At 36.4% G+C, this 72,089-nt stretch overlaps 2 protein-coding genes across 2 annotated transcripts; one reads left to right on the top strand and one right to left on the bottom strand.

Annotated features, from left to right (window-relative positions):
* Positions 1-30,159: 30,159 nt before the first annotated feature.
* LOC120281115 (protein FAM50A-like) lies at positions 30,160-31,075 on the top strand. Its single transcript, XM_039288037.1, has 3 exons — positions 30,160-30,317; positions 30,432-30,805; positions 30,897-31,075. Exons 1-3 carry the CDS (start codon positions 30,160-30,162, stop codon positions 31,073-31,075), a joined length of 711 nt encoding a protein of 236 aa, XP_039143971.1.
* A 20,166-nt stretch (positions 31,076-51,241) lies between these two features.
* On the bottom strand, positions 51,242-52,042 carry LOC120280766. Its single transcript, XM_039287710.1, has one exon. It carries the CDS (start codon positions 52,027-52,029, stop codon positions 51,346-51,348), a length of 684 nt encoding a protein of 227 aa, XP_039143644.1. The 5' UTR covers positions 52,030-52,042; the 3' UTR covers positions 51,242-51,345.
* Between the last annotated feature and the right edge of the window lie 20,047 nt (positions 52,043-72,089).

Genomic DNA, 72,089 nt, shown 5'->3' with positions numbered 1-72,089 from the left:
ATAATCCTAGGAGGAACGATATTCGAGTACCCCAATTTTATTGATTGCCTTTCCTCTCATTCTATTGTGCCTCTCTTTCTTATTGTCTTTAGTCTTGTTCGCATTGATTTGATCCACACTATCGTTGTTTCATCTCAACTTAGTTAAGTAGCAATCTTGGTGTTTCAATTCCTTATTCCATGTGGATACGATACTCCACTCACATAGGATTTATTACTTTGACAAACTCGTGCACTTGCGGGTCACACACAAAGGGGTGTGTCAGCAACAACTGGAAAGTTAAACAAACCAAAATGCCAGTACAGTAGGGAGAATCCCTTGCTGACTGAAGTACAAACCAAACTATGAAAAGAGAAAATAAACAGCAAAAACAAAAAGAAATAAAAGGCTCACCAAATCAGAATGCGTCGCTCTCTGCATCAGTAGAATCGCCAGAATCACTGTCGGAGGGAGTAGCCGAGGTATCAATACCGACACCCAAGTCGGCTGTGTCAACACGGACATACCGACTGGGCCGCGCAAGGAAAATCAGCTCTGGTGATAGTCAAACACCCAAATGCTCAATAATGCGCACCACATGTTGCTGTAGCCACTGGAACTCAGCAGATAAATAGAAAATCAAGCCAGAAGCGGCAGGTGGTGGCTGTGAATGCGACAGAGAAGCTGTGGTAGGAGGTGGCTCGGGGGAAGATGTAGAAGTAGGGGCCACAGCGTCTGTAGCAGGTTGATCCTCGGACAATGTGATACGGTACTCAATCCCTCGAACAGTTGTTACCCTATGAACTAATCTCATCGAACGAAGTGTTTCTAGGGTCATAGGTGCTACACCCCCAAACACATGCATCCTATCGGTCCCCTGTACAATGCCCATGTGGCGAACTAGACTAGTGATATAAGGATCGATGAAGAAAGCACTCACATGCGGGGATGTCCCCTGATGGGAGATGGACACAGCAACCTCATATCCTAAATGTAGATGAAAACCGTCAACCATGCTCAGCAAAAAGTCAAAATCTCACAAACTGAATACCCTATTGTTGTTACCATGACCTGTCAAAGTATGACTGAGCTGGAGATAAATGTACCACAGTGCGGGAGAATGAAGTGTGGTGGCCTTGGTGCGACGGGGATAATAGATGGGAGCGGAGCTCAACCATCGCCATGCATTGTAAAGGGACTCCCCTGCCAGTATAGAAGTAAGCAAGTCATTGTAAGCAGGGGTGTGTGTGAACTCAGCATTGTACAAGACCAGGTGGATAGAAAACTCGGTAAGGCTCATGTGCTGCAATACACCGAAAACCTGGAACTGAATATAATCTGCATGGTGAAACGCGATCATGCCCTCAAAAGCATAAAAAGGGACAATACCTCGAGCGCCAACTGCTCATAGGTGTTGTCAGTGATCTAAAACAACTGCGTCCATACCGCAACACGCAATAAGTGCCACACCTCAGCCTCAATCCCGATCTCTCGCAGGACGTCCTAATCTATTTCTTGCGACTCACCAAAACGTCGACGAGAGAGATGAGCATATCTCTTAATATGGGGCTGAGCATGAAGCGTGGGCCGATATTCCCCGCTAGATGATGACGCGTCAAACCTAGGCCGCTTAGAAGGCCCACCAGCAATATTCTTCTTCGGTATGATCTGCAAATATAATATAAAATAACTCAGGTCAAAGTATCGAATCTAGGATTGGACATGATCGTGCTAAAGGGCACCGCGACCGTATCCAAGCAAGAGGCAAATCAAAATTCATCCAGGGCACAATCGTGTTGCACTGGACACGATCATTCAAGGGTTGGTTATTATCCTGAAAGCGGGACTCTAACAACTTCCTGAAAGAGCTGATGAACAAAGCTACAAGGTATACAATCCACACTAACACGAGTATGATGAATCATAAAAACATATAATCGGATAGCCAAAACACAAAGAATTTGCCGTAAAACAAAGAAAACTTACCGAAATCGGGGAAACACTAGAAAAACAAAAGAAGGTTATCGACAAAAGGGAGCCGTCGATGGATGTTGCAACCGAGCGTACCCCACTAAATAGGCCAAAAGGAGGAGGAAGAGTTAGGCGATTCCAGGGGAACGGGTGTAGTGAAGGGGTTCAACCACTGGTGATACGGTTATGAAGGGAAGTGCTAGAGACAAAAGGTTGCACCCCACGCACGCCTGCGACGCGTGTGTATTGGATTGTGGGTTTGGGGCACAAAAATCAAGGGGTGACATGACACTGTCACCAAGGTTTCTAATCCCCCCGAAAATCACTAAAGAATGACAAAATTAACAATTCAGTACTGACATGATTAAGCAAGGAGCACAGAATATGTATTTCATGTTTATATGATCGTGTCAGGCCAGGGTCTGTCCTGAAATTTTACCACAATGTCTGGCTAGAGAAAATCAGGGGAATACACATGAGCGTGTCATGCCCGTGTCCTACCCATGTCTGTCCTAGGAATTTTCAGAGTAAAGAATCTTCCTCCCAAAATAAACGATAAAGCACACAACCAAACATGAAATGCAAAACGACATGAAAATCAAACGAAAGAGATCACGACAACTATAAGACCATGAGAGAGCAAATGTCATGAGGGTAGGAGACAACAAACCTAAAACAAAAATGAAAAACGGATATAACAAACACAAAACAAATAACTTAGGTTGCCTCACAAGAAGCGCTTGTTTAATATAACTAACTTAACGTTCCTATTACATTCTAACAGAGGTTCATGAAATAGAGACCTCTCTGGGACACCTGAGATACAATTGCATACATATGAAGGCAACATGTTAATTAAATGGATCTCACAAAATGCCCGGGTGCCAACATGGTTAGGGATGCGAGGTTTGGATGATGAAGTGGGTGTCTTCTTCTTTTTGCATGTTGCCCTCTTCCACCACTTCTTCACCTGGGAGATTTGCCTCTCAAGTGGCTTGGAGTCCATACATACTAACACTTTAAGACCGTAGACTTCCACTTTTGCGAAACCCAATTTGTCTTCATCAAATGGGATGTCCACCAAAAGGTCATTAAGTTCATCCTTCAAGAATGTCTCCTGCATAAAGTCAAAAACAACCTCATCAACCACATCAACAAAATAACAAATATCATCAAAATCCATCATATGTCGCATGGAGTCACGAAGCCTAAACATAGTTTTTTCATCACCGATTCGAAGAGTCATTCGGCCATCTTTCACATCAATGAGAGCTTTGGATATCGCTAAGAATGGGTGTCCCAGGATTAACGGCACTTCCACTTTATCATCAATATCCAAGATGACGAAGTCTACCGAAAATATAAATTTGTCCACCTTGACCAAAACATCCTCAATTATGCCCCATGGTCTTCGAGTGGATCGGTTTGCCAATTGGAGAGTCATGTTTGTAGGTTTAGGCTCCACAAGACCCAAGCTTTGGAAAATCCTATATGCCATCAAATTAATACTTGCCCTAAGATCAACAAGTGCCTTCTCATGGACCAAAACCCCAATCGTGCATGGAACAATAAAGCCTCCAGGATCCTTCTCCTTCTTGGGGAGATTGTTGCAAGGCAAAGCAAAGCACTCCTTTCTCAGTGTTACTAAAGATACATCCTCCAATTTCCTCTTGTTGGTGAGCAATTCTTTCAGAAACTTAGCATACCTAGGCATCAGAGCTAGGGCTTCTACAAATGGAACATTAATGTGCAAAGTCTTGAACATGTCTAGGAACTTTTTGTATTACTCAACCTGTTGGTCTTTCTTTACCTTAGAAGGAAAAGGAAGTTGCTGCTGATATACTGGGACAAGAGTTTTGTTCTATGGGGCATTGTCTGTGTTAGAGATCACCATTGGTTCAGCAACTGTCGGTTCATGTTCCTTCTCAATAGGATCTTGTAGTTGCTTCCCACTTCTTAAGGACACACCCTTCAATGACTCTTTCGGGTTAGCCACCGTGTTGCTAGGAAGGGTCCTCGGTAATCTTTCTTCCAGTAACTTGGACATTTGAGCCACTAGATGTTCTATGCTCCTCACAGTTGCATTTATATTTCTAATCATCTCTTCATAACTAGCAAAACGGGTGTCAACACTCATGATGAATTGAGCCATTAAATTAATGAGATCATTAGCAGAATCAAAAGAGGATGAAGCCTATGACTGTGATACAATCTAAGGTGGGGGCTTGTACTACTGTTGTGTTGCTGGACCTTGTCTCGGCTGACTCCGTGAAAAATTTGGATGATTTCTCCATCCGACATTGTAAGTGTTGCTATATTGCTTATTTTGGTAATGACAATTTTGACCAAGGAAATGAACTTGCTCAATTTGTTCTGCACATACATCACCAGTATGCGGGAAACTTGACTCAAATAAATAACCAAAATTGTCCTGAATGGGCCCCGAGCTTAAAGATGGGGATTGCATGTTGTCTAACCTTTTTGATATTGCTTTGACAAAAAGCCTTTTGCGTATATACCGCAAGTGTGCGGGTTTGTCGAAGTAATAATACCCTGGTGAGTGGGTAGTCGTATCCATAGGGAATAATGATTAGAAACACAAAGATTGCTATTTAACTAAAATGAATATGGATCGATAGTAGTGTGAACAATATCAATATGAAAAAAAAATAAAAAGAATAAGAAAGAGAGATGCTATAAAAAATGAGAGGAAAGACAATGGATAGAAAGTGGGGCACCTGGATATTTCTCCTCCTAGGATTATTGCTTCAAGTACAAAATCAACTATTATGTCTATTAACTAATGCTTAATAAGTCGTGGAAATTCAAAAATACACGGTCCCAAACCTAAGGTCAACCGTGACTGACCCTACACTATGCCCCTGTAGAAAAATCACTCAGTCTCAACACCTCACACTGTGCAAAGTTGCTTAAAGCTCTAGGGACTATAAGTGATAAACCATATTCCCTAACATAAATCTAACCCTTTGGTCCATGCGAAAGACCCCTAGTCATAATTAAGCCCCAGATACTAAGGATTACTTCAACGCTTCACTCTATTGCTTGCGCAACTAAGCCCCTCGGAGTTTGTCTCTTAGTACTTCACTCTATTATGACTGCAAAGAACTCTTCGGATGTGGAGGTAGGATAAATCACACTAGAGGGGAAAGGGGACGTTCCGCTACCTCTCGACTCACCCTCTCGACCCTCTCTAATCTTGCTTTATCTAACCCTCATGGTGTGTCACTCACTCACAAGGATTACCAATGTAGGTTCTCAACCCTAGTGTCACTCTAAAGGAAAATCTATTCAACAAGCATTCAAGATTAGAACTCAAATAAAGACATCAATTAAAGAAACATAATAGAAAGATCAAAGAAACAACATCATCATAGGATTTACAAGTCCAAGTACCCACTAGGGGTTTAGCTCTCCATGAAGCAAGATACAATCAATAATAAAATCGAAAGTAAGAACATGTAATCCATAAGTAAAACCCCCTTTGTATTTGTGTTGATGGTCTTATGGAATGGTCGTGTCATCTCCAAAGGTTTCCTCATCAAGCCTAGGACACACTTCATTGAATTGATGCCAATGAAAGCTCCCCCAATAACTATTTTCCATAGAAATATGTTGTTGAAGGCCATAGAACCACTCCAAAAACCTTGCCAAAGCCTCTCCAAACCCTAGCCATGAGCGCCTCCAAAGATGGAGAAGAGATGAGAAAAAAATTGGGAAAAGGATTCTAAAACGGGCTGAAGTCGCGGCTTTAAATAGGCTGGAATCGGGTATCCACACGGGGGTGTGGAATTTCCACAGGCCGTGTGAATCTGTAGGATTTGATTTTTTAGTGGCCTGTGAACAGTAATTGCTATAATAATTTACTACAACGATTTGCTACAGTACTTGCTGCAGTATCCTCCCAAAAAAAATACTACCGAATCCCCACTTTCATCAAGGCCACATGAATGGCACACATCCATGAGGTAGATTGCGTTACACATCCATGAATCACACTACCATTGCACAAGTTGGAACACATAAGTGTGACTTTCTTTATGCCCCTCCAATTTACATGTTCACACGCGCACAACGGAGGTTGGCACACACTCATATGTCTTTGAGCACAACTTGTATCTTCACATTTGTTCACTCCAAGATTTCTTCAACAAAGTGCATTCACAATCTACTTTAGCTTCTTTCTTCCACACTTGTCTCCACAACCCTACATGGACAAAAGTAACATAATTACAAGTATGAGTAATAAAACCTGAGAAAAGTAATGCTCATTGCAGGAAAAGAATACTTTGTATTACTAATACACAAGCACTTATCATGCTTCAACCTGTGCTGTAAGAGTTGTGATGACATCCACTCGATAGATACCGGCGGATTTCACTGGTTTGTTTCTTTCAAAACTCCATTGATACCCATTGATTGCCATCTCTTCAATCTTCTTTTTTACATCACTAGGTTGCTTGTTACATAATAAACCCCCTGCGGCCGCATTAAGCATCTGTTTGGTAGAAGTGTTTAGCCCATTACAGAAAATTTGAATTTGTATCCACTCAACAATTCTGTATTATGGGCATTTCAGTAACATCTCTTTGTATCTTTCCAATGTCCCATGCAATGATTCGGACTCCAAATGACGGAACAAAGAGATATCACTTCTGAGCTTAGTGATCTTTGTAGGAGGAAAGTATCTAGCAACAAATGCTTTAGAGACTTGTTTCCATGTGGTAAGAGACCCAGGTAACAAGGAATTTAGCCACTTCTTGGCCCTTTTCTCGCAATGTGAATGGGAAGAGTCTCATGCGAACTACCTCCTCAGAGATGTTGCTCACCTTATATGTATCACAAATCTACAAGAAATTTCTGGGATGCTCAAATGGGTCTTCATCCTGAAACCCATCAAACTCACACATTTGTTGTACCAACTGGATGAAATTCGGGTTCAACTCAAAGTTATTTGCAGTAATAGGAGGACAAACAATGCTGGAACTGACCCCCTCTAGATTTCCGAGATACTCTGTGGGTGATTGCCAGCCATTTCTATATCTTGATCCATTTTAGCATACCCTGTATCGCTTAAACTAATCTGACATAATCTTCCTCTTAAGGTTCTCTCTACTTTTGGATTAGGGTTAACTAGTGGGATCAATGTGCTCCCACGGGTCATATACTTGTACCTGCGCTTAATAGATGAACCCAATGTAAGCTCCCAGAAAAATTTAAAGTAAAGCAAGAAAGTAATGACAAAATAACGAACGCTTCGAAAAAATAGAAGATATACACAAATATGCACAATATAAACAAACTAGAACACCACCTTATAAGCTTTCTTAATAGTTGACAGTCCCCACTAATGGCACAAAAAACTTCATGTGTTCTCCGCAAGTATATGGGTCGCACACAAGTAATATAGTAGTACCCCGTGAGGGGTAGGGTTGTCGAAGCTTAGGGACTGGACTAAAAATACTAACTTCACACTAATCTCTAGTGATAATTAAATAGATGATGATGTTAAGCAAAATAAAAGAACAATTAAAGGATAGATAAGAAAGATAAATGATGGAGATAAAGGCGATTGGATCAAGTATCAACAGAAGAGAACAATACCCCGGGATGGTCCCCTTGCACTCAGGAATGCTCACTCACTCTCAAGTTCTACCAGGTATATTCTAGGGTTCTAGTGTGTGCTCAGTAACAATGTGGAAGCTGTGGTTCTCATATACACTAAGTTTTGATATGGTAACTATGCCTCTTACACATTAAATTTTGTAATCATGTAAGGTAATCATAACTACGGCAATCCACACATCAAGTCATACTTAAGCAATTGTGCAAATGAAACACATCAAGTTATACCAACACAAGATTAACACAAGAACTAAAAGAACTCCGTAGATCAAAAGAGTGTAAGTGTTTTTAGCATCCAAATTATAAAGTTCCCACCCCGGGGTAACATGGCCAGTTAGCCCCTCATGGGTGGGTACAACATGGAGGAGAAAAGATTAGATCTAGAGATAGAAGACATGAATCCCTTCACTCTAAGATTTACCTCCGATGTCAAGCTCCTTGTGCTAATACCACTTCTCTTGTGCCTCCAACTTGTTCCTTTACACCCTAGAAGGTGTGTATAAGCTCGATCTTCATCCTCATCAATGCCCTCCCTGTGGAGAAGAAGATCCCATAACAACGAAGAAGAGGAAACCCTAAAAATTAGAGTTAAAAAGGCACTTTTTGGGCTCAACACAGTCTGTGGACGATCATGTCTCAGACCATGTCATGCTGGGAGTGACATAAGTGACAAGGAGTGTCTCGGCCTGAAAAGTTCGGTGGCAAGGACATGATCATGTTGTGACCGTGTAATGCTATGACACGATCATGTCATGGGCACCCAGCTCATGTCAACAATTTTCCAATGAATTCGCCGATGATCTGGGTTTTTCGGGGGCATTGACATGATCATGTCATGACCGTGTTGATCTTGCAAATATCCTTCATCACCATAATCTCACTGAGTCAACAATTGGATGACAACTTTGGGGGGTATGACACGAGCGTGTCCTGCCTGTGTCAGGCTTGAACACTTGAACTCCTATGGGGTATTATTCATCCCAAATTTGCTCCAAATCATACTGAGCCCCTGATTTCTGCACATATGTTAAAAATACCCATAATAGCACTGCTCATGTATAAAAATAGACTTGAGAACAAGTAAAATAATGAAAAAGGGTTTGAAAACATGTATGAAAAGTGCACTCATCAATACCACAAGTGTACGGGTTATCAAATAATACCTCGTGTTTGAGCACGAAGGTCATATTTCCCTAGGAACTGCTAGAGGCTCATATTGCTTCCTTTTAACTTAATCAATAGCCTAATCATTTACATTCTTTCTTTAATTTACTTCTACAATATATTACACAATACAATTGGAGAATCCTTAAGCATAATTGAAAGGAGTTGAGAGTTTGTATGGTAGTTATCTTGATTATTACTTATGGTAGGCGTTGAGTGTGATGTAAAAACTTTTTTGGGGTTTATTCAAACTCACTCTATACTTATCATAACTCCTTATACATGAACACACTTTTTTTTTTTCACTGTTAGTAGCTTTCACACTTTCCAGGAGGCATCTCTTTCTCCTACTAGGGCATACTCTTTGTATCTGACTTGTTGGGAGCGATTATGCACAACAAAGGAGGTAGCTCTTTCTGATGTTAATATATTTTACTAAGATGATAAAATAAGTAAAACTAATCCTACCGCTACTACAAAACATCACTCATTGGACAAACATAAGGTGCAAGGTGTACTCAAGAGCTACACAAGATAGAGCAAAAACTCGCAGAGCAGCGAAACTCTTAAGAGGCCAATAAAAACCACTAATCTAACATAAATCATGTTCTAGACCAAAGAAACTCTAACAAGTAAGTGCAATGCCTTCAAAATATATAAATTACAATTTAGCATGTATATAAATTACAAGCATTATTTTCGGGAAAAGTTTTCACGATATAGCATAATATAACACAAAATTCATAAATTACAAGGAAAACCCTGAATTTAGCATATATATAAATTACAAGCATGATTTTTGTTAAAAATTTTCATGATATAGGATAATATAACACAAAATTCATAAATACAATTTAGAACAAAGAAAAGCAATCATACACTCCCTCCCCACACTTAAAGATTCACATTGTCCTCAATGTACACATGCATGCACAAGTGTAGTGAAATATAATAGTAAAAGAGAATAAAAATGTGTATGGTCACTAGTACTCCCCTGATTTTTTAGTTGTGCTAATGAGTGCGATGAAGTTACCCTTGTCCAGGCTCTGAATTGTATGAGCCAATACATCACCCTATCGCCTCAAACCTTGATGGAGACACAAATAAAGTAATTAAATACAAGCATAAAGTAAAATATTGTGAAATAACATCCACTATAATCAAAATAAGTATAGAAGCAGCAGGGTAAATGTCCCTTGCTAAGATAAAATTACAATGTACAACTGATAATGAAAATACAAAAGTGGTGAAGAAAATCAAAATGGTGGAAATCAGCAAGGAAATTCTGGATCGGTGTATGATCAGTGGAGGATGGGTGGAGTTGATTAAGTAGGTGGAGACTCCGGTGCCATTGGAGCTGCAACTGTTGGTGAAGTAGGCGCCGAAGTGGATGAGGGTTCCTGGCGCTGCAGATGCATTAGGATTTGTTGGAGTAGGTCCTCAATCCTAACCTGATCCTCCTTTAGACAGGTCAGGCACTCCTCGAGTGTCGATAGTGCTGAGGGAGTTGGTGTAGTAGTCTGGGGAGGAGGAGTAACAATAGCAGCAACAACATGAGCTTTAGCCAGGATTAGAGGAACTACGATGGTAGTGGTCTCTGGGAGAGACTCCCCGTCGTTCGAAGACTCATAACAAGACTTGTGGACCATCTAGAACTATATCCCATGAGGTGTGTCCTACCACTCAATCATGCACGTTGCCTGGAGCGTGGTGACCCCGAGCGGCTGATGTTGCATCTGACAAGCTAGCGTATTACCGATATGAATCGGCTCCCTAGCCACCGTGCTCCACAAGAAGAACAAATAATGGAGGCTCACCACCCTTGTGCTATCTCTTTTCCCGGTTAGTGTCCGTGACAATATGGCATGAAGGTAGTGGAATACAGGGCGTCCTAGGGCAGACGCCTTTGAGGTCCCGCCGACGTACGTCTCACGGCCTCCAAGGATTTGGATTCATACCTGATCTGGGCTCAGGTGGGTTGGTAGGTTGACGTGGAGTTGTGTGTATGACTCTATGCGAGTGTACTCCACATCTGCCAGCCCCATCCATATGGAAAAATCCATGTAGGACATCAGATACTCCTCCTCAAATATATTGAAACTGATAGTCTCTCGATGTTTGAGGTTGATGATGGTATGGTCAAGCTCGAATATCTCATGACCTCTATCATGAGCTTTGAATAAATCAGCTTATCGATGCTAAAAAATTTATCCTAGCCTTGAACAGAAATAAGGTCCCATACCTCATCCGCAAGACCTATGTGTTTAAGTGTTAGCAAGTCAATCCCGCTTTCCTCGATGAACCTTTGATCCACAAGCCTCCCATATCAGACCTTGTGCTCAAGATCTCCAAATCTGGGCACCGCTATCCTAGAAAAAGACTCTCCACTCATCTTCTTCTTCTCTATCTCTACTTGTGGATCACCGATAGTTATCTAACCTATAATTCAGAAAGAATACGGAAAAACAATCAATAGAATATGGATAATATAATACAGGAATTGACAACAGGTATACCACGGCCGTTATTTGACCATAACGGTCTTAAGTAATGCTCAATATAAGAAAAGAATATTTTGTATTACTAATAAACAATAACTTATCAATAGGGATGGCATGTATCTTATGATCATGTCCCAACTAGAGACAATCAAGGGCGAGGGAGAATCATCACAGGGGTCTTAGCCTTTTCCCGAGCTGGAGCAGGAGCATATGGAGACCGACGCATCTCCCACAGTACAGGAGCCACCTCTAGTACATGTTTTCTCTCCATCTCGAGCCCATTACCATTTTGAGAGGCTCAAGAGTGTGATGGGGTACTACAGTTGAATTTAGCTGTGGTTCACGCTACTCAGGACGGGAACCATGCTGAGATGATGGCACGTCTCAATACTTTACAACAGTTACTCGAGAGAGACGCGATCTCTCTTTGTCATGAGACCTCAAGCCCTGCCGACTCTTCCAGCATCACTAGCAGCACCATCACCACTAGTAGCACCAGCAGCAGTAGCAGAGACAGCAACACTTGACATAGACGCTTAAGGAGTCTATATTTGTCTTTATATTTTTCATATTTTATGTCTGCATTTATTTTTGGACTTGTATCACTCAGAAAGGATCCTCCTTCCGAGTTTATCTTTTATTTTTAGTCGTTTTGAGTTGTACTTCATATCTATATCTTTATAGACTCAAGTTTAGTTTGTTTTTGTTGAGCTTCAGTGAACCCCCCCCCCCTTGTGTATATGTGCAGATGGTCATGTGAGTCTGGGATTTGTGGAATAGTCATGGACATGGTAATGTAGCTCTACACATGGCCGTGTGTACTCCACAACCCGCTGGAACTCAACTCTCAATGAAATTAGCTCCATCAAATGTACATTTGGAGTTAGTGGAGTATTAATTCAATTACTCATCTCCGCACATGTTTTTAATTGTGATACTTCTTTATCGTGCTTGCATGCGTACATTGAGGGTAATGTACATCTTAAGTGTGAGGGGAGTTCACATTACACATGTTCTATACTTATGCTTTAAATGTTCATGCTCATGTTGCCAATGGCGGTTCACCTTAGTTGCAATGGTTGTATTCTTAAGTTTAGGTGAATTTTTAACATTGAATACTATCATGCTCTAGTTTTTACTTCACTTTTTAGGAATTTTTGCCCGATTAACACTTGTTGCACTACTCATTCATTAAACCTTGTGCAAACTCACGTTTGATGTTTAAAGGACTGTTTTAGTTTGTTCATGTTTTAATTTCTTTGAAAAAAAATGTCAATGAAGGAAAAAGAAAAGAAAAAGTTGTGTTTGTTTTGGCTGTGCTTTGGGGTGGAAAGAGCTACCACCTATGAAGTATGAAGGTACTCTCATAAGTCGTATACTAGTTATGCCCTAATGAGAGAAAGAGCTATCTCATGGATTGAGTGAAAGATACTACCCCGATAGAAAGAGCTACCACCTCGAAAGTGTGAAAGTCACCTTGGCGGCCGCCTAGAAAAGGGCTACCTTAGAGGATGTGTGAAGCTACTACCTTTTCTTTTTGTATATAAATAAGTCCTTCTCATTTAGAGCTTTAAGGAGTACATGTTGGGTTGACTTGAGTGAGTTCACACACTACACAATATCGGGTTTGTTGTCCTTTTTTATTCAAGTTTTTAGCTAGAGCATTGATTTTTCTTATTCGGTGTTGAAATTTTTCTTTACTTGTAGAATGCTTCTTTTGCATGGTTTTGGTGAACCTAAGGCCAAGCACTTTCAATTTTCCTTCTTATATGCTTTAATATTTTATTTTTACTTGAGGACAAGCAAAAGCTTAAGTGTGGGGGAGTTTGATAAGTGCTTGTGTATAAGTAATATGAAGTATTCTTTTCTTACATTGAGCATCACTTTTATCAGATTTTATCACTTATTCGTGTGTATTTGTGTTTTATTGTGCATTTAGGGTTGTGGAGATAATTTCGGAAGAAAGGAAGCAAACGTAGATCATGGATGTAATTTTTGATGAAGTTCTTGGATTGAACAAATATGAAAACACAAGTTGTGCTCAAAGATATGTGGGTGTGCCAACCTCTATTGTGCTCAGGTGAATACACAAGGTGGAGGGGCACAAAGGTAGTCACACTCATATATTCCGACTTGTGCAATATTAGCAAAAGCTTGGTCAATGTGGTTTCATTGAAGACGTGACACGATCTACCGTATGGATGTGTGCCCATTCATGTGGCCTCGACGAAAAGAGTGGAATCAGGAGCATTTTGGTGAAGTACAGTAGTAAATCACTGTAGCAAATTGCTGTAGTAGTTACTGTTCACAGCTCGCAGAAAACTGAGTTTTGGAAATCTACACGGCATTGTGGAAATTCCACATGCCCATGTGGATGCCCAATTCCAACCCTATAAATACCGCATTTTGAGGATTCTTTAGGGATCTTTTTCCCATCTTTTGCCCAATTTTGGAGGTGCTAGCGTCTAAGGTTTGGAGAGGCTTTGGCAAGGTTTTTGGAGCGGTCCTATGGTTTTTGACATCAAGTTCCTTTGGAAGAGAGTTATTGGGGGAGCTTTCATCGGCGTCGATTCGGCGAGATGTACCCTTAGGCTTGACAAAGGAACCTTTCAAGAAGACAAGGTGGCTTCACAAGACCAACCATAAGGATTACAAGGGGGTTTTATCTATGGATTGCATGCTTTTACTTTCAATTTCATTGTTGATTGTATATTCCATGGAGAGCTAAACCCTTAGTTGGTGCTTGGACTTGTAAACCCTAGGATTATTTTGTTTCATTGACTCTTATTATGTATCTTTAATTGATGTTTTAATTGAGTTCCAACCTTGAATGTTTGTTGAATTAATTTTCCCTCAGAGTAACAATAAAGTTGAGAATCTACATTGGTAATCCTTGTGAATGGTGACACTTAATTAGGATTAGACAAAGCAAGGTTGGAGAGGATCGAGATGGTGAATTTAGAGATAGCAGAATGTCCCCTTTTTCCTTTCGGTATGGTTTATCCTACCTCCTCGTTCTAAGAGTTCTTTGCGGTCATGATAGAGTGAAATGCTAAGAGACAAACTCTACTGGGGCTTAGTTGCACAACAGAGTGAAGTATTGAAGTAATCCTTAGTGCTGGGGCTTAATCATAACTAGGGGTCTTTCGGTTGGTCCAAAGGGTTAGATCTATATTAGGGAATAGGGTTTAACACTTGGAGTCTCTAAAGCTTTAAGAAACCTTACACAGTGTGAGGCGTCGAGAGCATGTCTTTCCGCTAGGCATAGTGTAGGATTAGTCATGGTTGACCTTAGGTTTGGGACCGTGTGTATTTGGATTTCCACGACTCATTAAACATCAGTTAGGAGGTATAATAATTAGTCTTGCACTTGAAACAATAGTCCTAGGGTGAGCAATGTCCGGGTACCCCATCTTTTTATTGATACCTCTCCTTATCCCTATTATGCTTTCTTTTTTTCTCTTTATTTTTATTTACATTGATATTGTTCACTCACTCATGACTTGGCTTTCACTCTATCTTAATAGCATTACTATTTGCTTCTGAGCATTATTCCCTATGGATACGACTACCCACTCACCGGGGTACTTTATTATTTTGACAACTCGTGTACTTGTGGTACACACACTCAAGGGGTGTGTCAAGTTTTTGACGTTGTTGCCGGGGAGTAGATGTTTTGGAAGCATTTGCACTTTGCTATTTTAGTTATTCATCATTTGTTGTTTTTCACACTTTCTTATTCTTCCATCGTTCTGATTTGTTTTTCTTTCTTTGATTTCAGCTTTAGGTTATGATCCGAGGCAACCCTTCGACATTAGTTGAAGGTGATCCAGATATTGGAAGAAGAATTCATAGACTGGGAAAGGAACCTGTGCAAGAACAGACAAATCAAGCTGAGATAGAAGTTGAAGGGTCTGACAATATGGCAAAACAACATGAGCAGTAGAGGACACTCTCAGATTATGCAAAACCGGCAGTTCTTGGCATGCAATCCAGTATTGTGCGACCACCTATTACAGCTTAGAGTTTTCAGCTCAAGCCAGGCTTCATCCAAATGTTACAGCAGTCGGCACAGATTAATGGTTTGGCCGATGAGGATCCGAACAACCACATTAAGAACTTCTTGGAAGTGTGCGACATGCTCAATATTAACGGAGTAACAGATGATGCTATTAAGCTGAGGGCCTTCCCATTTTCCTTTGATGAACCTGAAGCTAAGATTCAAAGTATCGAAAAGAAAACACTAATAACCAATCATCTTTGAAAAAAATTCAGTAAACCTAACTTTGAAGATTAAAAAAGATAAAGTAGAAAATAATAATCTCTTATCCATTGCATAGACTAAGCAAAAGAATTTAAGAAAAGAAAAATAAGCAAATCTTATGACCTTCAATAACATGTACCTTTTCATCAAAAGCTACTTGAGTCACTTTAATTCTCCGAATCAAATGACGCCGAACCGTTCCCATCGATTTCCATAGGCACATAATTACTCCAGGCTTCACTTTTTTTATATGTTAAGTTCATTGAGAATATATATCTTCTTAAATTTTAATTTTTTTAAAACAATTATATTATCTAGATTTTGTTTTGTATGATTTATTAAATCCCTATTTAATTTTAATTTTTAAAATTTTTTCTCTAATACTATAAATCTTAGGTATAATCTAAATTAAAAGCTTAGTTTCTATCCCTTAAAATATCAATTACGAGGATTGGGTAAAGAATAACAACTTGCAAAACAATGAATTTGGAGAATATTTTTTACAAATATTTTTAAAATTTGAATAGTTTTTTCTAAATGTTTATATATATATAGACACATACATATCGAATTTGATTCTAAAATATGTTAAACATACTTTAGGGTTTTTGTGACAACAATTAGTAGACATTAATAGTTGAATTGTTTGTGACAAAAAATGTGATCACAAAAAAATAAAATGACCAGTGCAGAAGAACACTTTCGTTACAACAAAGGAAAATATTATTTATGCCACTATAGGTATATTAATAGTGACAACATAATTGTAAGAGGTCATTAATTGTCACAATTATAATAGTTTTAGCGACAAAAAAATCATCACAATTAATATAAACAATAGTGCTAATTAATTTTTTTGTAAAAAAAACTTCATATTTGTGACAAAATGATTGATAGTTACAAAAAAAATTCGCAATGTCGTAATTCTAGTAGTACAAGCATAATTTATTTGGTATATTAAAACTAGATTGGAGAAAGCCAAGCCTATATTTTTATAGTTTTTTATTTTTATTTTTTTGGTTACTTTTGGTATTTAATTTTATGTTAAAAAAAGTTGTTTATTTGGTAAATGATTGATGAATATATATATATATATATATATATATATATAATATTCTTCTTCGCATTGTAGATACGGGGCTACACCAATGAGATGATGATGATTTCGTATTTGGGCAGAGTTACTTTTAAATGTTTCAATAGGTTAATATTTTGGCTTAATAGAACAAAATTATTTAGTATCTAATAGATTATTTTGAAGTATTTATAAATAATAGTTTTGTTTGATAAAATCATATTAAATTTTAATTTTATAAACCTTTTAAAAATAGACTTTTTAATATTCTATTAACAATATAATTTTACAACTATATATACTACGTATTTGACTTTTTTTGTATGTAAAATTAACGACACAAAATGTAAGATGCATAATTGTGATGGATACTAAATTGTGACAATTGAAATCGTAATAGTAACAAAATAATTAAATGTCACAACTAATCCAAACTATTGTGGCAATTAACTTTTTTTTCATAAAAAATCCAATATCATGGTTACAAAATTTAATTTTTGTGGCAATATTTTGTGGGCACTAAATGGTTGAATTTTTTGAGGTAAAATTATTGTAACATAAAATATATGTTGAATGATAGAGAACACTATTTTTACAATAAATAAAAAAGTATAGTGACGACAATATTTCTTGTCACAATTACTGACAAGGTCCCCTTGCGTATATCCCGCAAGTGCATGGGTTTGTCGAAGTAATAATCCCGGGTGAGCGGGTATCGAATCCACAAGGAGTAGGGAATAAAAATACTTAATTCGATTCTTAGCTATGTGAAAGATCAATGATAAGGAGTGTGATAATGATTCAATTCTCAACAATAAAAGAAACAAGAAAGAGAGCAAAAGTAAAGAAGGGGGTAAGGCAATCGATAAAGATGGGGTACCCGGATAATGCTCCACCTAGGATAATTGTTTCAAGTGCAAGAACCCTCTATTATGCTTCCTAATCAATGCAATGGTGAGTCGTGGACATCCTTAATTACATAGTCCCAAATCTAAGGTCAACTATGCCTAACTCTATACATGTCCCGGAGGAGAAATCGAACAATCTCAACACCTCGCACTCGCATAGAGTTGCAATGAGCTCCAGGGATTCCAAGTGATAAATCTCTTCCTTAATATAGACCTAACCCTTTGGTCCAGGTGGAAGGTCCCTAACCACAATTGAGCCCTAGATACTAAGATCACCTCAACGCTTCACTCTGTTGCACGCGCAACTAAGCCCCAGCGGAAGTTCACCCCTTAGACCATTCACTCTATTATGGCCGCAAAGAACTCGAGGAACGGAGGTAGAATCTATCACACCGGAGGGGAAAGGGGATACTCCTGTACCTCTCGACTCACCCTCTCAACCCTCTCCAACCTAGCTTTGTCTAACACTCGTGGTGTGTCACTCACTCACAAGGTTACCAACAAGAACTCTCAACCCTAGTGTCACTCTAGGGGAAATGTTCATACAATCAAGCATTCAAGGTTGGAACTCACAATAAACATCAATTTATTGAAAGCATAGTAAAGAGGTTCAAAGAAACAAATACATCCTAGGGTTCACAATACCCGAGTACCCACTAGGGGTTTAGCTCTCCATGGAGCTAAGTACAATCAAAGGAATAGAATGTAAAAGCAATGAATCCATAAAAAAACCCCCTCGATGGTCGTGTCGATGGTCTTGTAGAGAGTCCTCTACTCGTCGCAAGGGATCCTTTGTCCGACCTAGGATACACCTGGCAGGATCGGTGCCGACGAAAGCTCTCCCAATAACCTTCTTCCAAATGACGCGCGATGTCGGAGCCATAGAACCTCTCCAAAAACCTAGCCAATACCCCTCAAAACCCTAGCCGAAGCCCCAAGTTAGGGAAAAGATGGAGAAATGAATACCAAAATCGGGGCTGAATCGGCTTTAAATAGGGCTGAAATCGGGCGACTCCATGGGCGTGGACGGTACACGCACCCGTGCGGAATTTCCACACGGGCGTGGATAATTTCCACACGCCCGTGTGGATTCTCTGTTTCTCTGATTTCTCGACCGGCTGTGAACAGTGCTGCTACAGTACATGCTGCGGTGCTCTACTACAGTCTTCGACCTGAATAACTTCCCAATTCCATATTTTCATCGGGGTAACGCAAACGGGCACACGTTTACATCGTGAATCACTTGCTTCTTCAATGATATACATGTTGGTGGAGCTCTCGTTCTTATGTGCATAAATCAGAATGCTCGAGTGTGACTGCCTTTGTGCCCCTCCAAATGGATGTGCTCACTCGAATGCGAGGAGGTTGGCACACAATCTAGCATCTCACACCTGACCTATGTCTTCGCGTTTGAAGCTTAGCAAGATTTCCTCCAAAATAGGTGCATTATGATCCACATTGGCCTATTTCCTTCATACTCGGCCTCACATCCCTACCTGCATAAAAGTAACATAAAAACACACATATTAGTGTAAAAACCTGAGAAAAGTAATGCTCAACATAAGGAATGAACACTTCGCATTCATATCGCACAAGCACTTATCAATTACACATCATTCTCATCAAGAAATTTTTGACATAAAATCTTGTATTTTTTACTTGATGTTTTTAGGTTTTAGTTTGAAGATCTATGATTATTTGGGTTCTTTTTTAATATATAAATTGATGTATTAGAATGTTGTTTTTGGAATTTTAGATTTTAATTTATGTTAGTTGTTATTAGATTGTTTGATTTTGGTGTAAATTTACTAGATTGAAAGATTAGGGCATTGAATTGAACATCAAATATAAAGGAATATCACAAAAAATAAATTTAATGTCGATTAAGTTCCTTGAGAGGATGTACGATTGATTTGTTTTTGTTCAGGTTCTAAAAATTTGCAAGTGGATTTTTGCTTTACCTTAGGTAGAACTTTAGCTTTTGTATGGGTCTATCTTGAAGAATATGGAAAGATAGAATATGGCAATAAATTAAAACCATATATATGAGAAATGCAACTACCTATCACTACACTAGAAAAGAGCTTTAGAGGCAGTTTTCAAGACCTATAGAGGAGGTTTTAACCGCCTCTATAGCTTCAGCGGTGAAATTTTCACTCGCCTCTAAACCGGCTCGTATTAAGCCGGCTCTAGAGTTTGGAGCCGGTTTAATACAACCGTTGGGGTAAATTAATAGCTAAGGAAGCGGTGTTTAGAGGCGGTTATAACCACCTCAAAAGATATTTTACTTATAAAGGCGGTTATAACCGCCTCTACAATTAAAATTTTAAAACTCTCAACAACAATCATACTTTTAGAGGCGGTTATAACCGCCTCTACAATTACAAACTTTAAAATTGTAATTATTGTTTTAAAGGTGGTTATAACCACCTCAAAAACATGCCTAATAATTAATTTATAATTAAATATATATTATTTAATCAATTAAAAACCTTCTTTTAATCAATTAAAAAAATCACATTTTATTTTTAGTTTACAAAATAAAATAGTGAAATACAAAAATTTGGGTTTTTCTTATAAAATAAATTAGCAATTCAACTCACCGGCTTTCATTGTTAAAAATTAAAATAAAATACAAACACTGAATTCTCTAATAAATAAGCTCTATTAAACCATAGCCCAAGTGTTTGGGATCTCTTGATTAGAAACCTAAAACAAGTTATAGATTCTGGTTTACATAAAAAGAATTACTTAGTTCAGTACAACAATTGATCTTTAAGAGAGAATTGCTAAGAAGACAGCCAATTGATTCATCAATTCTTAGGCTCCATGGCTCCAGTCTATTTCTTCAACTGTAATGAGAAGTCATGATTCACATCATCATCATCCCAATCATCCTCCCATTGCTATAAAGTTTCTTTACCTTCTTTGTCATCCCACTTTGCAAAATTTATGCAAAATGATGCTTACTTATTCCAAGTAACAATTTCAGAGTAGCTACTTGCATATGATCATTACTTCATCATGAAAGCCAGTAACAAGAAGTCAAATGGTTGCCAATAAATAATATTCAGTTAACAGGCTTTGGAAGCTAAGAACATTAGGAATTCAAAGTCACCTTCTTAACAAGCATGGGTAAAGTAATTGTGTGCAAACATCAATAAGAACAATATACAACCATAAATCAATCAGTTCAAAGATTACATTTTGACTTCAATAACAATACCAAATCAGAAAACCAAATTGACAAGATAAAGAAAAAGTTAAAAACAAGAACATATATCAACAAGTTCAAAGATATTATTTCCACTGGAATAGTAACTTGACACTAAAGAATTAACAATTTATCAAAGCACAAAAGATAACATTTTCATTACCATTAACAATACCAAATCAGAAAACCATGTTGGCAAACAAAGAGAGTTAAAATCAAGCATATCAACAAGTTCAAAGATAATATTTTGACTACAATAGATACTTGACAATGGAGAACAACAACAAATAAGAGCACAAAGTTCACATTTTGACCGCAATATGAATACCAAATACAATAATCAACCAACAAACAAACACATGTGGGCAGTTAGCTGCCAAAATCAAGTTATTAGTAACTGTTGTTAGTCCACTTGAGAAGAGTAACCAGATAGCTACTAGAAATGCATGTGCAACTAAGTTAGACAATAAAAATGTAACAGGATATAGCTAAATCATAGTAATGAAAATCCTAGAATGATTTTCCATCTTCACAAGTGCTTAGCAACACATGTGGGCATAGTTACACTGAGGACAAAGTTTATCTTTGTAAACAAATATGCGTAAAATGATGTGCCTTGTTACATGTAGGACTTGGATATCTTTTTTGTTATTTTCATCATTTGGATGTAGTTTGTGGAAATCATATTTTTGGTCAACCTGTGCTTTAAAACTGACAACACATTTATATGGTTATAAATTAATATATTTTTTTGAATAAAATGCACAGTTGTGTAGGCTCTGGGCCAGTTACTCTCCCAATGAAAAGATCAAATAATAGTAAAGAGAAATATCTGCCTGGAATTTGGATATTATAATTATCTAATAATAATGAGGACTTAAACAAGTAGCTGACTCGACAAGTCTCACATGTTATGTTTAAAATCTCTAAACAAGTGAGGACCACTCATAAACATAAACCTCAATGAAAAAAAGAACATTTTAACATTAAGAAATTGATTAGAGGCCAAGCCTGTTTCTCTAACTTGTTTGACACCTCCATGATTTCTATTTTAATATAGATGTATGTAGATGTATTTTTTAATAGCCTTAAAAGAAAGAACGAAACTACAATCAGTGTCCATTGATATAGTTTGAAAATAAACATTCCCTGCAAACTGAAGTTCTTCTCTAATATATTGTTTTTCGTAGTCATTTTTATATACAAGTTTATATAAGTAAATGTAGCCTTTTGTTTGGTTGTACTCTAAACCCATGCAATTGCACATCCCCAAAAGTTTGTAATCATGTAGATGCCATTGTGAATATTTGTTGTGCCTCTACTATCAACTAATAATAATTGAAAAGAATAAACTGACTACAACCCAATTGTGGCTAACCCCATGAAAAGAAGGAAACACTCCATTACTACCAGAGCTCCAGAAACACCATATGATCAATATACAGAAGTACATATAACTGATTATTAAGTTGTTTAATCTATATTATTAGTACATCATGAACTTAATTTATTGCTATCTTAATTTGATATATATATATATATATATATATATATATATATATGTTTGATTAGCAGGGACTTTAAAGGCTGCAACAGCACACATAATAACTGCAGTGATTAGTTCTGGTGTTTTATCATTTGCATGGAGTACAACACAGCTTGCATGGATAGCCGGTCCTCTGGCAAAGGTGTTCTTTGCAGCAGTCACCATGATTTAGTTCTTACTTCTCACTGATTGTTATTGGTCATCGACTCCGAACTTGGCCATATTTGGAATAGAACATACAGGGATGTTGTCAGGGTCATCTTAGGCACTTCAAAATTTCTACTTAATATAAATCGATGTTATATAGTATATATTGATCCACTAGTTTAATTATTATACTATTATTATTCATATATATAACTCTTAGTACCTTCTCTATGTATATGTATGTTTTTTTAAAGATAGCAGTTATGTCATCATATAAAGAGTTATGTTTTTTTATTTTTAAATATTTGACACTGTTTAATACTATTTGGCAATGTGCCTAGTATGACAATACCCATTAGATGTAAATTTAACAATATTATAGGATGTGGTTAAATGATATGCATCAGGTAAATATGAGTGTGGCATTGCTCCTATGAAGCCAGATGCATAACTCAAGCAATATACTAACAACAACCAAAATAAATAAATAAATAAATAAGGAAGCTTGATGCATAACTCAAGTATTATACTAGTTAAATTTTGCACAAGCTCCACATGGAATCTAGCCTGCTAGAAAAACCTAATATGGATTTACTCTTTGAGGTTAGTGATATCTCACATGCAAACTCAAATTTGCAGGAAGACAACATGGAAGAAATAGGGATATAAAGCGAGCAGAAAAATTGTTGTATGTTTATTTAAGCACAAGACAAAATGATGGCTAGAATGATTAAGCAAATATGTTCAATAAGGATGACTGAGATAACCATACCCAAGGTGCATAAGCTCCATTTTCCTGGAAAGCTGTGGGATTTTGTAAACAGGTCACAATATCATTGATTTCAGTGAAACTTATGATTAGTTCTAAATAGAGAAAACCATGATACGATGATCAAATATTAAGCTACTGTCACTATCATACCTTCATCTGATCAAAAGCTGGCCTGATCGGATCAATGCCCTCCTTTTTCCTACTAATTCTTCTGCTAAATTGAAACTGACGATAAGTTTTCTACAGATAGACATAATAAAGGCAGAAAATTAGCTCGAACTCCACGAAGAAATTGAAGATTTAATACACATAAATGGCTACCTGATTATAATAAAACATGGGAAATCAAGTAGTAGACCCAATTAATGTTCGATTTCATAATGCAAGTGAAAACAAAAAAAAATTAAAAGATGAATTCAACTACCTAGGGTATTAAACAATGAAACAATGCTGGACAGAATACAATAACCACAGTAGTAGGTCAGTAAATACCAATTTCCAATCAATCTTGATATTTAACTTAATGGAGTTTTTTTTTTTAATAATTTCACTTGTAAGTGAAATGAACTTTTTACACCCATTATTACCTATAGCATAGCTCATCTAAGGTATGAGAGAACAACAATGAACGTAAAAGGAAGAAGAATGTTTACAAATCTTCTTAATTTCCATAAATTTGGATCCTTGCGCCAAGGTCTATAACCAAGAAGCATTGTTACTTTCTGGTCAGGTAGCGTAGCACATTAAATAAAACAAAACCATAAATCATATTTCTTATAAAAAAAACAATGCTACCATCACATGGTATCTCTTTTTCTAGCTTTGTAATTCATTTAAGCTTCTAACTACCATTTCCAGAACCATGTTGAACCAACAGCTTGATCTACTTCTTTAGGCCATACCATTCCTAAGCTCAACCATACCTAGAACATAGACAAATAAAAAGTTGATGGATAAGTCCATCGTTTTCAAAAATAAGACCCTGAATATGCAAAAGAAGAGCTTATCTTATATAAAAGAACAAAAGAAATATAATTTTGCATGTTTGTCTTTTCTTTACCGGCTTTGCAATAAAAAGCTCTATAAGAGGAAAACGAATGGTCACCATACTAAATATATTTTATTATAGAGACCATCAAAGCCTCCAAAATCTTCAAAGAGTAGATCGAGTTCCTGCATCAATTCTCACATGTATGAGAAAAGGAAAAAGATAAGAAGCAAATTATCAGAATCAAACACAAGATAACTTCATGAAACATATGAACAGAAACTAGCTTGCTTTAAATATAGATAAGCAAAGTCATTGATATCAACAAGATATTCCTTATCATCGGCCTTAAGTGCAATATACATGACAACCCTGTCATGCCTAATGCGAGCACTTTTAATTAGCTTCTTTCAAATAACAAAAGGAACTGCCACTAGATCAATTTCCCATCTATTTCTTTCGTCATTGACCATGTCTGAGTCATGACACTCTCTCAATCTGAAAGGATACATTCCTACAATAAAAATCATACAAGGAAAGTTGAATGGCCTAGAAACCTAGTTTCACCAAAGAAGAGAGACTAAGCAGCATGATCATATGTTATGGCAATTCTAAAATGACTTGGGGTGAAATTTTCAGAGCCAAGCCAAACAACTCTTAATAAAGGGCATAGTGAACTATAATGGAAAAAGAGTAAAATAAGCCTCTTGAAAAACAAATGGATGAACCCAAACAACAATGCAAATAATCTCTCACATAATTTCAAATCCATCACTACTAACTGTGTAACAAATAATATTGCAAAATAGAAACTAGCCTAGAATTAAGCACTTCCAAAAGAGTAGGAAGATTGGTTCCATTACACCACAACTCTTAAATTCAGTAAAATTTCTACAACAATACAAAGTTCAAGCAAATTAGTAAATGTAATTAATTTGAGAATGAGGTACCTTGACAATTGGTCTGTGGAATCATCCGGCGGCCAAGCCAATCCACAAATAGCTCCAATTGACAGCTTATACACCTTCAAATCCAAATCAAACTCCCATTCACTTAATTTTATTATCATAATAAAAACCCCAATTCTAATTTCTCTTACCTCTTTCTCATTGAACATGGGGATCTGGAAAAGCACCATAGGATAGACGGAAATCCCAATCAAATTAACACCCTCCCAAACCTTACATACGATGATACATTAAGGAAAACAACAAAGTTACCTACATTGACACCATCGGAGAGCCAGATCGCCGGATCATAAATGAAAACATCCATACTGAGATTGAACCCCATGCCTTTGGATCCCAAAACATTGGAGAAAATCAAGATCAGAAGCAGCACCATGGATTCCAATGCTCACATCTTCATCTCCTCCTAAATTATTCGAATCATAGAAAGGAGAAACTCAGGATCATCAATACCATCGAAGAATTAAGGTTTTGGATAGAGGGAAAAGGAGGATTAGGAGAGATCGATGGTACAAACCAGAGCGGATGCGTTGCGTTGGATCATGGTGATGCCTTCACCCAGCCATGAAGAGGGGGAAAGGGTCTGGAGAGGCGGGCACAAAGAGAGGACGGTGGAATTAGGGTGTGAGGGAGGGCGGTGGAATCACAGAGAGAGAGAGAGAGAGAGAGAGAGATTGTGGTTTTTTTTATTATTTTTTAAAATAAAATTAATATAAAGGGGTTTAACTAAACCAGCTCTAAAAACATTAAAAAAATATTATATTTTATTATAGAGGTGGTTTTTTAAACCCCCTTCTATTTAACTACCTCGAAAACCCAAAAATGGTGTAGTGTATCATACTGGATTCTTGATGAAGGATGTGTATTTGATTTTCATTAGTTTATATCTGCTGCACTATGGTTGATTATGAGCCTTAATTATTATGAATACAATCTTGTCTAAGGCCAATAGATTCTAAGTTGTGATCTAAGACCATTATCGAATAGTTTTGATTTGTGACCAGGAGTGACAATTTAGATTGGGGTTATATATTTGGCGCTTAACTAAGTGATTGTTTCATGATAGTGTAGCGTATTGAGATGTTGAACTTTAATTATTTTTACAATTTGTTTTCCCAACATATTTTCGACACCTTTGCAAAATTAGTTTTCATCTTATAGTCAGTGTTTTTGCAAACTTTTCCAATTATAGCTTGGTTTATATGGCATCTTGAGTTTGTTACGTCTGGATATCTAGATGAAGAAGTTATATATGTTTGTTTATGGCCATTGCCTGTGCACTAAACAAAACCACTTGATTTGCATTAAGAGAATCAATGCATATCTGACACTATCCCTGAATACCCTACGATGACCATCTAATGATTGGAAGTATACATATGTCTGTAAAACTAATTATAAAAAGCTCATTTACAAATTTACAAAAATATTGATAGTAATCAAGAAAGTAAACATAAAAATCTAAGCAAGTTTGTTCTTAAACTGAGAAATTAACAAAAGTAGAATAATAGGATTGGGATAATTCAATTGAACATGATTACTGAAACTATGTGCTCCAAGAACAACAGTAATAAAATGTTTATATAAATATTAATGCTAGCAATGCCATAATGAAATTAGAAAAAAAAAAAAAGATATTGTTAGTGGAGATGTCTGTTTCGGATGCAAAACTTGCAGATTGATAATCATGCTAGAAGTTTAGTTTTGTGTATGTGTGCATGCGAAGACAAGGATCATTGTATCATGCAAGACAAATTAACAAATAGATTAATGTTACTTGTTAGTGCTAGAATTAAATTTTTATTTATGGTCGTGGGCATGAACTTTTAAGAACATGTTAGATCATGCTTTTATGTGTATAACCTCAATCCTTTTCTTCTTAATGATATCTAAAAGCTCTAAGCTTTTTCAGTATGAGGGTTTGGCCTGTTTTCTCTTTGTTCAAGATCATGCACAATACGCTGGGCTGGGAAAACTAAAAAATAAGGACCTTTAAAAAAAATTCTTACACTTGTTACAACTTAGCATGTAGATAAATCAAATTTCATTAAAAATTTCATTAAAAATTCTTACACTCTTAGTGTTGGAGCTCAATGATGAACCAAATTTAATTCAAATATATATCTAGAAGAACACACTTAATGTAAACTTGAGTTTATTTATATGGCAAATATTGGCTCATCAGTTCTTCAAAACAAATGAAACTGACAACATTATAGATTCACTCATTAAGTTTAACAAAAGTATTTTTCATCTAACATGACATCGAAGTTTGCACATATAATTTACAAACATATATATCTCTGCAAAAATATTATGTCTTTCAGGTTATTGTTAATGTTAGAGTGATTAAATACAAGTGTAAATTAAGGTAAAATTTCTATTGTATATGACTCTACAAAAACACCCTTATAAAAGCTGTAATGGAAACTATAATTACATACTTTAAACTTTTGATAAATAAACAATATTATTCTTATTTTTGAACTTTATTTAGGGGAACTACAAAGACAAAGAAATTGCAAACAAATAGGTAGACATGCATTTTTTTTTTCTTTTTCCCAAGCTATATTTATACTTTTAGAATTTTTTCAAGAATATATCTTCAATTTTTCTGTCAAATTGCGTAGTTTATTATGATTTTATTATTTTTGGCACTGTAGTTAGAATCGTACGATTCTCGATACGAATCGTACAATTCATATCAATTTCCATCCGTAACGGTTCAAATCTTATAGAAGAATCGAAATTAATCCAGAATCGTGAATGAATCGTTTAAATCGGTTTTGAATCGGTCAAATCGACATGAATCGAGAAGATCAACGATTGAGTTATTGATTTCCTGAATTTTGAATTTAAAAAAGAAATAGACAAATCAGTCCTTTTAAAAAAAGAAAAAGACAAATTAGCCCTTTTAGAAAACGAAGAGCATGATGATCTAGATGCCAAAATTTTAAAAAAAATCAAAGGGAAGACTAAACAGAGAAAAAAGCATAGACGAAGGAAAAAAATCAAAGCAAAAGGAAGACTAAAAAGAGAAAGAAGCATAGAAGGAGAAAGGACTAAGAAGAAATTGTGGTTTTATTCCAACATCCTCAACAGAAGGTATTTTTCATCATCTCTTCATCTTTCTTGCCATTCTTCTTTTTTATAATTCTTTATTATAATATATACAATCCACTATTTTAGTTATTTAAAAATTCTTTAAATCAGTTTTTATTTAATTAATATTTAAATTTGTTATCGAAAACAAATTTAAAGATTAATTAAAAGATAATGCTTTTTTTTAAAATTTTAAATCTTGTTATAGAAGAAATCTTTTATAATTAAAAAACTAATCTTTAACATAATTTAATATTATTTTATTATTTTTTAAATCTGAACTATTTTTGAAATAACTAATGTGTTTTTTTAAAAATATATATATAGCTTTGCCTAATAGTTGAAAATGTGTTCCACGCTTAAAACAGGATCTCAAACTAAGAAAATTGATCCGACTTGGGAACATTGCTCTCAAATTGGAGATAATAGAATGCATTTGAAATGCAATTATTGTGGACTTGAAAATTGGGGAGGGATAATTCGAATGAAACATCATTTAGCCGGCACTCATGATAACGTTGCTCCATAATGTTGCTCCTTGCAAACAATGTCCAGATAATGTGAGAGGAAATTTTACCAAGCTTTTAATGGAAATGGAAAGCTAGAAAATTTTAGATGGGAATGAATGCTTTCAAGAACAAGTGGGGGAAGATGTTCAATGCGTAGGAGGAAAAGGAAAAGGAAAAGCTATGGATGCCTTTATCATCAAAGAGAAGGGAGTCAAGCAACAAACTATAAATACAATGGTTAAAAAAAGAGAACTAGTTGTCCGGAGCATTTGCAGATTTTTGTATGGCATGCTTTACCCTTTACTTTTGTAAAAAGTCCACTATTTTCTTCAATGATGAAGATGGTTGGTGGATATGGGAGAGGGTTAAAACTTCCTTCCTATCATGAAGCTAGAGTTTCATTTTTGAAAGAAGAAGTTGATAATGTGAACTCAGTGATGGAGAAGTATAAAAAGGAGTGGAAAAAGACAGGATGTATTTTAATGTCTGATGGATGGAGTGATCGGAAAAATAGATCTCTCACTAATTTTTTGTTTAATAGCCCGAGTGGAATTGTTTTCCTTAAATATGTCGATACCTCAGATGTAGTAAAAGATGCTTAGAAGTTGTTTGAGTTGCTTGATTCAATTGTGGAGGAAATTGGGGAGGAAATTGGGGAGCATGTGGTGACCGATAGTGCTTCTGCTTATGTGGATGCTGGTGATTTGTTAATGCAGAATAGGACAAAATTATTTTGGTCTCTTTGTGCTGCACATTGCATTAACCTGATTTTGCATGGCATGGGTGAATTGCCAATTTTTAGAGATGCTATAAAAAAAAAAAAGCAAATGAAGTGTGTGTTTACATCTATCGACATGTTTGGGTTCTTAACAAGTTTAGAAATTACAAGATTTGCTACATCATTTCTCACTTTGAAAAATATTGATGACTCTAAACTTGCTCTTAGGGCAATGTTTGCATCAGAAGAGTGGGCTAGATGTTCTTATTCTTCTAAGATGAAGGCAAAGAAAGTAGAGGCAATCTTATTATTAAATGACAAGTTTTGGAATTTATTAAGTATTGTTTGAAGTGTGCAAGTCCTCTCATTAAAGTTTTAAGACATGTGGATGGTGATGCAAAACCTGCAATAGGTTATATATATGAAGCCATGGATAGAGCAAAAGAACAAATTGCTCAAAATTTCAATTGTCAAAAGGCAAGACACGAACACATTTGGCATATTATTGACACAAGATGGGATTTACAACTCCATAGGCCACTTCATGAGGCGGGCTATTTTCTCAATCCCAAGTAAATTTACAAAGTATTTTTGTAAATTTTCATTTTCAAGTTTGGCTACTTTTTACTTGCATTGCATTGAATTTTATAATTTTATAGGTTCAAATATAGTGATTCTTTCGATGCGGACATGGAAGTAAAAATGGGATTGTACAAGACAATAGAGAAAATGTATCCCGATCTTTCAACAATAATAAATATTGGTCAACAATTAGAAAAGTTTAAGAAAGCGGAGGGATTATTTGGCATGAGCATGGCTATTTTAACGAGAGAAAAAGGAGCAACCTGGTAATTTTTTTTTAATTTTGTAGATGAATTGTAAATTTTTTTTTAAGTTTTAGTTCTGCCAAAATAAAAAATCGAACTACCTATCTTATGTAATCTAGCTTTATGGTGGGAAAGTTATGGGGAAGAATGCAAAGAGCTTCAAAATCTTGCAATTCGGGTTCTAAGCCTTACATGTAGCACCACAGGATGCAAAAGAAATTGGAGTACATTTGAGTATGAGCATTCCAAAAAGGGAAACCGTTTGGAGCAACAAAGATTAAATGCTCTTGTGTTTGTCAAGTACAACATTCAACTTGAATTAAGACAAGAAAAAAGGGAGAAAAAAGATGAGACATATGATCCAATTTGTTTGATTGATATGGAGTCGGATGATGAGTGGATCACCGAAGTAGAAGACGCTTGTTTACCCCAAGACAATTCATGGATGGATATGAATGAATGTTTTGAAGATGATGGAGGGCTTGGATCGAATAACAAAAGAAAACGAGGTAAATAACTCGTTCTCTAAATGCATAAGCATTCATTATTTAAAATATTGAATTTTAATATTTTATATAATGTATAATGTATATTATATAGGACCAAGAAACTTAAAACTTGATAGGAAAAGAAAAGGAAAAGCCCTTGTAGATGAAGAGGAGGTAGAGGAGGCAGATGATGATGAAGAAGCTAATACAGAGGAAGAGGAGCAAGAAGATGTTATGGTAGAAGATGATGATGATGCTGACGATGATGACGATGAAGGGTTACAAATTTGAATGAGTGTTGATATGGCATCATGGATATGAAACTTATAATTTCATAGTTTGAGCAACTGAGTTTGGGCCTTTGAGCTTTTTTTAGTTTTTAAAATATTAACTTCATTGGTGGATAAGTGTTTTGAACTAAGTTGTTTTTAATTATATATTTTATATTTAATGCATGACTTAGAATTTATTATTTTTTATCTTTTTGGTATAAACATGTTATATATGTATTAATACATATATATATATATATATATATATATATATATATATATATATATATATATATATATATATATATATATATATATATGTTGAACTGAATCTTATGATTCGATTCGATTCACGATTCGAATCTCGATTTGACTACCTTGATTTTTGGTTTTCTAAAACCATAATTCTTTCTATTAGTGTTATGAATATTATTATGATTCAAATTTTTTTTAAAGGTTTTTAAATATTTATAAGTTTTGGAAAATGTTCAGATGTTTTTGCTAAGAAGAAAAGGAAACCTATTAATATATTACCATGGTTTCCTTCAATTCCACGGTTGCAATGGTTATTTATGTCTTCAAAAATTTCTCCTATGATGACTTGGCATTAGGGTGAGTGTACAAAAGATGGATGTCAATGACATCCTATAGATTCTCGAGCTTGGAAAGAATTAGATTCTCGATATCCTCAGTTTTCTTTTGACTAACAAAATGTTGGATTGGGATTGGCTACTGATGGTTTCACTCTATTTAAACTATGTCTATTGTTCATAGCACTCGCCTCGTTATCTTGATACCCTATAACTTGCCTTTATGGATTCGCATGTAGTAGTCAAATTTTATCCTTTCATTGCTTATTACTAGTCCAAAAAGGTCCAGAAACAATGTAGATGTATACTTGCAACCTTTGATCGAAGAATTTTAAGTACTTTGGGAAGTTTATGTTGAGTCTTTTTATATTGTAGAAAATCAACATTTTCAGTTACCTGAAGTAGTCATTTGGACCATCAATGACTTTCCTACATATGCCACTTTGTCTGGATGGAGTACTAAAGGACAGTATGCAAATCCTTGTTGCGAATATGATACGCAGTCCAAGTTGTTAAAACATAGTGGGAAGCATTGTTATATGGGCCATCGTAGGTGGTTAAAACCTAATCATAGGTTTGGTAATGATAAACATTCTTCTCATGGGACCCAAGAACTAAGAAGTGCTCAATTGCTCCAATGTTGAAGTGTTGAGACAAGTGGATGATATGAATAATAACAAAGCTCGGCCTTGGAAGAATATGATCATTTTTTTTCATGTTGTCTTATTGGAAACTTCTTTTTTATAAACCACAATCTTGATGTGATGCACATTGAGAAAAATATTTGTGATAACATCATTAGCACATTGATTGGACAAGAAGGGAAATCAAAAGACACTTACAATTCACGACTTGATCTTGTAGAAATGGGTATAATGATTGTTCTTCATCCTAAAACTCATCCTGGAACTAACTCTTATTACTTGCCTCAAGCTTCCTATCAAATTCATTTGGAAGAGAAATTTTTTTTTTTTGAAGCTTCTCAAAAAAATAAAAAATAAAAAATAAAAAATGAGGACCCCAGATGAATACTCTTCTAATATCTCATGTCGTGTGCAATAGAAACAACGGAAGTTAATAGGATTGAAAAGTTATGATTGCCATCTCTCAATGGAAGACTTTCTTCCTTTAGCAATACGATGGTCATTACTCGAAAAAGGTATGCTTGGTTATAATTAGATTGTCCAACTTTTTCAAAGAGCTTTGTTATAAGGTTCTTCAAGAAAGCGGCCTTGAATTAATTAAGCCTCGAGTTGCTTCAATTTTATGTGAAATGGTGAAAATTATTCCTCCATCTTTCTTTACTGTTATGGTTCATTTAGTTATTTATTTGGAAAATGAAGCAAAACTTATTGGTCCAATCATATATCGGTGGATGTATTCCATTGAGAGGTATATGCTCTAATTTGGTTATTTTTATTAATTAAATTTTAAATTTATATTTAATGCTGAAATTTATTCTTGAATTTGTATTTAAATAGGTTTCTCCATACGCTTAAATCATATGCGCCTAATAGAGCTAGTCGAGGGGGTTCAATTGCACAAGGCTACCTAGCTAATGAATGCTTAACTTTTGCTTCATGATATTTGGTGTGGATTGAAACTAGATTTAATCGACCAACTAGGAATGAAGAAGATTGAAATGTTTTGGTTGATGAAGCTTGTTAATGTTGGAAGACCATTGGGACTGAAAAAAAAATAATGGTTCTAATGGCAATAAATGAAAGAGAGCGTCTTGTATTACATTTGATGAGCAAACCTTGGTACGAGGACATCATTATATATTGTTTAATTCTAATGCAGTTGCTCCATTTTTATAGTATGACTAGTTTATATGATATGTATTTAACAATGTAATAAATTATCCTACTTGTAAATTTTCTCTTTATTATATTAAGAAATCTTATTAATTTTGTATCTAGCAAACATGAACAACTTCTTAAGCGGCACAATTGCTCTCCCCATCTTTCACATTACAAGATACAAAAGTTGCAAAGTGAAACTTTTCATGATTGGTTTCATGATCATGTAAGTGTAACTCCACATTTGGATTACTTGTAATATTTTCTAGGTAGAGTATAGTTTCAACTAATCAAATATGATATTACTTAGGTTACACAATTAGATCAACAAAGAAATGTTGGCATCATAGATGAATTGAGATTATTTGCTCATTGTCCAATGAATATGGCTAAGAGATATACTGGTTACATTGTTAATGGCTTTAGATTCCACACCAAAGCACGTGAAAGATGGTTGAAAACTCAAAATAGTGGGGTGGTTGTAACAAGTAGAATGATGAGTTATGCAAGTTCAAGGGATACACAAGCTATTGAAAGAGAATAAAATATTATTAGGCTTTAACTGACATCATTTAACTAAATTACGGTGGTAGATTTAATATTTTTTTTATTTAAATATGATTGGATCAATCTAAATATAAGTTGCAAGAAAAATAAGCTTGGTTTCACTCTTGTTAATTTTTTACATCTTGCTTATATTGGAGGTAATTTGGTTGATGATCCTTTTGTCTTCGCATCACAAGCTAAGAAAGTCTTTTATGTTAAGGCTGGAAGGAAAAAAGATTGGTTTATTGTTAAGCATGCAAAACTTAGCAATATATATGGTATGGGTGTTAAATCATCATTAGTTGGAGAGCAAGGGAGTGGAGAAATTTAAGCTGATGACTCTCATGATAGTATAAATTGGGTTCAAAATGAAGTTGATGGAGTAGAGGTCACACTAGATATGGAAACAACTGAGCATGTAGAAAAACAACCCATTGATGAACATAATGAGGACATTTTTTAGTTCTATATCTTGATTTAACTTTACTCATTGCAGGTGCATTTTATGACATAATTTGTGCTATTTATTTTATCATTGGACTAAGTGGTCATAAAGTTTAATTTTTTTTTTAGTACTTATAATTTTTTTGTCTTATTATAGTCTTGAGATAAGTAATAGGTATATATACTATTATATATGAATTTATTGTAGCGTTGTATATGTTAGTTTGTGTGCATGCATATAAACTTTACTATTGTTTTCTTTTGTTTACTTTTTATGAATAATTTTCATATAACAACCTAAAAGCTTGCTAATAATACAATAGCATTTAGAAACCATCTTTCATATGATGCTGAGTTTGTTCTTACGTTTTTTTTTTTTAACGTACTCGTATGCAATGCCTTCGATTTTATATTTTTATTTATATATTTTATTTTCATTGTGAGAATGATTTGCATCTATGTAAGTTGTATATGCATAAAATATTTTTTTAATTTGTATTATTGAACTTTCTTGATTGTGATTATCATTTAAATGGAAACTATTTACTAGGTAGATACATGTATATCCTTCATAGACATTGAAAAGATGATTTTTCTTTTCCTTTTAAACGAAAAATGGGTACTTAATGAAATGATGATATATATATATATATATATATATATATATATATATTGTGTAATTTTAGGTTGTTGGTGAGAAAGTGTACTAAAACAAGCAGCGCATAGTAATGGGAAAGCACAAATGATTTAATATTAATATGGCAAAGTGCACCTCCACATCTCAATTGCAATCCCAATCTGAACCTCAATTTGAACAACAGTCAATACCTTTAGAACTCGAGCTTTGACAAAATGAGTCTCCACAACAATGTGAAGAACCTTCCACTTCTTGTATAAATCCTAATGCAGTATTATTTGCATTCTAATTGATTTATGTATTTTATTGATATCTAATATTTATTATGTTATTTTTTTATCTAGGCAATGCTAAGAAAAAAAGGTGTGAGGTCCTACACATATGGCTAGTATTTGGGATTTTAATGATGACGAACGATTAGTTGTTAAGTTGAGTGCTTAACATATACCAAATGGAGAAGAAGGTACTACATTAATTAACTCGATTCATTAATAGCATGGTGAGAATGTCGAACCTTGCAGCTATTACCTACACAACTTGGCATGAGTTTCGAGATAGTATAAAAGAAGAAATGTGGAAAACAATTGAGGTATCAAATCTTATTATGTTTGATTTAGATTTTTCGTCATTTACTTACATATATTAATAATCAACTATTACTTTTCTCATTTTTTTTTCTTATCCTAAAAATTTGGTCAAAATTCAAATTTGAGAAATTTCATTCGGCGGGGTCTGAAAATGAAGATATAATTCAAATTGCTAAAAGTTGGATAATATCCAATATGATTGCTAAGTGGTAGTAATGGAAGAATTTTTTGAAGTCTAAATATTATGATGAACATAAGATAGCAGAAGAAATGGTTACAAAGATTGATGATCAACGAGTAGACAAGAATCACTTTTTGATAATTGCTAAGTATTGTCTCATTGATAAAGTAGAGGTATATAGATAATGTAGTTTTTATTTTTGTTAGTAATGAAACATAATGAAATATTTATTTAAAAATTTTATAGAAACTAAGTGAGACAAATAGAACAAATCATTCCAAATCCGATGAGCCGCATTGTGCAAGAACAAGATCATTTCCTACTATTATTCAATCTTTAGCACATATTGCATTTTTTTTTTTGAATTTTGTTTAATGTTTTCAATTTTTTTGAATTCGTGATTTTCATATCTACTTAAATAATGTAATTTTGTTGATTGAGGAATCTAAAGGAGTTCCACCATCACGTGCTAAAATGTATATTCATACTCGTACTCATAAAGATGGAAGTGTTGTGAATGAGAAGACAACCTCCATTGTGGTATATTTACTTTAGTTCATATTACTATTTGTTAATAATTTTTTTTTTCTTTTTGATAACTTAGATAAGTTCATGAAATTCTAAACTTTATAGAATTGTGAATGTTAAGGCAGTTGAGGTTACAACAATTTTTTATTTTATCCTTATAATTTATGGTTGGTGCTCTTTAATATCTTTAGGAACTTATGAGGAAAGGATTGAATGAAGATAATTTGCAAGATCTTGAAAGATGTTCATGGGAAAATGATGTGTATTCGCAAGTTAAAGGACTATAGAAATGGGGACTTGTTTGTTGTGTAGCAACATTAGCTACTTCATCAAGTAAGTCATGTCCTTCAAGTTCTCATACCATACATTGTTACCATTTTACCAATTATGTAATTTTTTTAAAAAAATGTTTTTTGTATATGATGCTTTCTAGAGGATGGCATTGGTTCTCCTTTAGCAAATGCTTATCTCTTGATGTGCTTCCTGGACATTATATGATATGAGTTTATTTTTGTGTTAGATTTGGAATAAAAGTTGATCTCTTTTTTGTTAAAAGTAAATAATGATTAGGGAAAATTACTTTTTACCCCTCGTGAATTTCAAATATTCCCAAACAGCCCTCCAAGTTTGGCAAACCCTGGGCAGCCCTTCCGTTATTGTTTAACTTCCCGTTTACCCCCTACCGTTCACTTCAAATGGGCCCATGTTGTGGAATCCCATTTTTGTCCTTGAAAATGGTGGGGAAAAAAGCGCCGAATCACATCTTGTCCAATCTTTATGTGGGGCTTTCTGCTTGCTTTCTGTTAGATAATGTTTAGAAGTTGCATTACATCTTCTTGTTCTTCTCTTTATTTGGTTTGTTCGATTTCATTTCTGCCGGTTTCGTTATACGGTGAGAATTTCTTCGTTGCTATCACTTTGACCATTCTGCTGGAGGAAGGGAGTAACATAATTTATAAACAATGCATGTTTATTATGGAGAGTTTTTGTGGTAATGATAGATGTAAATCTGTTTCAGAAAACGAGTCAGGGTGAAGTTTATCATACCCGACAGATATAAATCGGTTTGTCCAACAGAAAATGAAGTTGACTTCCAGCGGATTGGTCAAGTGCACTCCATCTTCAAATGAGCTATAGTCAATCTTGTTGTCGTGACAGACGATGTGCCATTGTCGAATCCTACTGAGAACAAGTTCATTTCGTTGTAAAGTTCTTCTCGTTTATGGTTATCTAGTTGCATATGTTAAATAATGTTTAACTAATCTATTCTATGTTTAAATATATTACATATTTGTTTAAGAATTGTCATCTCCGTTTAAATTTGCCTTTATCTGTTTAACTATTCATATTAATGTTTAAATATTGACCTAACGTGTAAACTCTCAAAGTCTCTGCGTAAAATATTGATCTTTTTGTTTGAACTGAAGTGTTGGTATGTGACAGTTGGCAAGTTTATGGTATTCCGTGCAGAAGAATTAATGACGCCATTAATTCTTCTGCACGGTAACATACATATCGGAAGACCCATTCGTTGCAATCAGTCAAGCTCGGTCCACCGTGCGTTTCTCTTTTTTTCTCGGATCTAAAGCGTCAACCTGCTTGTGGACTTCACATAATAAATAAGAAGGAAGAACCCTTCCCCTGGACAACCCCTCCTCATCGTACTCATCCTCCTCCTCCTCCTCCTCCTCCTCTGCTTCTTGTCTATGATATTCGCTGGAGTCAGACCAAAATTTGAAGGTCATCTCTATCTTAAAGGATGTCTCATGTTCCTCCTCATCTTGAGAATTAATCAGCCGTAAGGTAAACTATCTTTTCTTGACGAAGTCGAAATTCCTGCATAATTGCCTGAATGCGGAGGATTCTCCAGCGGTGGATGACGGGCAAGCAATTAAGCGGGCATTTCGACCTGGGCAAGAAAAGAAAGTTTTCACTTATTGCTTGATTGGGGAGGATTCTCCAGAGGAGGAAGATCATGAAACATCCTTTAAGACGGAGTTGATATTTATCACTTGAGAATTATTCTTACCCTTTAAAAACTTTTCGTCAATGTACAAATATTATTTTCTGTGTTTAACTCTCAGGACCTTCACTTAAGTCAGACCATGACACATTGATTAATAGACATTTTTATCAATGTGTTTGCTTAACCTTTTTTAACATGTTGTGTTCTATGTTGTGCAGGTTCAAGTTGATGCGCATGTTATGCAACCGCCGTGAGCATTCGAAGATACAGATACTTGGTGAGTCAAATCGAAATCTTAATAGACGAACGAGGGTCGACTCGCGAGTGTCAGAGGTCCGAGAAGACGTTGTAAATGTTGTAAATGTTGTAAATGTTTTATTTTAATAAAATAAACTTATTTGAGTGTGAACTTCTAATATTTAATAAGAGGCCATAGTAAATGTTTAAATATTTTAAATCAAACAAACTTATTTGAGTGTCAACTTGTGATAACTTGTGATATTTAAACAGAGACATAGTAAAAACAATTTGAGAAACAAAAAACGGCATTGTAAACAAAACAAAATGTTAAACAAAATCGATTTACTCTTTAAACAGTCACAACGGTATTTAAGCAAATACATAAAGATGTTTAAACAGTGACATAAATATCCATCTTTAACGCGATGTCAGAGAAAGCATTCAATTTAAACAATAACATATATTTTAAAACAGTTAAATCACTATATTTAAACAGTTTACATATTTCTTTAAACGATATAGAAAGTATTTAAACAGTTAACCGTTAGTTTAAACACTATATGTAATGGTTTAAACATAAAAAGCTCGACGTTTAAACAGAGACTCATGATAAGGTAAGAACTTTCCTTCAAGCGATGGCAATATGGCTTCCTCGCGACAATGGTGGAAAGCGGAGGCCAACTTCCAGACAAGAATGCCCGGCCGGAAAGTACAATGGATCCAATAATATTTGTCTCTAGGGATTACCCCTTGTCTGTCAGTTCAAGTGGGTCCACACTAGTTATTTCCTTTTTTGCCCTTGGGATGGAGGGAAAAATACCGCCCAATCACATCATGTCTAACCTTTATGCATACAACTGTGCACTTTTTTGTTTGCCTTTCTGATTGTTGTTTGTTCTTTACATCTTGTTGTTCTTCTTCTTCTTCTTTTTGTTCTTCTTCTCTTCATTTGGTTTGTACGATTTGGTTTTCGGCTGATATATTATAGAGAGTTTTTGTGGTATTGCTAGATACAACAGGGAGGGAAGAGTGCTAATGTTCACGGCTCAGACTTCTTGGGAGTTGGTGTTAGCTGAGATATGTGAGCGATGGGGTCTCGAAGTTTCCCTTGTCAGGGTGAAGATTATCACACCCAATGAATATAAAATGGTTTTTCCAATAGAAAACGATGTTGACTTCTAGCGGATGTGTCACGTGCACTCCATCTTCAAATACGTTGTAGTTGATCTTGTTGTCGAGACAGACAATGTGCCATTGTTGAATCCTACTGAAAACGAGTTTTTCTCGTTATAAGTTCCTTCTCTTTTATTTGATCCAGTTGTATAGGTTCATTATTGTTTAAGTATTATTGATTAAAATCTTGTATTACTCATTTAAGTTAATTATTCACTATTTAACTATTTAACTTAACGTTTAATCTTTTAATTTATCACTTAAACAGTTTATTATCTACTTAAAATATTGATCTTTTCATTTAACTAAAGTGTTGGCAGGAATTCAGATTCTGCGAGCGCTCCCGTTCAACCCCATGGTGACCCTGACGGTGTGGAATATCCTCCTTCCTCGTCAGATCATTCTGAAGTGCTGCCATTGGATATCGGACAAAGTTTTGACGGTGTTGAACATTTCAGGGACGTACTTCAAAATTTTGCAATCAAACGGAATTTTGACTTCAAATTCATAAAGAACGAAAAACATCGGGTGACTGTGGAATGTGCTGCCGATGGTTGTCATTGGCGCCTTCATGCATCAAAAGAATATAATAAAAATACTTTCAAAATCAAGATAATCAACCCGTCACACACTTGCGATGGTGGAATAGGTTCGGCGTCACATCCGAAAGCGTCCAAAAAATGGGTAAGTGCACGAGTGATCCAGAAGCTCAAGGACCGGCCCTTGTATAAGGCCATCGACATTTAGAAGGACATGTTGCGGGAACATGGTGTCCACATACCATACAAGTAGGCTAGGTTGGGAAAAGAGCATGCCCGGGTGGTCCTCGACGGCATCGACATCTCCAGCTACGATTTTTTGCTTTGGTACGTGGATAAGGTGGCTGAGACAAACCCCGGCAGCATTGCAATCGTGGAAAGAGACGGTGATTGTTTTAAATGTGCATTCTTTTCTTTAAGCGCGTGTATTGTGGGATTCAAGAGGGCTTGCAGGCCGCTGCTATTTCTCGATGGTACCCACCTCCTTGGAAAGTATCGGGGTACTCTACTGGGTGCCACAAGAAAAGATGGAAACAATGGTTATTTCCACTTCGCCTTCGGTATTGTCGACAATGAGACCGATGCTAATTGGACTTGGTTAATATCCAAGTTAGGCGATGCTTTATACGGTGAAGGAGATTATCATGAGATAATTACCTTTGTGTCGGACAGGTCCAAGGGCCTTGTGAACGCAATTGCGAGAGTCTTTCCTTCTTCGCCACATGCATACTGTCTTCGACATTTGGAGGCCAATTTTATAAAAACCAACGTCAGACTTGGGAAGGCATTGAGGGAGGAGTGATGGTTATATGCTTTCGCATTGCGTGGGCATCCATGGCTAAAGAATTCGATGATACCGTGAATGAACTACAGGCCACATCACTCAAAGCCCATCACTAGTTGATTAATAAATCGGATATGGCACATTGGTCGAATTATCTATTCAGAGGTGACTGTTAGGGTGAGATGTATTAAAATGTCATGGAGTCATTCAATGCTTGGATCAAAGAAGCACGCCATTTGGCGGTGACGAAAATGTTCGACTCCATAAGGTCTTCGAATATTGATTTCCACTTAACATTTGGTGTTATCCTTTAGAAAGTTTCATAATTGTCTAAATATTATTTTCATCATTTAAATATTTATCATACTGTTTAAAACAGTTTACCAATTATTTAACAATCACTGTCTTCGGTTAACCTTACTTGACAGGTTCAAGTTGATGCGCATGTTATGTAACCGCCGTGAGCAAGCGAACAAATGGGAGACCTACTTATGCCCAGACATACATTCGAAGGTAGAGATAATTGTCGAGGATAGTCGAAATCTTCGTGTTGGTTGTTGTGTCGATGATCGTTACGAAGTGATCGACCAGTGCAACAACTCTGTAGATCTTTCCATTAGAACTTGTTCATGTTGAAGGTGGCAAGTTTATGGTATCCCTTGCAATCACGCTTGCGCTGCAATAATGCAGACAGATACCGATGTTCATCGATTTATTAGCGGCTACTTCACCGTCAACAATTACAAACTAGCGTATAAGGAAGTTATATTCCCCATATCCGACGATGACAAGCCTTCAGACAGAAATTGTGAGCTTCGTTTGCGACCGTCTATAACTAGAAGGCAGCCTGGGCGTCCTAGATGAAAGAGGATCGAGTCGCAAGTGTTTGATGTCTGAGAGTTACATTGCAGCCGCTACCACAGATCCGGCCACAATCGTAGATCTTGCAATGAAACTGTCGGCGACTAGGCATTGTAAATAAGCTGATTTCTAAAGAGAAACAAACTGAATTGAGTGCCACCTTTTCATATTTAAATAGATAAACTATTATTCTTTACAGTGAATGCATTTATTTAAACAGAGACAGTGTCATTTTAAACAGAGAAACTGTAATTTTAAACATTTAACACTGATATTTAAACAATGATTGGTAAATTTAAACAATGAAACTGAAAGCTAAATAATGACACTGTAAGTTAAACAATGAAATGAAACTGAATTTAATTTAACCTGCTTTACAATTGAAAACAAACAAACAAAATTTACATTGAGAAAATTTGTCATGTTCTTCGAAAACAAAAACAATGAATAGGATTTGACCTGGTTTACATTTGAAAACAAATAAAAAACTAGGAATTCTATCAACCTACTTGCGACGACCCCTCTTTTTCATGGACACCGGTTGCCCTCCCCTCCTTAAGTATGCGGGAAACATACTTTAATCTCAGATAAGGGACGTCTGTCTGCGGTAGCCGTAGCTTCTCATCGGCGAGTAATTGCTCGATAAACCGCATGACATAGATGGCGCAATCGACACTTCCTTGTTTTTGTCATGGGGTTTCCATGTCGTGAACTAGTGGGTACTTTGAGGTCGCCGACTCGCCCAACTTCATATCGACACAAATGTCGAATAGATTCTACTGTCGAGATATACAAGTTGAGATTAGAATACCGATTAAATACCAAATACCATTAATCAGACATAAATTAATTAAAGAGCTTACCATGTCCAACGCGTTTTATCGTACCCCGCACATGAAAAATAATGCCTGTATTCTTGTTTATCATTGTCAAGGACGACAACATGGAAGTGGCCATTCATGATTATCGGGAGGATGACAATTTCAACTTCATGCAAGTTTCGCACGGCATCTCCGATCATAGCTATAGTAGTTTCATTAGCGTCGTCCTGTTTTGACATAAACAGCACCAGCGGTCGTGTGATGGAGGCGCGCTTCTTGTAAGGATATGGCACTTTGCTCAGCGACATAAGAATTTTGCATACAAAAGCATCCATCACATCGTCTGTGCCCATCTCCTTCCCCTCAAGTCGAGTGTATAGTTTGTCCCGTGTGGTGCTGACAGCGTCATTCTTCCACACGACAATGCTTTGGTTAAATGATAACATATATAATTAGACCATATTATAACTATTTAAATGATATAGACAATTTTCAAATGATATTGTAAATAATTAAACGTTAAATAGATAATTTAAGTGATAATATATAAACTTTTAAACACTATCATAAAAACTTTAAACTTACCTGTCCATAGGGCAGTTGAGGAAGATCCTTATCAACTGCTGCTCATATTTGTTAAGACGCGATTGGCCAACCCATTTTTTCTTCTTCGGAACAAAGACTTTCTGAGTCATCTCGTCTAATTTTTTATTGGCCTTGATCATATCTCTCATTGCTTGGTCGGGGTCATCATGCAGCACTGTTGTTGAGCCTTGACGGTGTTCAGTACCAGTAGCATCTTCCTTTGATGCGGGGACGACGACAGCATCAACCGCAGATATATCCTTACATGGTTCTTGTTGTTGTGGGATTGTGTCTGGCTTCGATGAGGGGACGACGACAGAATTAACCGCAGCAGACATGTCCTTACATGCTTCTTGTTGTTATTGGATTGTGTCTTGCTTCGATGCGGTACTGTCGGCCATGGCCACGGCAACAGATTCAACGATCTTCTCAACCGTGGCCACGACAACAGCATCAATGGGAGACAGACCCTTAGCTTGTTCTAGTTCTTCAGGGATTGTGTCCATCTTTGATGCCGCACTCTCGGTCGTCGGTTCCAACGGGTCGGGGATTTCATTAACAAAAGAGTAGATTACCTTCTCAACCGCGGCAACGGCAACATCATTTATGATCTCCTCCACCGTCACGACCATGTCATCAACGGTGACAGACTCAGTAACAGCATCAGCCGCCGATGGTGTTGCTATTGTTTCATCGTCAGCCGCTGGAGACAGAAGCAGTATTGTTCTCCTCTTTTTCGCAAGTCTCTTCGAATGTGGCCGTCTTAGAATGACCACCCCGATAATGTCATCGTCGTCAAATTCCGACGCCTCGTTCGTCCCGGGTGCTTCATTTCTTTGGAGGAACGGCGCAGTCGATTGTGAATGTCCTTCCAGTGCCTCAACTCGAGCGACAAGCCGAGGAAACTCGGTCATCAATATCTGGCACGCCTATATAAGAGTTGCAGTGACATCTTCGCCTAGTGTCGTCGGTGGGGATGCCACGGTCGAAGGGGCTGCCATGGTCGGGGGTCGCTACAATCGGGGGACTGCTCGTTGTCGTGGTCGGGGGGTTGTTACAATCTGGCGGGGTAGGGGAGGGCTTCTCCGGCATCGAGGAATGCGTGCGCGTGGTGGCCTGGAAGTGGGAGAACGGCGTCGAGTGCGCACGATAAAGGCAGCCCTCTATCCTGCCTTCGAGCAAGTGGTTCCGGAGCAATAGCATCCATCCGTCGGTTGCCCCAAACAAATATATCTTCTTCAGCATTCGTCGGAACTAGCTCAGGAAATTAACATATGTAAACCAAACAATTTCAGCGAAATCATTCAGTTTAGAATATAAAAACTATATTTAAATAGAGTATTTATATATTTAAACATTATAGAACATATTTAAACGGAGAACAAAATTTGTATACTTTTATGAATAAATTTTAAACTGTAAATAATAAAGTTAAACGCTAAATAATATGTTTAAACATTAAAGACTTCTGTTAAATGTTGTCCATGATTTATTACCCCTTTTCCTTCGAGCGATGACAAGCTGGTTTCTATCGTCGCTTACTTCTGGTAAGTACTTTCACCGTAGCACAACATCCTTAGGATCTTGCCGAAACGGACTTTCTTTCCGGTTCCTGTCAACTCGTAAAACCAGATGTTAAGGGCGACCGAGCAACCCTTAATGTACCCTGTGTTGGTCTTCTTCCCCGCGCATCTATCTTGCACTCGACCGGCTGCTTGTGGAATGTCCTCCATAAGGCACTTGTGCGTCACATACGACCATGCGCATCGCCCCATGGAGGGTAGATCGTCGACATAATCAACGATCCAGTTCGGAACCGAGCATGATGTATTTGGGAAGATGACTATACCCATGAGGTACACCATCAGGAGTTTGATAAAATTTTCTTTTTCTCCCCTCTGTCGAACAAGTTGCACAAGAGTGCTCTTGATGGAGTCTCTGTGTCTCTCATAGGTTTTTGATAAATACCTGTTTTTCGAACGCTGAGCAGGTTTTCTTCTTTTGAAACACGACTGCGTTGCCATCGCAATGCAGACCAAGAATGAGGGCCACATCTTCAGGCCTGAAACTCAGCAGGCTTTCCCCGATCTTGAATTTATTGGTGCGGCCATCGTACCTTTGCAATAGAGAATCAAGAATGACCTTCTCTTGGAATATAGCTTCCAGCTCAGTGAATGATGCAAACGGTGTCCTTTGGATGATCTCTCAATGTTGCGGGGTCATGTGATCTTTCAATTCAGCTAAGGTCTCCACTACCAGTGTCAAATAGCATCGCCCATTAACTAGATTGACCACCATAATCACAAGCCTGCGACAATAACAACACATTCAACAAGCAGTATTCACAAATTTTTAAGCGGAAATATAAGGTTTTCAACGGTAACCTCTCAATTCTTAAACAGAAATATCACTTTTTAAACACTGACCTAGTTTCTTAAACAGAGACAACAATACTTAAACAGAGACAACAATATTTAAACGGTAACCCCTCATTTATTAAACGTAAACTTCATTTATAAAACTACAATCATATCAAATGAAAGAGGAAACGTACATTATAAACATTACACAAATCATAACAATCGAAAAAATATTTTGATAGTGTATACAGATGAAAATGCAAAACAAAACAAAACCCTAGCCGAGAAATTGCCCTGCAGACTAACAAAACCCCAGCCGAGAAATCCCCCTGCAGACTTCAATATCTTCCAATAAAAACAGAACCACAAAACAAAACCGAAAAATCTTTCTTTGTAACAGAATAGTTAACATAAAACCATAATCAATACCTTAGATTGCAAACTGATGAAATGCCAAATACTTGAGCGGGACTTCTCCATCGAGATACCGGTGGAAAGGGAAAAGCTGAAATTACAGAGGATGTGCCGGTAGAGACAACTTCGGAAAGGGAAAAGCTGAAGACGCGAGTTGAGAAAAAACAAGTATACGGCTCCAGTAAATTCGTCTCTTAGGGTTACCCTACGGAAAACCCCCCACTTCCTCTCAAACCGCCGAAATAACTGCAGCCACGACTCCCCATGCAAGGGCATTTTCATCCATAAAATTTAAAAATCACACCGTTGACATCCGTTATATGCTTTGGGGGTTTGAAAAACATATAGTTTAAAAGGAAGGGTTTCTAGGGATTGCAAAATTAATGGGGTGTTTTTGGCAATATTGCAAACTTAGGGGGTTTTTTTTGGCAATTTCCACTAATGATTATGTATTAGACATGCACAATGCAAATATATATTTGTGAATGATGAAATAGTTTTTTGTTTTAATTTTTGATAGAATGTCTTTGTATTAATTTTATAATTTTAAAGGTTTAATCTATTATAAATTAATATCAATTGTAAAAAATATGTTAAATTGTTCATAATATATTTGCAAGTGTAATAATGATTATACCGATTGATTTGAATACTTTTACTAATAGCATATATAGTCGTTAATAAAAGTAAAATTTTACTTTTAAAAATGTATCTATAGTAACGGAAAATGTAATTGTCGGTAAATTTGATAAATCTATTCTAACAAATATTTTTTTACTGTTGCTATATGTCTATGCCTAAGATATTTTTGATGGCTGTAAGAAAAATGTGGGAATAGGCATTTTTACCTTTGCTATAAGGTAAATAAAACTAACAATGCTATATCAATAGAGAAGCTACAACCGGTGGTATAGGTCTATACTTACAAGACTTTTACTAATTGTAAAAAAATTTTGGAATATGCATTTTATCATTGGTATATGATAAACAAGTCTAATAGTGCTATCCCAATAGCTAACTAATATTTACAGTTGTATTCCATTAGTAAAGCTAATATATCTATTCCAACTAGGTCTATACCTACTAGATTTTTACTTATTGTAAAAAAATTGTGATACATATTTTTACCATTGGTATATGGTTTTGGGACCTATACTAACGGATTTTTAATTTTTACCTATATTTTTTTCCGTCACTATATGGCAATTTATTTGTTGTAAGCATCCTGTGAAGCATTAGAATATGATGAGAACTAGGCAAAAATAATATAATACACAAATACACACATTTTTGACATGTTTTGTTCCTTCATTATTCATTTAATTTAGTATTATTCAAACAAGTTTAAGATATGTTAGGCTTTAGCCAAGGTCGATCCGGAGGTTGATCAATATCGAGTCATGGTGGTCAATCCACATCAAGTTAGGTCAATCCAACCACAGCATTCGTTAGAGGTCTGTTGGATATATATTAATCTCCAATACCTTCAGATAATTGGGAATGTCTCAAGCATAATCCAAATATTCTAGTAGGAACAATGATGAATTAATTAATGACACAGCCTTTTACAGCTCCACCAACTATATGTCAATGCTATGACCAATATTGCTAGGGTCAAACCTAGGCAACGAAGGAGCAATCCAATGAATTTGACAATAGCAGCCCTTTTGATTTATCATCCTCGAGAGTATAATTATGTATGTAAATTTTAAATTTTGAAAACTTTAAAATTTTATATATATATATATATATATATATATATATATATATATATATATATATATATATATATATATATATATATTTATTTATTTATTTATTTATTTATTAAAAAAATGTTTTTTTAACTTTTTTTAATTAATGTGTTATTGATTTCAATTGTTATCCGTAGATTAAGAAGCCAAATAAAAAAAGAAAGCAATACATTTAGTATTAACAATTTTTTTTTATTTTTGAAATAATTTATGAAATTCTCAAATAGCCAATTGGCAGCTGCATGTATGTATTATAGAAAAACTAATATAAAAATCATATTTAATATTTAGGAGGTTGAACTCTGCAAATCAGCATTGGGATTGATTCTTGACCATGCACTCGGTAATGTGACATATGTCTTCTCATTTGCTATACAAAGAAAATGTCAAGGTCAATGGTCGTATGTTGGAAACAATATTTATAATTCGGTTAAATTGATGGCGAAGTTTATCTAATTGCATTTATTGAAAATGTTGATGCTGTCTTCACTTTTTATTTAAACTTTATTGCACGGCAGAGCATTTTGATATGTTAATTTCAAACAAAAAAGGTAGCGTTTGTTTGGAGAGTTTTTGAGTTACATGTAACTTGAGTTACTGGGTTTTTTGAAATCCTGTGTTTGGTTCACAGGATTTCAAAAACTAATGTAACCCATATTACATCCAATGAGGGATTTGGTTTTACGGCCAAATTGGACGTAAAACCAAATCCCTTATCTTTGAATTTCTTCAAATGCATAACTTGTGACCTATATGTGACCAATTAAAGAAAAACAAATATAATTAAACATTTATGGATATTTTTTTGTGGAATGAAAAAAATTATAAAAATTTAATAATAAATTTAATAATTACTTTGATAATTAATTTAATAATAAAATTAAGAGTTAAAAATGATCAATGCGATAATTAAAAATCATTAATAACATGCTAAAAAAATATGAAAAGTTCAAAAATACTTTTTATTGGGTTAAAAAATTAAATTTAAAAAAATTATAAATATAATAAAAATAAATAAATAAATATACTAATAAATTTAGTAACTAATTTAATAATAAAATTAATAGTTAAATTAATTAATACGATACTTAAAATCATTAAAATATTTATAATGTAAAAAAATTTCTAATTTTAAATTTATAAATATCTCTTATCAAATACAAAATCCTATAATACAGCATCTACAGTACATCTAACCAAACACTAGATTTGACTGTACTGTATTATAAAATCCATGGATTTTCAGTTACATTGTAACTAGAAATCCACTGTATTTACAGTTACACTGAACCAAACATGTATGTATTATGAAATTCTCAAATAGCCAATTGGCAGCTACATGTATGTATTATAGAAAAACTATTATAAAAATCATATTTAATATTTAGGAGGTTGAACTATGCAAATCAACATTGGGATTGATTATTGACCATGCACTCGGTAATGGGACATATGTCTTCTCATTGGCTATAAAAAGAAAATGTCAAGGTCAATGGTCGTATGTTGGAAACAATATTTATAATTCGGTTAAATCCATGGTGATGTTTATCTAATTACATTTATTCAAAATGTTGATCATGTCTTCACTTTTTATTTAAACTTTATTGCACAGCAGAGCATCTTGATATGTTAATTTCAAACAAAAAGGTTTTTAACTTTTTTTAATTAATGTGTTATTGATTTCAATTGTTATCCGTAGATTAAGAAGCCAAATATAAAAAGAAAGCAATACATTTAGTATTAACAATTTTTTTTATTTTTGAAATAATTTATGAAATAAATTATGAAATTCTCAAATAGCCAATTGGCGGCTACATGTATGTATTATAGGCAAACTATTATAAAAATCATATTTAATATTTAGGAGGTTGAACTATGCAAATCAACATCGGGATTGATTCTTGACCATGCACTCGGTAATGTGACATATGTTTTCTCATTGGCTATACAAAGAAAATGTCAAGGTCAATGGTCGTATGTTGGAAACAATATTTATAAATCGGTTAAATCCATGGCGATGTTTATCTAATTGCATTTATTCAAAATGTTGATCCTGTCTTCACTTTTTATTTAAACTTTATTGCACGGCAGAGCATGTTGATATGTTAATTTCAAACAATTAGTACACATACCGAGCCTTCTAATCACCGCAAAGCTTCTCTAAAGTCTTTCTATGAGGTGATCTACAAATAACTGGTGGTTATTTCCATTTCTTAGTTTAATTAATCAATTTATTAATTAAATCAATTTATTTGTAGAAAATAGATTGAACGATAACATAAAAACATTTTACAGTACTACCTCCGTAAATAAAAGAGAGCAGATATGTTTACCTCATTTCTCTTGTAGATGAGAGGTTAAGAGTTGAATTTTATTTATCAATGACCAAGTGGTCTATTGATAGTCAGGTTATTATTAAAACTTTTCACAAGTGGTGAGAGTTCAAATAATGAGTAAGGACACATATCTGGGAGTGTGAATAGTGATTGTGTGCGGATGATTCCAACGTTTATGTGTGTAGACCTTGACCCCACTTGTTCTGCCGAGCCTTATCGACGCCTTTGCTTTTTACAGTTAAATTTTTTCACAATAATGATTGGGGATTGTGAGTTGATCACATTTTTTTTTTTTAAAAAAAAAACCAAACCATACTGGTGATCGTAGGCGATCCATAATAACTTCTCTCACAAAGTTCATCAGCAACCATATCAAAGTTTGGTCAATTATGCAGAATAATTTTTTAATTTTAAAGTGATTCAAAAGTGCTGGTGATGAAATTCCAATATTGGCTTAACTGTGATTTTGAAACTTTGTACACGAAAAATAATGAAGAGTCAATTCAAAGTTTTTGGTTAAGAACAATGGCAATAATCAGTCAAATATGATCCCAATCCTGATTCCAATTAATACCAACGCCTTCTCATTGGCTAAACAATGAAATGCCAAGATTAATGATAATATGTTTCTTACATGTATATAAATCCATGATGAAGTCTATCTAATTGCATTTATCTAAAATGTTGATATTTCTCTTCATCTTTTACTTAATGATAGAAACTTCAGACTTATTGCACGGCTGAGCATTTTGATGCATTCATTGCAAACATTAGCACCCAATGAAGTCTAGGAAAGAAGGTCCATAAGTAACTTATTATTGGTATTCCAACGTCTTCTTTTAATTTTAATTAATTAATAATAAATTATTATTTTTTGTGTTGGAAATTCATTTTAGCATTTGCAACTCTCCTCGAATAGGTATATAATGCCAAAATAAAGACCATCAGTTAACATAAAGGCAAAACATTAATAAAAAGCACCAAATTGCAAAATAGACTGGTTGGTTAATGAAGATAAAAATTAATCATCCAATGTGTTGACCATACCATCATCGTTTATAATATTGGATAATAAAACCTTATTTAATAAATACTCCACTCAGAACTAATAGCAAACACAACATTAATTGTATAATAAACATTAGCCACCATACTGAGCCTTGTAATCACTCCAAAGCTGATCAACAGTCTTGCCAAGAATATCCACAAAGAACTGATCACTATACCCATCCTTCATCTTAGCATTGAGAAGTGCCACAAACCCATCCTCGAGGCCATTAAGGTAGTCCAAGAAGCGAGCTGTAACATCATAACCTTGATCCCATTTGTTACCTTGTCCAGGTTGAACCCAATGACTCGGTGCAAGGTTAGCCTTGAGCCTAACGTAGTCAGCTATGCCTTCTATGAGCCCTCCTGGTGCATTACCTTGCCCATTCCACTGCCAAACATGCACCATTTCATGGTAAAGCACACCAGTGATCTCAGTCTTCACATCACCTTGGTAATTGCCAATATAGCGTGCACTGACATGAATATTGTCAGAGCTTGTATAAGCCACTCCGTCTATGTCCTCAATGACTAGGGTTATTACTTGAACGTTTTTTCGGCTGGCTTCATCTTGTTGTTGGAAGGTAGTCCATATGAAGGATGAAGCAGAGACAAGTACTTGCTTGCTGTAATATAATCCGATGTCACTGTCGAAGCGCTGGCCACCGGTGGTTCCACCGGCGTTGTTGCTGGCTTGGTACTCCACGGCTGCTGTGCCTCGCATGGAGGTCGTGACAAGGAGGGTGGTCAATGATAGAGCAAGCAAGAAAGTTGCCATTTTTTAAGCTGGCTGTGAGCTGCTTGTTTAGAAAGCGTGACGAGTCGGTGGATATTAAATAGAATGAGAAGGGAAGAAGGAGTTGGCTACGTGTTTGACAAATTCAAACTGCATGGGTCAGCATATGGGTCCCCTAGTAAGCGTGTGATCACTGTTGTGAGACGAAATACATACATAAAGATATATATATATACATATATGGTGGAGGGGAAACATTTTACTTAATTGAATATTTAAAAAGAAAATAGGATGGAATAACTTTTTAGGTTATCTTTAACTTTCCCAATTAGTTTAAAGCCGATTTTAATTTTTTTTTTATAGAAGTGGTTTTTCTATTCTTAAACTTTCTAAAAGTGCTTTTCCAGTGTTTAAGCTCATTGCCAATGTTAAATGGACCTACAGGATCATACACTATTTAGGGATTTGGTGAAAAACCTAAATTAGGTGGAGCGAATAGCTTATTCGGGTTGGTTCTTATTAAGTGTTGATCCAATCTAATCGATTTGGTTAATTAAAATAGTTTAATTAATCAAGTAAAGAAGAGATTCCTAATTTGATTAGGAGTGAAGGGTTTTTTCATAAATTAGGGTTTTATGTTTCCAATATAAATAGCTGGTCTAACCCAAATGTGGAGAAGAGAGAAAAAAAAGTATAGAGTGATTGAGAGATTGTCTCTTAAGAAACTTTAGCTGCCACCCACTCTTCTCCCTTGGCCACCGCCGTTGGATCCCGCAGCCAGAACCCGCCGTATGCGCGCCTACAGCCCCTTTTCTCTTGAATCTCGGGTGCTTGCTATTCGAACCAAGAAACAAGTGTTGTTTCTTGAGGTACTAGCATCCTGCTTGATTCCCAGAGGCGTTCATGTGTACATGATAGTAGAAGGGAGTCATGATTTGCAGTCCCTTTCGAATTCGGGGAAACAAGGGTGCGTTGAGAATCGTCATCAAAAGAAATATATAACTTTTAATTATCTATTTATTTAGAATTTCATCCTAGTTCTTGCATGCACTAGGGTTTTATCATGTTTACTTGCTATTAAAAGTTTTGTTATCCGCTACGTTTTGGCATGTATTTTTCGCATGGTAATTCTCTTATTAGAGTGATAAGATCCCAACAGTGGTACCAGAGACAGGTTTTGCATGCCTATAGGATTAGATGTTAGATCTATTCATAATGTTATTTTGATTGACATTGCATGCTAATAGAATATGATGATAGATCCGTATTCTGTTAATTTTGTTAATCCGATTAACTAGTTATTATTTCCTAATATGATTAGGGAATAATTGATCATGTTTATTTTTAGAAAGATTTTATTTCCTATTTGTAAATTTTGATTTGATTAGGATTTTAAAATCAATTATATATATATATATATATGTGCTATTTTGGTATGATTGTTTTATTGTTTTTGGTATAATTGTTATGTCTTAAACATTAAAATTCTATGTAAGGAATTGATTAGTTTGATTGATAGCACAAATCAACTAATAGTGAGTTTTAGGGTTTTTAAGAACATTTCATTTGATGAAATAGATCAAAGGTTTGATCATTTGGGTTAACACCCAAGCCCGTCACTGGGTTAGTTCTTAAACCCTAAACACACAATTCCTGTATGCCTTAAATTAAAAGTTAATTAAAATTCGGATTCCATGTCTTTCTTTCTTGGTTTATTTAATATGTGTGTGATGAATGTTGGTTGGTGCGTTCATAGGCCTTAGCTGTTTAAACGGCCTACGTGTGGTTTTATTTTTATATGGCCTGCGAGTCGTTATATTTTTTGTGTATGGCCTGCATGTCATCGTTAGTTTTGTTTTTTATTTTATATTGTATAGAATTAAAGACAAGATGACTTGATGAAGACGGAGCCCCAAAGGTTGGTGGGAGAGCTCGTTGTGGCACAACCAAAAGAGGAACGTGCCAGAGATAGTCTCTAAGCTTAGGATTTTTTAGCCTATGAATGTCACATTTATTTCTATTTTTTATTTATTCCTTACATATGTTTTGGATGAATGGAATTCCGCTATTTCCATGTAAGCCGTAATTAATTCCAACAATAATAAGTCATGAAAATGCCTTCCCTTACTAGAAACTTGTCAAGGCATCGATCATCAAAATGGGGGTCATGTCAAAGCTGAGCGCGTTAGATTATCTTTGTGAGGCAAGTGTTGGGGTAATGGTTATGGCCAACACTCAAGTAAAGGTTTGACTTAACATGGTTAGTGGGACGGTCCTATCCATAGGCATTGAAAAGATTGGGGTGTGCTTTAACACTAAATGTTAACCACATTATATCCAAGAATCACATGTGATGTGATTGGAAAGAGTTCTAACCTAAACAACCTAGTCTTGGGTGTACAAGCTCAGCTTGACCAAGATGAAGTGAAATATGGATCTTGGCCCTCAATAAATCACTAAAAATGAATTATTTACATTGGGATATTAATTTGTAATTGTGGGAAAAAAATTTTAAGACCTCATAACTGAATCTTGCTTTTAATTATGTGTAGATCATAATGACAACCAATAATGCAAATCCACAAAATTTTTTGTTGCAATCTATCCTTCGGAAGGACAAGCTAAATGGAACTAATTTCTTTGATTGGTCTCGAAACCTGAGAATTTTTCTTAGGCAAGAACGGGAATTGGAATCCATTGAGAAACTTTTGCCTGAAGCACCAGCAAGGAACGCTATGGCTGCTATTAACGAGGCATTCGACAAGTCAAAGAATGACTCTAATGATGTTACCTACCTCACGTCGGCCACCATGAGTCCATAATTGCAAAAGAAGTTTGTGGATATGGAGGCTTATGATATTATGTTCATCTTAAGGAAATGTTCAAGAACAAGCCAGGTATGAAAGGTTCATGACCACAAAAATGTTGACCTCCTGTAGGATGGCTCAGGGTACTTCCATAAGTGTCTATGTACTCAAGATGGAGGGATATATTGATACTCTCGAGAAACTTGATGCGGCGATCTGAAAGGAACTTGCGGTGGACCTTATCTTAGGGTCCATGCCAGATAGTTATGATCAGTTTGTCATGAACTATAACATGCATGGTATGGATAAGACACTTATCGAGCTGCATGGGATGCTTAAAAATGCTGAGCAGAGTATCAAGAAATCCATCCCGGTGTTTATGATATGAAAGGACAAGGGAAAGGGAGGAAAGTGGGTGTGTGTGATATAAAAGGACAAGGACAAGGGTAAAGCCAAGTCCAAGCCAAAGGAGAAGGTTGGACCTTATTCCAAAGGCAAGGAGGCTAAGAAACCCAAGCCCAAACCTCAGAAGGTGGGTGTGTGTTTTCACTGCAATGAAGCTGGTCATTGGAAGAAAAACTGTCCACTCTACTTGGAAGAGTTAAAGAAGGGAGGCAAGCCCTCTACTTCAAGTATCTATATGATAGAAGTCAAGCTCTCTATTTATATATCATTTGGTATTTGATACCGAATGTGTTTCTCACATTTGTTCAAATGTGCAGGGACTCAGAAATAGGAGACGTTTGACTATAGGCGAAGTTGACTAAAGGTGAAGTTGACCTAAGAGTAGGGAACGGAGCAATGGTTGCTGCAATAGAGATAGGAGACTATCTATTAACTTTGCCTTTTGGACTTGTTTTGAATTTAATAAATTGTTATTATGTGCCTGCTATGAGCAGAAACATTATATCAGTTTCGTGTCTGGATAATGATGGTTATAACTTCATTATTAAGAATAATGTTATTTCCATTTTTTGTGAGGACATTCTGTATAACAATGCTATGCTTAGTAATGGGCTTTACGTTCTAGACTTTAAAAACCACAAGTCCATCTATAACATAGATACTAAAAGGGTTAAGTTGAATGAGTAGACCCCTTCATACTTCTTGCGTTGTCGTTTAGGTCACGTAAATGAGAAATGCATCTCAAGACTTCATAGGGATGGAGCTCTTGGCTCATTTTATTTTGAATCATTTGAGACATGCGAATCTTGTCTCCATGGCAAAATGACTAAAAGACCATTTAACAAACAAGGTGAAAGGACAGGTGATTTATTGGGACTAATACATTTTGATGTATGTGGACCATTAAGCACACATGCTAGAGATGGTTTTGAGTACTTCGTTACTTTCACAGATAACTTCAGTAGATATGGCTACGTCTATCTTATGAAGCACAAGTCCGAGACTTTTGTAAAATTCAAGGAGTTTAAGAATGAAGTACAAAACCAACTTTGCAAAAGTGTTGAAGCCATTCGATCAGATCGAGGTGGTAAATACCTAAGACAAGAGTTTGATCATTATTTGAAAGAATGTGGAATAGTTTCACAACTCACTCCTCTTGGAACACCTCAGTGCAATGGTGTATCAAAAAGGAGGAATCAGATTTTATTGGATATGGTTCGATCAATGATGATTCAAGCTAGTCTCCCAATATCCTTTTGGGGATATGCCCTTGAGACTGTTGCATTCCTACTAAATAGAAATCCAACTAAGGCAGTTGAAAAGGCACCATATGAGATATGGATTGGGCGAAAGCCTAATATGACTTTTCTATGAATTTGGCATTGCGAGTCACATGTTAAAAGGTTAACATCGTACAAGTTTGCATCCAAGACCGATAAATGCCTATTTCTGGGGTATCCCAAGGAAACTAAGGGATACTATTTCTACAACCTTAACGAGAACAAAGTGTTTGTTGCTTGGAATGTTGTTTTCTTGGAGAGGGAGTTTCTTCTCAAGAAGAATAGTGGGAGTGGATTACAACTTGAGGAGGTTCAAGTACCACAAAAACCTGTTGTGGAACCCGAACCCATTACAAAAGAACCCGAACCCATTACAAAAGAACCAAGAAGGTCTAGTAGGATTCGTCATGAGCCTAAGAAATATGGTTTTCTCATTACTAACAATCAAAGCTTAGAACTATTGGATCAGGATGATCCCATCACCTACCGAGAGGCAATTGAGAGTTCTAATTTGGATAATTGGCTTCGAGCTATGAAATCTGAAATGCAATTGATGTATGATAACCAAGTATGGACTTTGGTTTATCCACCGGAAGGTGCTAAGATCATTGAGCGCAAATGGATTTTCAAACGTAAGGATGATACCACCTTCAATGGTAGACTTGTGGGAAAAGGTTTCTGACAGACTCATGGTATTGACTATAACAAAACCATTTCACTAGTAGTCATGCTCAAATCCATTAGGATTCTTCTTGCCATAGCAGCATATTATGACTATGAGATATGGCAAATGGATGTCAAAATGGCTTTCCTTAATGGAAACCTCCTTGAGGATGTGTACATGATACAGCCTGAGGATTTTGTCAATCAGAAGAACCCTAATGACAATGCCCCTTGCGTGTGTCCCACAAGTGCACAGGTTTGTCAAAGTAATAAAATCCCAGGTAAGTGGGTATTGTATCCAAAGGGAGTAGGGAGTAAAAAATACTTAAATTGCTTCTTAACTAGAGAAGTATGACTGGACAAACATTAAAAAATTAATTTAATGTTTGTCCAGTCATTTCTCATTCACACTTATGTATTAATTGCAGGTTCCCATGATAGAGTCTAGGATAATAACCATTGAAGGCTTGCCACTAATGGAAGTCATGGACTTGGAATCATTTAAAATATAAAAAAAAAAATTTGATTTGTGATTCATTATTTTTAACCAGTCAACACTAATTAAAGGCTTGGTAAGAGTATAGGACCTTGCAAATTCTGGCATGCCTTGTGGGACTTGACTTCTCCTCCCATATTTGAAGCAAGTGTGAATGAGAATCTTTTATGAAATTTATTTAATGATGCTAATGTGAATTTCTTCTTTCAGAATTTCCACAATGGTGCCTGCAAGTAACAAGAATACTACTGCATCATGCACCATTTTTCTTGGAGAAGGTACCTAGGTGAAACTGCCAAATGCATCTATTTATATGGGCCTACTGGAATAGAGATTAAATTTGGGACAATCTCAGAATATGCCAACTTTGTATCGAGCCCACAACCATCAGCAACTGATGTTCATGTCCCATGCTTGCCATCAAAGGGATGATGCCCTAATGTGATACCACATGCTAAAGTTTAAGATGAAGTGTCTGCTGCTAGATCATCAGTCTTTGACAGATATATCTTTCATAAGAGAGTCATATATTTGAAATATCCACAAGGAATAGTGATCAGAAACACAAGAATTGCTACTTAACTATGGTGAAGACAAATCAATAGTGGTGCGATCAATATCAATGCAAATAAAAATAAAGAAAACAAGAGAGAGACGTAATAAAATGATAGGCGAGCCAATCAATAGAAAATGGGCAACTGGACATTGCTCCCCCTAGGATAATTGTTTCAAGTGCAAGACCAACCATTATGTCTCTTAATTGATGCATAATGAGTCATGGAAATCCTAAAATACACGGTCCCATACCTAAGGTCAACTGTGACTAACCCTACACTATACCCCGGCGGAGAAATCGCTCAGTCTCAACACCTCACACTGTTCAAGGCTGCTTAAAGCTCCAAGGACTCCAAGTGATAAACGTTATTCCCTAATCTAGATCTAACCCTTTGGTCTAGGCGAAAAACCCCTAGTCTCAATCCAGCACTAAGGATTACTACAACACTTTACTCTGTTGCTTGTGCAACTAAGCCCGAACGGAGTTCCTCTCTTAGTACTTCACTCTATTGTGACCGCAAAGAACTCTTAGAACACGGAGGTAGGATAAATCACACCGGATAGGAAAGGGAACATTTCTCTACCTCTCGACTCACCCTCTCAACCCTCTCCAAACCAGCTTTGTCAAACCCTCACGGTGTGTCACTCATTCACAAGGATTACCAAGATTGATTCGAAACCCTATATGCACAAAAGAACACAAATACACATGTATAAGTGATAAAATATGAGAAAAGTAATGCTAAATGTTAGAAAATAATATTTCGTATTACTAGTACACAAGCACTTATCAAACTCCCCTACACTTAAGCTTTTGCTTGTCCACAAGCAAAAAGAACACATTAAAGCATAGAAGAAGGAAAAATTGAAAGTTCTTGGCCTTAGGTTCACCAAAAACATGCAAGGGAAGCATTCTACAAGTAAGGGAAAATCTTAACACCGAATAAGAAAAATCAATGCTCTTGCTAAAAACTAGAATAAAAAAGGGCAACAAATGCAATATTGTGTAAGTGTGTGTAAACTTACTCAAGTCAACCCAACGTGTACTACTCAAAGTTCTAAGTACAAGGGACTTATTTATGTACAAAAAGAAAGGAGAAGGTAGTAGCTTCACACAACCTCTAAGGTAGCCCTTTCCTAAGCGGCCGCAAAGGTAGCTTTTACACTTTCGAGGTGGTAGCTCTTTCTACAGGGGTGGTAGCTTTCACTCATCCCATGAAATAGCTCTTTCTCACATTAGGGCATAACTAATATCCGACTTATGAGAGTAGCTCCATACTTCATAGGTGGTAGCTTTTTCCAACCCCACTGCACAAACAAAACAAACCTATCTTTTTCTTTTTCTTTTCATTCAACCATTTTTTTTTCAAAAAAATTAAAACAAGAAACAACTAAACTAGTCCCTTAAACATTGAACTTGAGTTTCCACAATGTTTAATGAGCGAGTAGTGCAACAAGTGTCAATCGGCCAAAAATTCCTAAAAATTCAAGTAGAAAAATAGAGCATGAGAACATTCAATGTTAAAAATTCTCCTAAACCTAAGAATATAACCATTGCAACTAAGTTGAACTTCCGTTGGCTACATGAGCATGCATAAACAACGCGTAAGTATAGAACATGTGTAATGTGAACACCCCCCCACCCACACACACACACTTAATATGTACATTGCCCTCAATGTACACATGCAAGCACAATAAAATATAAAGCAATCAAAAACATATGTGGAGGTGGGCAATTGAAACAATACTCTCCTGAACTCCTAATGGTACATTTGATAGAGCTATGTTCTTTGAAATTTGAGTTCCAATGTATTGTGGAGCACACACGGCTATGTGAAAATCATAATGACCGTGTCTATGACTATTCCTCAATTTCCATACTTACAAGACCATCTGCACATATACACAAGGGGGTTCAGTGAAGCTCAATAAAAACAAAATAAACTTGAGTATATAAAGATATAAAAATGAAATACATCTCGAGACAAACAAAATTAAAAGATAAACGCAGAAGGAAGACCCTTTCTGAGTAGTACAAATTCAAAATAAATGCAGAAATAGAAGTACAAAAACAAGTAAAGTAAAATACGCCTCAAGCATAAGTGTCCGGTGCTATCTCTACCGCCGCTGCTGCTGCTGGTGAAGTAGGTAGTGCTGGTGAATCCTGAGGGGTTCTCGGTCACATCACAAATGGTGAGGTCGCATCTCACTCTACTAGCTGTTGTAGGATGTCAAGACGCGCCATAACCTCTGTGTGGTTCACGGCCTGTGTCACGCGGACCTCAGTAATCTCTGCCTGGAGCATCCCTACTACACTCTCGAGCCTCTCAAAGCGATCATAGGCTCGAGATAGAGAAAACATGTGCACTAGAGGTGGCTCCTGTGCTGCAGGTGGTACCTCGGTCTCCATCAACTCAAGCTTGGGCTCCTACGCAGGCTGTAAACCTTCTGCTGCATCTCCATCAACCTCTACTGGCTCTGGTGGGGCTTGTACTTAGCCAAGATGTGCCCAAGATGAATTGGCTCGCTCTGCACCATGGAGTACAAGTACAATAGCTCCTGTCTGCTCAGTACCCCTGTGTTGTCATCACGACAGTTCACCGATTGGCTGAGAACCTCATGGATATACTTGTATGATGACCGAGAAAGGCAAGTAGCCTTGGACATTCCCGGCTCACACTGGCCCTGACCACATATGTCCTATATGCTCTCTAAGAGGTCAAACTACCTAGATAATCGGTTGGTAGTTGATCGCACTCCTCAGTGTCCGTAAATGCCTCGTCATATAAACCCGGTCTGACTGAAAACTGTGTGACGCTTATACTGTGATACTGCCCGAATACTCTGAACTGTATGGCGTCAATACTATCAAAGCTCCTATAAGACCGGTCGAACTCAAAGGATGCCAACACTTCCAATGTTAGCGTACTAATGGCAGGCTCATGAATAGACAACAATCTGCGCCAACTGCTTACGGTAAGGAGCTCCTCAACCTCATCGGCCATGTCATCTACAAGCTGAACCTCTCTCAAAGCACTCACGTCTGGAAAATGAGTCTGTCCAAACTTAAGATTTGCCAACCTTTCAAAATGAGCCTGATGCTCGGGAATCGCAAATTCCATATGTTCCGGCTCCAGAGAATGCTCGCGTGGATGGTTGCTGGCTTACTTCTTCGATCTAGGGGCTACATCAGCTGTAATTCAAAAGAATATCGCTCAAATAAACTCACAAAACAATATTGTAGAAATCCACACGGTCGTGTAGAAATTCCACCGCCCATGTGGATCCACGGGGCATGAAAGCCACATGGCTACTATGCTAAAATCCAAAAATACATCACAAATTAACTTTGAAAATCATTCTTAAGGATTGACCAACCATTTAACATGTAAACGAAGAAGCATCCATCAGATTTGACCAAAATAAATCAAGATTGGCGAAGAACAAGAAAATGAGGATTTACCGATGAAACAAGAATGAAAACCTTAAAAACGGCAGGAAAGCTCGAATGAAATACCTTTAAATCGACAGTGAGAAGTCGGGAGAGTGAAAAGATACGTTCTGTTGAGAGTTTGGAAGTGAAAGGATGAAGAAACGGAAATAGGTTTCAAAGGAAAACCATGCCTCTTGGCATTCTGTACATCCACAAGGGCGTGTGGAAATTACCCATGCCCATGTGCCCGACCCACAAGGACAACCACACGTCCCTGTGGCTTCTCTATCCACCCGAAAAATTTGGCTTAGTGTTTCACATGCCCGTGGAAAATTTCTCTATCCACCCGTGGAAAATTTGGATCTTCACAAGGGTATTCACAAGGGCACTCACATGCTCCTGTGTGCTCTCAGGATGGAGGAGAACTCTCTGAAGATTTTCACATGGGTATGTGGAAATTACCCAAGCCCGTGTGTAGTTCACAAGGTCATCCACATGGGCAAACACACGCCCCTGTGTCTTCTTGGGATAGAGCTCTAAACTCTATAGAGAAACACACACCCATATGGAAATTAAACACGAGCTTGTGACCGTCAGAAGGTCGTTCACTGGGGCAGATACACGCCCCTGTGTCCTCTCGGGATGAGCTCTGAACGAAAACACATGCCCGTGCAGAAATTCCACATGGCCGTGTGTCTTCTCTGGATAACTTAGAAAAAAATTACAGACTCTGCAGAAAATTTTTTACACAATTACACGCACTCCGAGCCTGCCTATACTATGAATAACTGACCAGAGATTCACTGAAAACATGCTCAAATGACCAAGAGATTCATTGCAACTCTATGCGAGTGCGAGGTGTTGAGATTGTTCGATTTCTCCTCCGGGACATGTATAGAGTTAGGCACAGTTGACCTTAGATTTGGGACTATATATGTAAGGATCTCCACGACTCACCATTGCATTGATTAGGAAGCATAATAGAGAGTTCTTGCACTTGAAGCGATTATCCTAGTTGAAGCATCATCCGAGTACCCCATCTTTATCGATTGCCTTGCCTCCTCCTTACTTTTGCTCTCTTACTTGTTGCTTTTAATTTCTGAGAATTAAATCATTACCACACTTATCATTGTTGATACTTCACATAGCTAAGAATCAAATTAAGTATCTTTACTCCCTACTCCCTGTGGATTCGACCCCGCTCACTCGGGATTATTACTTCGACAAACCCGTGCACTTGCGGGATATAAGAAAGGATCTTGTCAAGGACCACCAAGGTGTTTCAAAACTTTTAAAATTCACAATACTGCAATCCTTGGTGTTGGCCACTGAGATTCCCATGTGATGGCCCCGGCTTTCTCATATAAGAACTCCCTGTTAATGGCTCCGCACGCCTCTTGACCATTGTAAACTCATGGTTGACCACGCCACCTCCCATTAGGCCGAACCGTGGAACCTCACACTACAGTGTTGGACTAAAGTCCACTGTCACCATCAAAATCCGAATGCCACAGTGCAATTCTTTCAGATTCCAACTCTAGGAATCAAGCATAAGATTCTTAAATACAAAAATATACATCAATCCATATTCCCTTTGTATGTAAATACATATACATATACATGTAAATATGTAACTTTTAAAATACATATGTATAAGTATACTGGAATAATCTTTGCCAAAATAACTCCATACTCAAAATATCCATATCTAGCAAATGAAATATGGCTTAGCATCAAATTCATGGTATAAAACATATAAAGAAATACAATCATACTCTTATTAAATCTATGCAATTAACAATTAAACCACTCACTGAACCCATCATCTCGCCTTGAGACGCGCTTATAGATCGGCAATTTCCTTCCCCTAGGAGGAAGTTTCACCACTTAGAGTCACACAAAGAATCCAAGAACAAATGAACACAAGAACAGAAACTAAAATGCATGCGAATGCAAGGTTGCATGTCAAACATGTAACTCTAGGGTGTTAGGGGATAACGACGTCATTTTGCTACAGTAACACACGAATTTGCTACAGTGGAACTGCCCTTAATCGATGATTTACAACTCCAAATCGTGAAATTTCTTCACAGACATACACATAAATGAATCACAAGATAGAGGGCTTCGATTTGAGTCCAAAAACAACTCAAACCAAGGTTGATTTCTAGGGTTTCAAGGATTTTAAAAAAAAATGAAATATGAAGAAAATAGAAGGAGAAAACCTTGAATCGAAGCCTTATGAAGCTCAGGAGAATGGGAGGAAGAAAATAGAAGCGTTGATTCGCCGAAATAGCTTGCCGAAGAAATTTTTCCAAACTATTTTGATGTTCGGCCGAAGGAAGGAAAAAAAGGAAAAGAAAAGAAGAAAGAATAAGTGAAGGAGAGAAAGAAGCCACGTTGCTTCTTTATCCATTCAATTTGAGATTTTCAAGTTTTTTTTAAGTAGGAGAAATTACCGAAATACCCTTTATAAGAGAAAATTGAAAGAGTGAGTACAAAAGACCGTTTTGCCATTGGTATTCTGCTGGTTTTCACACACAACCTACTGTACACTCATGCAAGAATGCTACTAGTGCAAAATGACCATTTTGCCCCTAATGCATGCACAAAAATCTAAAAAGTGCATGAGGTCAAAAATCAAGACAGGGTATTACATTCTACCCTCCTTAGAGAAATTTTGTCCTCAAAATTTCTGCTCACCAGATTCACTGAACAAATCAGGGTATTTCTCTTTCATGAATCGTTCAGGTTCCTAGGTCAACTCCTTAATCCGATCACTTTTCTCAAGAGCCTCTACTACTGGCACAACCTTTCCTCAAAGCACTTTTTTATGCGGTCAAGGATACAACAGATCTCATTTCAAATGTCAAATCTTCTTAAAGTTCCACTGGGGTTGTTTCAAGCGTATGTCACAGATCTGGTACATACTTCTTCAACAATGAGATATAGAAAACATTATGGATCGTCTCTAACTCTGGCTTCAATTCTAGTCTATAGGCCACTAGCCCAATTCTTTCAAGTATCAAGAACAACCCAATATAGTGAGGATTTAACTTTCTCCTGCTACGAAACCATATTACCCTTTTCCAAGGTGATGTCTTCAGGAAAAATCTATCACCCACTTGAAACTCTAAATCTCTTCTCCTGTTGTCCGCATAGCTCTTTTGTCGATCTTGGGCCGCTTTTAACCTGTCTTGAACCACCTTCACTTTTCTTATGGTTTCTTCAATCAATTCCACACTTTGCAGCTTTCTTTCACAGACTTCACCCCAACAAATAGGTATGCAGCACTTACGTCCATACAAAGCTTCGTAAGGAGCCATACCAATACTTGCATGCAAATTATTGTTGTAAGCAAATTCCATAAGAGGTAAATGCTTGTCCCAACTTCCCTTGAAATCGAGAACACAAGCCCTCAACATCTCCTCAAGTGTCTATATTATACGCTCTGATTGACCATCTGTCTGAAGATGGTATGCAACACTGAGTGTCACAGTGGTCACAAAAGCTTGATGAAACTTTGCCTAAAACTGAGATGTGAACCTCAGGTTAGGATCTGTCATAATTGAAACAGGTACCCTATGGAGTTTAACCACTTCTCTTATAAATAGCCTCGCTAATCTTTCCAAGGAATACTGGGTATAAATGGCTAAAAAAGGGGCTAATTTTGACAAACGGTCCATAATGACCCACAAAGCATGATGCCCCTTAAGAGTACGCTGCAACCCAACCACAAAATCCATAGTAATATGCTCCCATTTATACTCTAGGATAGGCGAAGGTTGTAATAATCCCGCTGGTTGTTGATGCTCCGCTTTTACTTGATGGCACACTAAGCATCATGTTATAACTCTGCAATCTCACAATTGATTCTAGATCACCATGAATTCTCCCTGATCATACGATACATCTAAGTACTTCTTTGATGTACTTCTTATACTGAGGAATGAGCTTCTTCTAAAATAGCACTTCTAAGTCCTGTATCCTTTGGAATACAAATCCTTCCCCGAAAAACAATGATACCATTACTGCAAAGCCCAAATTCACTAGGTTTACCTTATTCCAACCTCTATAGTTCTTTCATTAACTCTTCATATGCTCTCTGAGTTTCTTGAATCCGCTCAAGTAACTATGGTCTTACCACAAAAGTTGCCAACAGAACCCCTTTTGGCTTAATCTTAATTTTGACATCCATGTCCCGAAGAACTGGAGGGTAGTCAATCACCAAATTATAATCCTTGATCAACTCCAGCCATCTACGCTGCCTCAAGTTTAACTCTTTCTGAGTGAACAAATACTTTAAACTCTTATGATCGGTATAAATCAAGCATCTCTCTCCATCTTGCATCAATACATAGCCGAGATCCTGTCGTGAAATATCAATGAGCACTACAAACTCTTTCCCACTGGTAGGCAGTATAAGCACTGGCACTGAAGTTTGGCAGCTTTTCCACTCTTGTGAACTATTCTCACATTTCTCACCCTAATTAATCATTGCTTCAACCTTCCTCCGGTCCACACAAATTCATTTTTTTAGGTACCACATGTCTAAGAAGGACCATTTCCTGTGACCAAAACTCGGACTGGGAGAATTTTGCATACAACCTCTTTTCTCGAAGGATCGGCAATGCTGTACACAAATGGTGCGCATACTCTTATTTAGTTACTAAGTAGATCCAAATATCATCGATGAAAATAATCACAAACTTGTCAAGATATGGTCTAAAGACTCTGCACATCAAGTCCATGAAAGCGGCTGGGACATTAGTCAATCCAAATGGTATGACCAAAAATTCATAATGCCTGCATCGTGTACGGAACATTGTCTTCGGCACATCACTTTCCTTAATCTTCAACTGATGGTAACCTGACCGAAAGTCAATCTTCGAATACACTCTTGCCCCACGCACCTGATCAAACCAATCATCTGGGTAAACGATACTTGTTCTTGATGGTCACCTTGTTCAATTGCCGATAATCTATACATAATCAGAAAGAACCATCTTTCTTCTTCACAAGAGAACTAGTGCACCTCAAGATGATACACTCTGCCATACAAACCATTTGTCTACTAAATCCTCTAACTGCACTTTTAACTCCTTAAGCTTTGTTGGTGCCATGCGATATGGAGGAATGGAGATTGGAACAGTATCTGGTAGCAAGTCAATAGTAAACTCAAAGTCTCAATCTGGAGGTAATCCAGGCAATTTATCAGGAAATACATCCTCAAACTCTTGAATAATGGGAACATCGTTGAAGTTTGGTGCAACAATTCTTATATCCACTATATGGATCAGGTATGCTTTACATCCCTTACACAACAATTTCCTTTCTTTCACAGAAGATATCACACACCTCGAAAAAACCTTCCTTTCAACCTCAAGCACCATAATAAATCAATAAGAGGTTTGCAGGGTCATTTCCTTCTGGAAACAGTCGATGGCGGCTTTAGGCCTATTCAACCAGTCCATCCTAAGTATGGCATCAAAATCTTGCATCTCCAATGGAATCAGATATGTCTCAAAATCTATACCCTTCACCTGGATATGACATCCTTGAAAAACTACCACTCTGACAATCTTTTCACCAAGGGGCGTTTGGATCACTACTGACATGACATGCTAATGCAGTGCTATCAAAAGATCTCTCTGACCCTAGGTCTCTCAAAACATATACCTCATGCCGAAAGGTAGATACATTACAAGAAATAACATTGGATCTGTCCTTGGCTTCCCCACTTGTCCTGGCATAAACTCTGGTTTGAGAATGGATTTGTGGTCGCTGTGCTTCACCTGGTGTAATATTGCTAGTAGCAACTGATCTGGTTGGAGCAATTGGTGCAAACCTAGTAAGTGATACATCCTTAGATGGACTCTGTCATCCTGTAGGAGGTGCCGACCTTGGTGCTTCACAGCCTAACTTTCGCCATCCTGACTTGAGGTGGACTGTCTGCCCATACTGATAGCATCTGTGTGGCTCCCAGCATGGACCAGGATGAAATCTGTTACAATTCTGGCATCTAAGAACATTTCCAGTTGACGTTCCTCTAAAACTGCCACTCACAGATGCAGTACCCTTTCTACTGCCCACTCGTCCAAACAATGGTTTCACGGAGTTAGATCCTGTAAAATCTGAAAATGTGCCCTCATTCTTACTACCCTCGAATGCCCTTGAAATATCTGAGTTTCCTCTCTTGGCCAGATTCTCACGAAGGTGCTTACCTTCAATTACCAATTTCTCAGCCCTCAAGGCCGACTGAACTACTTCCTTCAGTAACTTGGACAAGGCTAAGCTCTGACTAATCTTGTTGTCTACTATCAGTACTTGTTAAACTGAAAGAATTGGAGAGGGTGGTGGTTGCGCAAATACTGGATCAGTACCGAGCTATCCCCCAAACAAACTCCAATAACCAAGGAAATCACAATACTCCTGGTATGTTGCCTGACGACCTTGGGCATCCCAATATGCTTTAAAGACATGAAGAGCTCCCGGGGATGGTACTACTCCTAGAGTTGCAATATTAGGCACAGGGTCTAGGACACCTGGAGCATGCACTGATGCTGCCACAACATGCTCATGTTCTAAATTGACCTCTTGCATAAAGGGAGAAGGAGGTTGGACAGGAGGAGGTTCCTCAGAATGAATACCGGCTCCTTGATGTGCACGTGGACGTTGTGCTGGCATTCTAGCCGAAAGGAACAAGAAAAACAAATTCCAAACTTAACTCCTACATGCATTTATGCTAAATGCAAATTAGTAATTGGATCTACTAATTAGTAGCAAAATCAAAAGGTTTATGATTCGGACTAAGATCGGCCTAAACCTTTAGCTCTAATACCACTAAAATTATCACGCACCGACTCTAGCCGGGCAGGTGGCAATCGCCACGACAATAAGGAGGGGACCCTACAACATCCTCCCTCCTAGTCATTGTAAGGCTCAAAACAAACCGGCTACCACAATGTACTGAAGAGGGAGACAACCTCCACTACAAAACTAGCCAGGGTTCCAAGTACAACCAGAAAATACAAATATAGGAACAGTACATAAAAGTCAACTTTAGTGGATTCATAGAATTTACATGCACACTGCAAACTAACCTAGACAAGAAGAAAAAGGTAGGTCAGTTTACTGTTTGCCCAGCACAACCCAGTCCAACGTCACAGCCTGAGGAATAAGAACATAGATTATTGAACAACAGATGTTACCCAGTGAGTGTTGACAACATAGATATAACAGAGTAGTAAAGAATTCTAAATAGTAATTACCAGAATAATAATAACATATAAAAGTAGATCCAGGTATTCAATAGATTAACAGTTAACATAATAGTTCCAAAGTAGTCTAGGTAAATAACATTTTCCAACACATTGAGCACCGCTCAATATACAGGCTGGCCTTAAACAATTCCCAAGATAATTGTGGCCGCGACTAGCTACAGGACCACCAAGGTATTTTAAAACTTTTAAAATTCACAATACTGCCATCCTTGGTGTTGGCCACTGAGAATCTCATGTGGTGACCCCGGGTTTCTCATATAAGAACTGCTTGTCAATGGCTGCGTGCACCTCTTGACCAGGGTAAAGTCAGGGTTGACTAGGCCGCCTCCCATTAGGCCGGACCGTGGAAGCCCATACTGCAGTGTTGGACTAAAGTCCACTGTCACCATCAAAATCTGAATGCCATAGTGCAATTCTTTCCGATTCCAACTAGAGGAATCAAGCATACGATGCTTAAATACATAAATATACATCAATCCATATTCCCTTTGTATGTAAATACATATACATCTACATGTAAACATGTATCTTTCAAAATACATATGTATAAGTATACTGGAATAATCTTTTCTAAAATAACTCCATACTCAAAATATCCATATATAGCAAATGAAATCTGGTTTAGCATCAAATCCAAGATATAAAACATATAAAGAAATACTATCATACTCTTATTAAATCTATGCAATTAACAATTAAACCACTTACTGAATCCGTCATCTTGCCTTGAGACGCGCTCATAGGTCGGCAATTTCCTTCCCCTGGGAGGAAGCTTCGCCACTTAGAGTCACACAAAGAATCCAAGAAAAAAAGAACACAAGAACGGAAACTAAAATGCATGCGAATGCAAGGTTGCATGTCAAACATGTAACTCTAGAGTGTTATGGGATAACGACGTCATTTTGGACCCAAATGACCTCAACTCAAAGTAAAACAAGTTCCAATGAATTCCAAGGAAAAAGGGCTTTGATTTGGACCAAAGAAATACAAGAAAGGCCAAGGTTTTTCGGTGCTAAAGTGTTTTCGGAATTAGTACAGTACCACTCGAATTTGCTTCAGAAAAACCGACCTTAATCGATGGTTTATCGACGATTTACAACTCCAAATCGGGAAATTTCTTCACAAACATACACACCAATGAATCACAAGATAAAGGGCTTCGACTTGAGTCCAAAGACAACTCAAACCAAGGTTGATTTCTAGGGTTTCAAGGATTTTAAAAAAAATTAAATATGAAGAAAATACAAAGAGAAAATTTTGAATCGTAGGCTTACCAAGCTCAGGAGAATGAGAGCGAATAGAAGCGTTGATTCACAGAAATAGCTTGCCGAAGAAATTTTTCCAAAATCTTTTTATGTTCGGCCGAAGGAAGGAAAAGGAAAAGAAAAGAAGAAAGAATAAGGGAATGAGAGAAAGAAGCCACGTTGCTTCTTTATCCATTCAATTTCAGATTTTTAATTTTTTTTTTAAATAGGAGAAATTACCAAAATGCTCTTTATAAGAGAAAATTGAAAGAATGAGTCTAAAAGACCGTTTTGCCCCTGGTTTTTGGCTGGTTTTTCACACAACCTACTGTGCACTCATGCAAGGATGCCACTAGTGCAAAATAACCATTTTACCCCTAATACATGCACGAAAATCTAAAAAGAGCATGAGGTCAAAAATCAGGACAGGGTATTACAAGAATGTTCCAGCATTACATCATTATTTGAAAACCATCATAAATTAAAAACAATGTTGTTTATGCCTTTTAGCGGTGATTGTTAATTAAAAACATCATAAATTTAGCGACGTTTTTTATGACCTTTAGCGTAATTCTTTTTTAATTATTAATTTTTTACAAAAAAAAAACCACTAATTTAACCGGGTTTCTTTAAAAAAAAACATTAGCTCCAATTTTTATTGTTATAACTTCTCTCTTTTTCTTGTACTCTTTTTCTATTTTTTATTTTTAATTATTTTATTTTATTTTTCTTCTTCTCCTTCTTCTTCTTCTTTCTCTTCCCTTCTTGTAGCTTCTTTATCTTCTTCTTCTTAACTTCCCTTCTTTTCTTCTTGCCTCTTCGTCTTATTAAATTTTTATCCACCAAATTTCAATTGAACAGAGTATTTATAGAAAATAAAAAAAATCTAAGCACTTAGTGGTGTTTTTTTCAAAAGCAGCCGAACAATTTAAAATTTTCAAATAAATGGCGCTAAATTTAAATTGTCTTTTAAATACATGACGCTAATTTTGAATTTTCAACATTCATGGCGGATTTCTCTAAAAACACCACTAAAATATTAAATTTATAAATTTTAAATTAAAAATATCTATTTTTGTTGCTTTTATTTGAACAAACGCTGCTAAATTTTTAATTTTATAAATTTAAAATTAAAAAAATCAATAATTTGGTGGTGTTTTCTCGAAACATGCTACAAAAATTTAATTTTATAAAGTCTAAAACACCCTTGAAAGGTCAAAATTCTCGAAATGCGGCTAATTTATAATTTTTTGAATTTTAATTTAAAAATATAGCGCCGTTTCTAAAATACGGCATGAAAGACCAATTATGAAGTGGTATTTAAAAACACTGCTACAGTTCAATTTGCTGCCATTTCGTCAAAAATGGCATTAAACCCCTAAGATTAGTGATTTTTTTAAAAAACACCGCCAATGAAATGCAGCAAAAAACCCTTTATGGTGTAGTACTATTACGTTAATTTGCTGCTAGCTTAACTAGAGTAGCATTTTAATGGTATGTGAACCTGCCATCTACTTTTGTCAAAACATGACAGAAGATGAAAGACACTTTCAGATTCCAATTTGGTGGAATGAATAATAAGATCACAATAGTAGACCTAGCTAACACAAGGCAAAAAATAGATGACAAGGTGATTGACTATGTGATGATGTAGCATAACTTGATCATTAAGTGTCAGCAACCCCTTGATCAAGTGCAAGTAGTGGGATTGTTAGTGGGCAACATTGATAATTGAATGACATCTTTTCACTTTCCAAGAATTAATCTCCCAAATTAGGAAGTTGCAAAGACCAAGTTCAAATGTGGTGTCTGCGATGCAACCCACCATGGTGGATAAGGAAAAGCCAAAGAAGTTAGAAGATGTCAAGCACATGGCCTTCGCAACTGATTCAGTAAAAGAAAAGAAAGCATTACTAAACTATATAACAAGACA

This window comes from Dioscorea cayenensis, chromosome 17 (assembly GCF_009730915.1).
Source record: "Dioscorea cayenensis subsp. rotundata cultivar TDr96_F1 chromosome 17, TDr96_F1_v2_PseudoChromosome.rev07_lg8_w22 25.fasta, whole genome shotgun sequence".
Lineage (NCBI taxonomy): Eukaryota > Viridiplantae > Streptophyta > Magnoliopsida > Dioscoreales > Dioscoreaceae > Dioscorea > Dioscorea cayenensis.
This window is presented reverse-complemented; position numbering and strand designations above follow the sequence as displayed.

What these genes read in the sequence shown, in the direction of transcription:
- LOC120281115 (XM_039288037.1), top strand. Translation starts at nt 30,160, where the DNA reads ATGGAAGTAAAAATGGGATTGTACAAGACAATAGAGAAAATGTATCCC. An exon ending in AGAGAAAAAGGAGCAACCTG is followed by an intron (nt 30,318 to 30,431) that starts GTAATTTTTTTT and finishes ATGGTGGGAAAG; the next exon opens with TTATGGGGAAGAATGCAAAG. An exon ending in GAATAACAAAAGAAAACGAG is followed by an intron (nt 30,806 to 30,896) that starts GTAAATAACTCG and finishes TATATTATATAG; the next exon opens with GACCAAGAAACTTAAAACTT.
- LOC120280766 (XM_039287710.1), bottom strand. Translation starts at nt 52,029, where the DNA reads ATGGCAACTTTCTTGCTTGCTCTATCATTGACCACCCTCCTTGTCACG.